The 60,948-nt window shown below is 27.8% G+C and overlaps 1 protein-coding gene across 4 annotated transcripts; it reads right to left on the reverse strand.

Annotated features, from left to right (window-relative positions):
* Nucleotides 1–4,205: 4,205 nt before the first annotated feature.
* Nucleotides 4,206–36,448, reverse strand: LOC100213674 (nuclear receptor subfamily 2 group F member 1-B). 4 transcript variants are annotated; one of them, XM_065816650.1, is made up of 6 exons: nucleotides 36,031–36,448; nucleotides 35,566–35,715; nucleotides 17,919–18,051; nucleotides 8,224–8,354; nucleotides 7,830–8,096; nucleotides 4,206–5,637 (listed from the first exon to the last, which is right to left on the reverse strand). In XM_065816650.1, exons 1-6 carry the CDS (start codon nucleotides 36,197–36,199, stop codon nucleotides 4,961–4,963), a joined length of 1,527 nt encoding a protein of 508 aa, XP_065672722.1. In that variant the 5' UTR covers nucleotides 36,200–36,448; the 3' UTR covers nucleotides 4,206–4,960. The 4 variants fall into 4 exon arrangements, with proteins under 4 accessions (XP_065672722.1, XP_065672721.1, XP_065672724.1 ...); XM_065816649.1 differs by having other exon boundaries at nucleotides 17,919–18,054; XM_065816652.1 differs by lacking the exons at nucleotides 35,566–35,715; nucleotides 36,031–36,448 and adding an exon at nucleotides 20,036–20,326.
* Between the last annotated feature and the right edge of the window lie 24,500 nt (nucleotides 36,449–60,948).

Below are 60,948 nucleotides of genomic sequence, written 5' to 3' on the forward strand. Positions count from 1 at the left end.
ACACGTGGCATGCAATATCACACTGTAAGTTTCTAGAGTTGTAAAATGTTTACTTGTATTTTTTTTATGTGTGTTTATTTAGGCTAGTTATAGGGATATAGGGATATAGTTTATATAGAGATTGTTTTAATTTGTATATTTAAGTTTGTATATGCTTTTATGATTTTTTCTTTTAGACATGTGTCATGCTATATCACACTGTAAGTTCAAATTAGTTGTAAAACTATTATTTTTTTTTACTTGCAATTTTTTTATGTTAATTGCAACTAAGTTTATATATTGCTTGTTTATATTTGTATAGAACTTGCTACTTTAGACATGATTCATTCAGGCATAAGCTATCAAAATTAAATGTTTACTTGCATTTATTTTAACGGGTATATATAATTAAACTAGTTGCAGCTAAGTTTACATATAATTTGTTTATATGCTTTTATGATTGACTATTTTAAGCACGTGGCATGCAATATCATACTGTAAGTTTCTTCAGTTGTAAAATGTTTACTTGCATTTTTTTTTAATGGGTATTTATTCAGGCTAGTTACAGCAAAGTTTATATATGGATTGTTATAATATGTATATTTAAGTTTGTATATGCTTTTATAATTTGCTATTTTAGACAAGTGTCATGCTATATCACATAGTAAGTTTAAATTAGTTGTAAAACCTTTTTTATTTCTTGCAATTTTTTTATCTTAGTTACAAATAAGTTTATATATTGCTTGTTTATATTTGTATAGAACTTGCTACTTTAGACATGTGGTATTCAGGAATAAGGTATCAAATTTAAATTCTAGTATTAATACTTTTAACGTCTTTATTACTATTAAATAAAATTTAATTTAATACATTGAAGTGTAGAACTAATAAAATAACATAATTTTTATTTGCAATTTAGAAATAAAGAACTAGCAACAAATGTTTCTTACAGGGTTATTAGTAAAAATTTATTACCATTTTGTATTATGGTATATCATTTATATTCAATATTTTCTTTATTGTATTTTAAGGTTTGTTTATTTTAAATAACCGACAACAGGTTGCAGGAATTAAAATGTGCACACACGTGAATTTACAGCAGTATTAAAAATTGAAATAAAGAATAGTAACAATTGTATGTGTTTGACACATGTCTGTGTGTTTTATATAAATGTTTTATGACCTTGAAAATAATAACTGTATTCATAAAATATATATTAAGAAACTTTTTATAATTCTATTTAAATTTTTTAATTTTTATTGTAATTGAAAGTTTCTATATTGAATTATTATAAATATTTAATTAGTTTTCAATTAAAAAGTTAAAACTTTTTTAAAGCTTGCTAAAAAATCTCTTCCGATCAAGTTAGTTTGTATAAGTAGTACTGCTTGTATCAGATGTTGAATATCATAATAAAATAATCTATATACTAAAAATTAGGACTATTTTGTAATGAAATTTTAATTTTATCTGGCTTTATTCCTTTCTAATTTTAATGAAGGTAATAATAAATTATTCAATACGATGACGTATTAAATTCTTTATTTTACCAAAACAATAAAAGCCGCCCAGCGTAATAATTCCTTTATTTTAACGAATTGTTTGTTGCTCGAATGGAATAAATCCGTAATTTCAACGGATTTATATCGACGAACTTCAACCCGCTAAAATTTTAATTCGTTTACATAATGGAAAACCCGTTGGTGCAATAGCGACAGATGCAGTTCGTTGTATATAACGGATTTTTTCTTAGAGTGTAGTATTTAGTGTTTTTAATGTTGATAGTAAATACAGGTTTTGCTTATAAGTACTATGTACATTTAAGATATAATTTTATATATGCATATCATATATATAAATCTTAGTTTATGTATTTAAAAAAATACTAAGTTTAAAATTAAAAAAAGTAAACAATTATTCTTTTTTTGAGGCTGAAAAAGAAGTTTTATAGAAAAAAACTTTAAATAAAACATATTTGGATAGTTTCTGTTATGCGCACAAATGAATTTGTGCGCAAAAGTTACTATTTTAATTCAAACCTTAATTCAATTTAAACAATGAAAACTCCCTTGAGGCACTTAATGGCTCGACAGCATTCTAAACTGGACCAATGTTAGAACATTATTGGAAGCGTTAGGGTAACGAGGCTCCTACGTTTTCCTATCGTGACGCTTAGGCCAGTTATCAATGGAAATACAATTGTGAACAATAAGTTTTCTGAAAACATTGGTAAACTTCTCCCTCTTGACTAATGTCAAAATTTCAACTAAAATAATTAAAGATGAAGCAATTAAAATAAATTTTTAGATATTGATGAAGATTTTTCGAAAAATTTATCAGCTGATCAAAAATACCTATATCAAAAAAAATTATCTAAAACAAAATTAAATACATCTAATTACCAGGCCTTAAACCAAGTTTAACCAGCAAGCGCAATTATACACGCTGGTTAAAATTGTAGGCAATCAGAATTTGCAACATGTTATAACTATCATTTTCACACCATAGACTAAATGTGAATATTATAGAGATTTAAAAACACCTTTATCAGTTTTGTGTTGGTGAATATTCTGTATTACGGTTTAAAATAACGAAACTCCTTTAATTTTAAAAACTTATAATAAAAATTTTTTTGACTTAAATGAACTGTTATAATAAACCAGCTAAAATTTTTCGACAAAAAATTTCCGCATTTATTCCTTTGCCTGGAATGCTCACATTAAATCAATTCTCTAAACATTACTTTGCAGCAAAAATAACGAAAGTTTGCTGCTAAGACAATGTTTTAATTAGGAATTTAAATACTTTTAAATTTTTTTATTGAAAAAAAGGTAAGAAATAATATTTTAGTTTGTGATGTTTTTTAAGTACAAGTACTCCGCTATTTTATTAGTACAAATAAAATAGCGGAGCGACTAGAAAGGGATCCATAAAAGTACGTACCCTTTATTATTGATCCTCCCCCCTCCGCATTTTGCTATACGTTTTTTTGAATACCCTTTACCTCCCTATTAGTACCTACGTTTTTAACCTGTCTATCCAACATTTTATATATTTAGAGTTTTCTTGCTTTTATAATTAACCCCTTGTCCTCTATCTCATAAACTCCATTTGTAGACTCTCCCCATCCGAGCGTACGTACTTTATGGACGCTGCCCAGTGTTACTTTTAACTACGCTTTTTTAACGAGATTTGTTAAATAGTATTTATTTCACTATCAACTAGAGAATCTATTGATAAGCATTTCCTGTTTGTTAATTAGATATTGTTATATTATTTTTAAACGTCATTATAAAAGTCCTTTATGTTGGATTTCACGTGATATTCCAAGCAATATAAATTTGAAGCATCTAATAAAGAATTTATTTTCTTCTTGAACTTACTTTTTTAAATTATGTCATAATGTAAATATATGACTTAAGTTTTTAATTATGCAGGAAGGGTAAGTTTTTGACACAGTACCCGGCTTCTTTTAATTATTTTTGTTTTTAATTTATATTATATCTTAATACTTTATAAACTTTGTATTTTTGTATTAAAACGCTGTTTAAAAAAAAAAAAAAATTTCAGATAACTCACACTAAAGTTATCAGGTTTTAATAACTGGACTAACTTTTTGAAGCACCATTTTCACTATAATAATTTAGGTCAGTGTCATTCAGTACATTTTTAGTTTGAAATAAATTGATTGCAAATCATCAGATTTGCTTGAATCTAGTTAAGTTTTTATAGTAAAAAAAAATTATTATTATATTTTCCTTAAAATTCCCGAGTAATTAAATAATTAATTTTAAGAAAAGTTTTTTTAACACCGTCATAATAAACAATAGTTGACTACAGTTTAATTCTCATGTAATTCGAATCCTCAAGGGGCTGCAATATATATTTAAATTACAGGAGATTTTGAATTATAGGAGCTCAATCATAAATATTAAACCATAAAGCGACTTAAGTTCGATTTAAATAATCTTTCGAATTATAGGATTTCGGATTACAAGAGTTCAATTGTAGTATTTTTGTAATCAACACACCAAAACATAAGTTGTCTGAAAACTAATCACAAATTATTGGGAGTTTGTTTGAATTACTAAGTAATTGAAGTTAGCATGTAAACTAAAGTATTAGCCAATATACAGATATTACGTTAGTAGTGTAACACCTTTGAAAAAAAAATAGCTTATGTATAATATTCTCAATATTACATGACAATAATTACATGATGATCAATATTACATGACATTCAACGGGAAAATTTTACATTTATAATTTATTACATTTGAAAAAAATTTATTTACTTTTTACATTAATCATTCAGCAACATTATAAATAAGACAATGGAGATAATAATATAAAAATAACACTTTGGAGTTTACACAATATAAATAAAAACACAACTTGGCATATTACAAAACGTTTATAAGACGTCTGTACCCATAGCTACTTAAACAGTTAAATAATAACGAATACCACAAATATACCTTTAAAGAAAATAGAACTTGAATTTAAACAAATAACAAAAAAAAAAGAAAAAAAAAGATTTTTAATTTAAGGAAGCGCCAAAAAACAGTGATATAAGGGAGACATATAAAAGGGGATTTAAGGGGAACAACTTACAATTTAAAAAATTTCTTTATCTCAGACAACATAAATTGTACAAAATACGTAATAAATACTTCGTAAACAAAATTTTATAATAGAAAATACATTATTGTTACACTTTAGCACCTTGCACCTTTAAACCTTTAGTTTATTCATAAAATTTACAAACAAATTTTATGTCAACTTTTCGGTTTGTGCATTATTTTTAAAATTCTATACAAGCAAAGTTTACAGTACAAACAGTGAACAAAATTACAAATTTTTTATTTCTAAAAAAATAATTTTAAAACATGCATGATATATCATAACATAACTATTATAAATAACTAATATTATTAAAAATTAAAAATATTATTATTAAATTTATGGCACATCATTGTATCACCTAAGAGGAGGCTCAATCTTAATATGGTGTCTTGTTGTTGGACTTAAATGCATTTGAACATTTTGTTGCATGCTTTGCACACATGAGTTATTTTGAGAGTTTCGATTGGCTACAGAATGCTGATTCATCATATTATTTATTACATGATGACCATATCCATTTGATGCATTTAAGCCATTGACAGGATTGATACCTGTTGCAGAGAATATATTAGGATTACAAAGATTCTGTATATTATCTTGTATTGGCATTTGTAATGAACTTAAATTGTTAGCATTTGAAAAAGCTAAATTTGCATTATTTATAAACCCTGAAGAAACGTGTCCAGCTAATCCGGTCATGTTTAATATTGATCCACTTGAACCTCCATTCAGACCAACAGCAGGAATTCCATTGTTAACAAAAGATGTATTATTATTGGAGCCTAAACCATACAATAACATTGATCCAACAAGACTATCAATATTTTGACTTCCATGGTGACGAGGAAAAAATAATGCTTCAATAGTAGCTGGTCTAATTAAACTTAACGCAGGTAAACGAAGTAAAAGTTTTCCAAATCTATTATGATAACTCTGTGTTGCATTTTGTTGTCGCAAATAATCTTCAAGAGCTGATTGCGCTTTTTCCTGGAGATTTTCTATAAGTGATGGATTACCTAATCCAGGAGAATCTATAATGTAAAATGTATAAAATATTTTTCATATGCTTATTGGAAATATAAATTAATAAATATTAAAAAAAAAAATCATTTATTATATTTAATTATTAATAGTAGTAATAAGTCTAACTCTAATAAATAATACTTAATTAATAGAAATAATTTATTTTATGGTTAATAGTGATTATTGTCATTATTATTATTATTATTATTGATATTATTATAACTACTAATATTATTATTTTTTATATTATTATTAATTATTTTTTATTATTATTTATTTACACTTATTATTATTAATAAAGTTACTATTTTAATTCAAACCTTAATTCAATTTTAACAATGAAAAAAATTTAAATATATTCAAAAACCTTAATGACAATTATATATAAAACTGTGAAACGCTGTTACAGCCTGACATCTACTGTTATTAGACTCTATACACTGTAATGTGTATCACACCTCGTTTGTTTATTGTATTTATTGTAACTATAAGTAAATAAATCAGGAAATATATTAAATAATAATAATAATAATAAAGACAATGAAAATTTTGAAAAATCGGTATTTCCTATTTCTCTCTTTGAACAGACAAAAAAAAAAGAAGCGCAAAAACTGAAAAAAAAAGAGATGATAAAAGAAAAAGATATTTTTTAAAAATAAAATAAAATTTATCACCAGTGACAATTCCAGAATTCTTTTGGAGACCTTAGAACATACTTTAAATTTAATTTATCTTAATTTCTAACACATGAACATTTAGTGTTAACCGAACTTAATTACACTTGAAGCTCCCAATCAAATCATTTCTAGCTCCTCCAGAGGTGGAGCTGGAAGTACTTTAATTGTAGATGACATTTTATTGAAATAGAAATAAGCCTAATAAAAATAATTTACATTTTAAATCTTCAGGAATGTTTACAAATACAAACTAAAGTGCTAGTCATGGTCAGAAAATACATGCATAAAATACTTTATAAATAAACCAATAAAAATTAAAGTTCAAATTATTAGTGAATATATTTTTTCAACTTTAAATTCCGAAGTGAAAAGTTTGAAATGCAAACAAAAGAATGAAACTTTATTCAGACTAACTCTTTTGTTACAGAATACTATGACTTTGAACATTTGATGACATTACACATTATGACTTTAAAGAAACAGATATAAATGGATGCGTCACTGGAAAAAAAAAACCATTGTACAGCCTAACACACACAGAGATGAAACCAATAAGTTTGATATCTTAACAACCATGTAGCAGGATATTAAACCCATATTTTGATTTGATATCTTTACAATCATGTAGCAGAATATTAAACCTATAAGTTACATTATATCTTGAAAAACAATGGATCATACTCTACATATGATAAGTAGGGGATACTATACATGTAACAAGAAGGAGCTAATTTATAATAGCAGAAAATGCTATAGTGTATAATAATATTTGTAAAGAATATAATGCTATATTTCTTACAAAAAATTTTTTTATAATTAAGACATTAGTAAACTGTAATTGTGGAAACAATTTAATTTTTAACTAGGCTTTTTAATAACACCAGCAATATTTTTTATGGTTCACAAAGCAGGAAAAGCTGTATTCTTCTTCTAGATAAACTTGTTGTTAGTTATATTTTTATATTTTTTTTAAAATTAAAAAACTTTGATAAAGCTACTTCAAAAAGAGAAATAAACCGAACAAAATGTGTGCCACGTTAAACATATTTCTTTATGCAGAAGCAAAATTATAGGTATAGAACTACACTAATACCTTGGTAATTAGAAAAGTTGAACTTTATCTATAAAGTTTTAATAAGACAATGAAATAATTAAATATCTATATATCACATTAAATTGTACTTAATTATAAACATTTTAGGTACTTGTTGAGTTTTTGCATTTGTTTGTAAATCTTGTGTTTTAGAGTTGAGAGAGTTAAAAAAAATTATTATTATAAAAACAAGCAACTAGTAGGGGCCCCTCAGCCCTAAAAGAGGGCTGAGGTGAATGCATTTAAAACAACAACAACAAACAAACAAAGAAAAAAAAAACACTGCCACAGCAAATACTTATCTGTTTAAGATAATTAAACATTTTAATTAAAACAATAACTAAACTTTTAAATTTAATATAAACTAAAATGACCAGTAAAACTTTATGGTTCAAACTACAAAGCTTATAATCTTAACTCATAAAAGTACCTGGGTTAAACAGTACCAAAGCTTTTAGACATGAAAACTCAGCAGCATCAGTTTGCAGATTTTTGAATCTTTCAACAAGTTCTTCAAACATTTTTACTGATGCTTCATTTGCTCCTTCACTTCGTTTTTTTATTTCACTTAGATTTTGTTCTGAAGTTAAAGCTCTGGCATTAATTTGAAATGCAATGCAATGCTGAGAAGTGCTGAGAATATAAAGTTCACTCCATGAAGACTTTAATAGTGCAATTTGATCAGATGTTGGAAGAGCTGAAATTCAAAATCACTTAATATTATCTACCTATTATAGTTTAAAATTAAAAAATTAATTTATCAAAAATATAAACTACTAAAAATATAAACTATTTACATGCACTTTTTAATGAAAAAAAATTACCTGAAAAGAAAGGTACATTCCTTGCCCACTCAACAGCATTAAAAAGTAACCTAGTAGCCATCTCATAGATACTATCCCCACCAAACAAGTTGTTTTGACTCAAGTATTGATTTTGCTGTTGTTGCTGCAATCTGATGTAACAATTATTGTATATATATATATATATATATATATATATATATATATATATATATATATATATATATATATATATATATATATATATATATATATATATATATATACACGAAAAATTTAAATGTATTCTACAAAATAGAATGCTCAATGCTCTTTAAAATAAAGAACATTGAACATACTGATGAAGAAGCAAGTAGCTGAAGAAAAAAATTAGACAAGAGCAATTACTAAAACATATATATCACCTATTTCACTTATTTGATTCTTGTTTCATTTACGTCTAAAATGTTGTTTTTCTTTGTTTCTTGTAATTTTACTTATTGATAGTTTTAACCTGCATAATATTTGTTTTTAAAATTATTTCTTTTTTTCAATTTTTTCTTTTAGGGTAAAATTGAAATATTTACTGTATTAGGCATACTATATTTCTTAACAATTTAAAATTTAAGAATTATTTAGAATGAGACTATTTTCAGAGGCAGGTAACATTTCTGATGAAAAAATAGCTAGCTTGTTGCCCAAAACTAAATAGCAACTCATTTTGCACTACAATATTTCTTAACTTCCAGAAATCCTTATACAATTAATTATTGCAAATAAAATAAAATTGTGTTTGTTTAGAAAGTTGTATTTTATATATAGTCTCTCAAAAAATCTCAGACTTTTTGAGAGACCCCTTCATCTGTTTTTATTACACTCAGTGCAAAATTTTTTTCACTTATTGAAAATTTATATATTTTAAAATTTGAGTAAAATCATGTTTTATGAATTTGTTTTTACACAATTACTAATAGGCCAACTGGTTTGTAGACTAACTCTGGTTGTTTGTTTTATATTGCTTAGTTTGAGCCAAAGGAATGACAAGATCCAATTAGGGTCAGGGTAATTCCATATCAAATGACCCAGGTCATATCACCATACATCTTAGATTTTGCAGATTTTTATACAGTTGTGAGTGCTTAGTAAAATAAGAATTCCTTGAAAATATTTTAATTTTATAACTTTTAATGATGTTTAATATTTTTTTTTTGATGTCATCAAGGCCACATGGGTTTCTTGAGCAATAAAATCAGGTTTTTTAAAAATTACCTAAATTTATCAAAATTTATAAATAGAGGTTAAAAATAATTTTTCACCTTTCTGATCATTTCATTGGATTCGTCACCCCTGAAAATAGCCAAATAAATTTTTAAGTAAAAAAATTAAATATTTTTAAAGTTATGTAACTTGAAACCTCTAAATAAATGCTGCAATTCTGAAGGGACAAGAGGGACCTGGCCAACATCTGTTAAAAGTAAAATGGTCATATTTCAGGATCTTCTTGGAGCCGTAGGCTAAAATTTTAAAGGAATTCTTATTTAACTAAGTACTCTCAACTGTGTAAAAATCAGCAAAATATAGGGAAATATTTTTAAAAATTTCTGGGTCATTTGACATGGAACTTACCCAGCAACCCCTTAGGCCTTTACATTGAAAATAGGTACCATTTTAAAAATTTGAGTAAAATCATGTTTTATGAGTTTGAATTTTTCAGCTTGTATTATTAGTTATTACTTGCTGTTTAATAATTGTGATTAAAAATGGAAACAAGAAGTACAACGGTTATTTGGCTGATAGGTCAACAAATTAATAAATCGAATCCAACTTGTCTACCATTAAAAAGACAGGTAATCTCTTTATTGATGCATTATAAAAATGTCTTCAAAGAAACTGACAGAGAAGCATTAACTTTTATTGTTAATGGTGTATAAGAGTTGTGATGAGGAGAGCAGGAATACCAACCTCCCTGAAAAGCGATATTGTGCAGAAATTAAATAAATTGTATATTGAATAGAAATTGTTAAAGAAAAGCAAAGTTCTTCTTAGAGAAAGAGAATACATGGACAGAAAAACTGGATACACTCTATGATACAGCGCATGCAAATGCAAATGAGTTAAAAATTATTGAGGAAGATAGAGATTTTCTAAAGTTACTAAGGGAAGATCAAAAGGGAAAAATGAAGTGAGTTAATAAGAATGAAGAAAAACGCTGAACCAAAATGACAAAGAAACAGCAAAAAATGTTTATGAAAAGATCATGTGAATCCTATTCATTAGATGAAACAGTAATTCTTGTGAGCAGCAGCAGCTTGTGCAGTAATTCACCTGCATCTACAGAAAAAGAAATCTTGAACAGAAATCAACATTGAAAAGAGGCACTTTAAGAAAAAAAGTGAAGATTATGGATAAAAACCTGCTTTCCTCATTGAATGTTGCTAAGATCAGTGACTGATCAGCCTCTTTAATAATGATTCTAACAATCACAAATATGGGAGAAAATTAAGATAACTACAATGTGAGCTTACTCATCAATACAATAAGCAATACAAAAATCAAGAAAGAGTTTCAGTAAAAATTTAAGAGACTTTTAAAACTGACAAACCATTTTTCATTGTTTGTTCATTGGGAATGAGGTTGTAGATTGGTTGCCAGTCCTAATATCTGGCAGTGGAGATGATCAATTGCTTGGAGTGCCAAATTAGATCATGGTACAGGAAAGGAGACTGCAAATGCAGTACATCAGTTGATCATTAAATGGAATTGGACAGATAATGTAAAAAGTTTTTTTTGAACATCAACAAAATTTTTAATTGAACATCAATGTTTTAGCACCATTTTTTTCTCAAAGCATTTTAAAAATGTGCTTTGAGAAAAAAATGGTGCTAAAAAAGAAGCTTGTACCATACTTGAACAAAATATGGAAAAAGATTTGTTGTGTCCTTGTCGACATCATATCCTTGAAATCATGTTGGAAGCAGTGGTATCTACAGCATATAGCAGTGGCATCTACAGCATATAGCAGTGGTATCTACAGCTTTATCAGGCCCTGACATTCACTTTAAAACTTTATTTGATAAATTAGAGAATTATCCACAAAAAGAAAAAGAAAAAATCATACAAATTGCAGTAAAAAAACTCAAAGAAGATCAACATCGCGAGGAGCACAAAGAATTATTGGAACTTTTACTTATATTGCTTGGCAGTGCTCCAAAAACTTTCCAGTCTTTGAAGTACTGCTTCAGAGAGCCTTTTTACCGCTTTTTTACAGGCTCTCTGAAGCCGTACTTCAACAGGTTTATCACAGAGCATGTTGGATGGCAAAAGATATTTATTCCATGAAAATCTGGATGTTCAAAAGTCAGTTAAAAAACACCTATGGAAGAAAAAAAAATAAGAGAATTTTTTTTTTCTGTTGCAATATAGATTGCAATTCATTGGATCTTGGCTCCCTGCACAGCAAGTGCTCCGCGAAATGATCTCAGTCTTCTCAAGATTCTTGACAGCTACAAAAATACAAATAAAAAATTAGCAAATGTTACACTAGACAAATTCAAGAATCATTCATGGTATCTCTCTAAAGAGTTGATACCATGAAAGAAAAATGAAGGATGCAATTACAAAACCTTTGGAAACAGATCTTTCAAAGAAGACAGAAATATATATCGACACTATTGATTCAATGCAGCTTGAAGATTTTGTAACAACTAACGCAAATTCTTTTTCTAATATACTTGAATTGTCTTTCATTCTTAAGCAAACCAGTAGAAGATTGGCCTCTAGACTAGAGTTATTTAAAAGCATATAATGTAGTGAAACATATAAAAGTTGTTAATGATATTGCTGAAATTGCAATATCTATTACAAGTTGCATGAAATTATTGAAGGAAGATTCAGGACAAATTTAAGACAAGTATTTTACTTTTAGCACAAAGATAAAATCCAAAGTATAAGTTTTATAATGCATTATATTATATAATATCTTTTGAAAATTTCCATTGTTTTGTACTTAATTTTTCAGTAAAAAATAAGGAAAATGGTTTTTATAATCCTAATAGGAAACTTCCACTATAAAAAAGTGAAAAAGTGCTGTTGATGCACCTCCGGGTTGTCAAGGAAATCAGCAAATTTCCAATTTACGAAGAAAAAACAAACAAATAAAATATACGAAAAATCAAAGAATGATTTTCCTATATTTTATTTGTTGTTTTTTTTTAAAGAAAGTGAAAATATAAATCGCAATCTGCTTGTAAAATATGTTTGTATAACTTTAATGTCACAAGTGCATATTGTCTTTATATGAATATGTCTGTACTTTTATATATAACTTTTTTTATTATATAATTATATTTATTTACACAAATGTAAAACCGTGTTTAGCTTGTTTGGATAACGTGCTTACCTCATACACAGAATTTCTGTAGTTTGACTCCCACTATAATTTATTTTTTTAAATAGGTGACAATTATTAATAATAATAATTATAAACTGTTATATAACTATTATTAACATTTATTAATAATAATTATTAACAACTGTTTACATATACTTCACCAATAACATAGTAGACCAAAAGGGAGGGGATGGGTAGAAATAAGTGCACAAAGACGAGTGTTAAAAAGCAGCAGGTTCCAAAATTACAAAGCGCTAAAAGATTAGGAATAGAAAGGTCATATGAAACAGTTAAGGATATGTAAAAAATAAAAATGATTTTTTTTTTTGATAACTTGACCATGACTGTTAAGATGTTTAGATGATTTTTAAACATTTTAGAAATGCGCTGAAAAAAGAAACGTTAGCTAAACTTAAACTAGGAAGAAAATTAAGATAAAAAAAAATAATAATAATAAAAAAAGAAATTCCAAAAACAGAAAACAGAAAATATATAAGCACTAAAATAAAACTAAAAAAACTTGAAGCGAAAATTACTTTTTGTTAGTTTTTATTTGCATTTAAAATAAATTACTTAAAAACTTATCTTTTGAGATGTTTTGTTAAAGTTACGCAAAACGCTTTTACAAATTACTTACAAACTTTATTTAAATTACTAAAAAGTGTTGTATATGTTATTTTTAAATTGTATAAACATTTATTTTTTCCAAAAAGTTGCTAAAAAGAAAATTGTTTAAAAAAATACTGTATTTAAAATAATAATTTTTAATCACTTCATTCTCTGGTTAGTTAGTAAAGTTAAAAAAAAAGTTTTAAACAATTCTCTGTAAAAATATAAATAAAAAAAAATAAAAAAAATTATATCATTTCTTTGCAATGGAAGATTTAATTTAACTTATTCATCATTTAAAGTATTTAAAAATTTATCTTTCAAAAGATTTTTAGTAAGACATGAAAAAATATTTTCAAACAAACTATTATATTTTAATTTATCAAAAAAAAAAACATCCTACACAAAAAATATTTAAATATAACAGTATTTGCTAATTTATACAAAATATATCTATTTTAAACAATCACGATAATTACTTTTTTTTTTAAATTTAAAACCTTTGCATAAAATAAAAACTTTAGAAAAGATTAGCAATTAAAAGTTATTATAACGTAACAATTTTTTTAATAGCATTTAAATTGTTAAAACATTAAAACCACCTTGGTCAAATTGTAAAGAAGAAATGTAAAAAGCATGGTCAGTAACAGCATGCGATCGCATGCCATTCTTGTCCAAGCCTGATTTATACATATATATATATATATATATATATATATATATATATATATATATATATATATATATATATATATATATATATATATATATATATATATATGTGCAACTTATTTAGAAAATAGAATGAAAGGATTAATTGGTATAAGAAACCTAAATGTGAAGAGATGCGTCTCATTCAAAAACATACAACAAAAAGATTTTTTATATACAATAAAGTAAAGAATGGAAGTTGAACTACAGACATTCTGTGTATGAGGTAAACGCCTTATCAAAATGAGCTAAACACGCTTTTACATTAGCGCAAACAAATATAATTATATAATAAAAAAAAGTTATATAAAAAAGTATGAGCACGCATAGAAATATTCATATTAAAAAAAGTTATACATAAAAGATTAAGCTTGCATAGACATATTCATATAGAATTAATATATACTTACTACATTAAAATTATACAAATATATTTTACAAACAGATAGCAATTTATATTTTTACTTTCCTCTTAAAAAAAACAAATAAAATATAGGAAAATCAATCTTTTTAAAATCCTTTTAACTTAAAACTGTTTATTTTTGCTTTGTCTTATCTAATCATCTTAAACAGTACACAAATTATTCAAATAATAACTTTTTTCTATTTAAATTTATTTTAATTTCCTATTTGTTAAGTTTTGCTTACTATTATTTTTGAAACTTTAGTTTTTTTCTGCAATGCTTAATATTTTAAAACTTGCAAACAGCCATGACCAAGTAAAATACTCATATGTGGACATACAAGACAAAAAACTGCACGCGTTTCTTGGGAAGGCTTGTATATATATACACAACTATAAATGTGTTATATCATATTTTGTTTACATAAAAAAAAACTTTAAATCATAAGACCAGAATTTTTTTTAATAATAAGACTGCTTGTCCTAACCAAAACCCACAGTTGATGTAGCAATACTCTTTGCATATTCTACCTAGTTGTCTGTCATTGTCTACCTATTTGTCAGTTGATGTTATAACCACAATTAAGTAGGAGGCTACTTAATTGTGGTTATAAACCTATCTCTACTCTATAACTAGGGCTGTAAATCCTGGCTCGTGTTCGCGAATGGCTCGAATGGTAAACGAGCCGGGCTTAAACAAAAAATTAGGCTCGTTTATTAAACGAGCCGAGCTTGAACATCATAGGTTCGTTTATATAGGCTCGATTAAAGCTCGAATATATATATATATATATATAGAGCCCAAACAATACTAATCCTTAACGAGCCAAGCCCGAACAAAGAATCTCATGTTCAAAACGAGCTCGAGTCGAGCCTGAACACTCTTAATATGTAAACAAGCTAAGCCGAGCCCTGGCAAGCTTGGCTCGTTCGGCTCGATTTACAGGCCTATCTATAACTCTGAAACACGAACCTTGACGAACAAGGCTGCTGCGCGGAGAAACAAGTTGAGCGCGGTACTACCACGGACATGGTGGGGATCGAACTCGGAACCTCTTGCTTATGAAGCGAGTGCTCTACCACTATACCACTACCGCATATATATATATATGCAAAAGTAACCGGACGAGAGCGTAACTTGAGATAACTTTTGAATGAAAAGTCCAATTTCTTTCAAATTTTCACTGAAATGTCAAAAAATCGATTACAAATCTAAAAACAAATGAATTTTTACTAAACCTATGCAATCTAACCTTAAAAGTTCATTTAATTAAAATATGCGCATGCAAAAGTATCCAGACAGAAAAAAAAAAACTTGAATTAGATTTTTTTTTAAACATTTTTTAAAATTGAAAATGCTTTATTTCAAAGTAAATTGTTTTAATACTTCGTTGGGAAGCCCTTAGCATTGATTAATGCTTGAGAGTGACAAGGCAAAGAGTCCACTAGCTTCATAATGATAATAATTTTGAATTTTTTCCCCATTCTTGTTTCAGAGTATTCAATAAATCGCGTTTACTTGTTGGTTTTCGACCTGAAATTTATTGATCAATGAGCTTACATAGACATTCAATAGAATTAAGGTCAGGACTTTGCTAAGGCTATTCGATTAATCGAATTTCTTTGGTTTTGAAAAAGTTTTTCACAAGGGTTGAAGTGTGCTTTGGGTCATTGCCCTGTTAAAACATCCTTCCTTGAGGCATTTTGTCTTTAACATGTGGTAGCATAACATTCTTAAGTATACAAAAATATGTACAAAGTACATATTTTTGTCCATTTTGCCATCAATCAAATGGATAGGACCGATACAATCTCTATTCAAGTTAGCCCAGTTCATAACGTTTCGACCTCTGTGCTTTACTGTTGGTAGCTGGTATTTAGAAACATTTTTATGGCCTTTGTGTTGACGGACTTATCTAATATTATCAGATCCAAATAACATAAATTTAAATTCATTACTAAAAAGTACTTTCACTCACTGTTTTCTTGCCCAATTCAAATGTTTATTAGCAAATATTAAGCGTGCTTTTCAATTCTTTATATAAATTAAAAGTTTCTTTGTAGGACGTCTTCCAAATAGATTTGCAGATCTCAAAAGACATTTGATTGCGTCAACACTACATTTTACATTATAAAGTTCTTTAATTTTAGCATTTACCGAGATAGCATTTTGCGTGGAACATTTTTCAGGGCTCGAAGATGGATATTTCAGCAGGACAATCACCCAAAGCACACTTCAACCCTTGTGAAAAACTTTTTCAAAACCAAAGAAATTAGAGCTGTAAATTCGCAATGTAAGCTCATTGATCAATAAATTTCAGGTCAAAAACCAACAAGTAAACGTGATTTATTGAATACTCTGAAACAAGAATGGGGAAAAATCAAAATTATTGTGATTATGAAGCTGGTCAACTCGATGCCTTGTCACTCTCAAGCAGTAGTCAATGCTAAGAACTTCCCGACGAAGTACTAAAGTAATTTACTTTAAAATAAAATATTTTCAATTTTAAAAATGTTTAAAAAAAAATCTAATTCAAGTTTTTTATTTCTGTCCAGATACTTTTGCATGCGCATAATTTAATTAAATGAACTTTTAAGGTTAGATTGCTTAGGTTTAGTAAAAATTCATTTGTTTTTAGATTTGTAATCAATTTTTTGACATTTCAGTGAAAATTTGAAAGAAATTGGACTTTTCATTCAAAAGTTATCTCAAGTTATGCTCTTGTCCGGTTACTTTTGCATGCCACTGTATATATATATATATATATATATATATATATATATATATATATATATATATATATATATATATATATATATATATATATATATATATAAATATATATATATATATATATATAAATATATATATATATATATATATATATATATATATATATATATATATATATATATATAACAAAACAAAAAAATAAAAATAGTATAAAAAATTAAAAAAGATAAACAAATACATTGTGCATTAAAAAAATAAAATCTAGCCAATTAAGTTTTCAATTTTGCGGTAATTAAAAAAGAATTTTTTTTTCCTATTATTATTAACGTCATTTGTTGTCAAAAGAATCATATTTTATCTGTACTCTTAAAGCAACAATTAATAGAACTATATACGTATATATACTCCTCCTAGTCAGCATTTACGAGGACATTTACTTTATTTTTATAAACTCCTTTTTTTAAATATTTTTTTCATATCTTATTTTTTTATCATTATTATTTTATGTCTATTTTTATTTATATGTATTTAAATTTAATATTTTATTATAAATATATATTTTTCATAATAAATTTTTTTTTTAATTTAATTGTTAAATATTATATTTCATATTTTTTTTCATCTATTTACAAAAACAATCAATTAGAGTAATATAACCATATTTAAAATTAGCCCTAACCCTAACGTTGACACATGCCAAATCCTCAGTTAATGTAGTGGCACTCTCCCTGGCAGCAGGCTTCAAGATAATCAATGTATATTTTATCTCATTTTGCATTATTATATATATATATACTTAAGCCCCTGGCAGCAGGCTATTTTAGTGTGACATCAGAGTGCTTATCTAAACATGCGTTCATAATTTACCTTTACATTAGTAGTCTATTTACCTTGCAGATAAAACGTTAGAATAATTTGCAATCTGATGTAATCCATTATAATGGCTGACATTATTATTCATAGCAATAAACTGATCAACCATAGAACCTTCTAGTGGTGACTTTGGAAGTCTTCCCTTCTGAACTGCTAGGAAAAAGAAAAAAAACTTTTGATTGTGCCTGAATATACATACATACATACATACATACATACATACATACATACATACATACATACATATATACATATATATATATATATATATATATATATATATATATATATATATATATATATATATATATATATATATATATATATATATATATATATATATATATATATATATATATATATATATATATATATATATATATATATATATATATATATATATATATATATATATATATATATATATATATATATATATATATATATATATATATATATATATATATAATATACAAAAAAGAAACAAAGCATTACTGTAGTTGAAAAAAAAACTGCGAGAAAAATCAGAACTCACTATGCACAAAGCATGGTGCCAAATTGTTGTTTCTCAAAATTAAAACGATAGTAAATACCTTGCTACAAATTTTAGCGAAATAAAAACATTAATTACTAATTGCAAAAATAAAAAAAAAATTATGAAACAAAATAGAAAAATCTAGTACTAAAAAGGTGGTGTTTTTTTCATCACTAATATATAAGAATTTAAGTGTTCTTATATGTTTTTTTATCAAAATTTTCAATGAAATTAGTATACTTTACTTATTATATGTAATAAACTTACTTATTACTATAGTGTAATAAATTAACTTAAAGTTAAAGTTTATTTATTGGTAAAATTATTATTACCGAGACTTGAGATATCATCTATTACTTAGACTTTTGTATACGATTTTTTTATTATACCATCCTAAGCAATCATTGTTCTATTAATATATTTATTAATAATAATTTTTGTTAAAACCATTGTAGTAATATATTTTTTTAATTCAGTAAATTAAAACAACAATAGACAAAAACACCGCGTTTTTGTGGTAACGTTCTTTATAATTTGCGCATATTTTTTTATTTTTTTTTTGCTCGAGATTTTTTAAAGGTACTCTTATCACAGAGCTCCGAGGAATTGTACTTAGTCAAAAAGTTTTTGTATCACATTTTTATTTTTGTAATGCGAAATTTTAACAATTTATAGGAGATATATTAATTATAGAACATCTCGGATTAGCATTTATTAAGGAAGTTTCTATTCTCAGAAACATATATTCCAATATTCCCAGAAATATATAAAAACTATGATTCAACGAATTATGGTTCGTATATTTCTAGGAATATTGGCAAGTATGAACAAGTTCATAACAAACAGAGCAATAAACCTAATAACCAAAATAACCTGCCATTTCAATTAGTTTTATTGATTTAAATTCATATTTTATACACTTTGTCACCGTAAAATCTTTTTGTATATTAAATTATTGTTATAATAACTAAAACGCGTCATTAAAAAAAATATATATAAATAATAATAATAACTAAAAAAATATAGAAATCTATAAAATGTTTTAGTTAAATTTAATTATGAAGTCACTGGATCAAGTTATAGCTATTGTTTTTCAAAAAATATTACAATTTACTGTTTTATTACATAACTGCAATTTTATCGTTATTTTTTTAAACTACTTTAACAATTTTTGAGCTTACTATGAATTGTTATTTTTTATTTATCAAACATTTTTAAGATATCACGGCTTTGTAAATTATGTTTAAAGGGACTTAGTGATGAACCAGAACGATGTCTTCTTGCTCATGCTAATGATTTTACAGTATGAATGTTATAAAACAGCAAAATAAACAGAAATACATACATATTAAATTAATAAATCAAAGCTAAATACAGCAAAAGGCAAAAATGTATAATTTGCACTATCGTCAAGTCCTGTTTATAAAAATGTACAGTAGGCAAGCTTTGGCCGGCTTAATAATTTAAGTTTATAGCCAAACAAAGACCAATCAAAATTATTTTTGTTTTATTATTATAAAAATAATGCAACTCGTCTCTTAGCAATAGTAGAATAACGAAATGCAAAAAAGAGATCACTTTTGAGCTCTTTTTTCTTACCATATTTATGAATCTCATCTTCATCTTCATGATACATTCTTTTCTTTAATGAGGAATTAATCCTCTTCTTAAAATACCCTTTTACGAATCATTTATTCATGGTAATCCATAACTTATCAGTACATACTTTTAATAAATCAAACTAGGAAAGACTGTTTAATGAATGATTGAAAAATTAAGGAAAGTAATGAATGCTATATAAATTTTGATTTTACAGTATATACATATTTTGCGAAATATTTTTCTTGATCGCGCTTTAAATACCGTTACAAATTGACAGGGGGTTTTGAAGCCCTGTTTGTTCTTGTTGCAGAAGATCAGAAGATCGTTTTAACTTTCGAGTATAACACAAAACTGCGCATGCTTAAAAGCATAGTTTCAAAAAAAAAATCTCATTACGCATGCGCATTGGTTTTCAAATTCCAAAGATTAATCGAAAAACGCTTGAGCTACTTTGTTAAAGTAACTTTTGGTTTTTGCTTGAACACTGTTTGGTCGTTTAAAAAAGTTTAAAACTGCTTTTATTTGGTTAAATATGTCAAACGCTCATTAATTTCATATCAAGAAGAGCAAGCTTTGGAGCCTTGCATAAATACATAAGCGTAATATGAGCTATTGGCGCTAAAGACTTCGACCTTCAGATCAACGAAAACTTAGATCACGGTCTACGATCAAGTTCTTTTTAATATAGCTTAACATAGTTTCTTTATATTAAGAAAAATAATTCTAGTTAGGCAGTATCAAGAATTTTTTATTGTAAATAAATTTTTTATAATATATATCAATATCTTTTAAACAGCAACTTTACTGTTTTCATGACAATTTTTACATTTATCAAGAAATTTAGTGAAAAAAAAATAAAACTTATTTGTTAACACACAGGAAATGATGGCATAAAAATGTATGTTTTTTATCTCTCCATATAGTTTAAATCAGAGAAATCGTTATTTTATGATACCTATTTCAAACAACAACCTATTTCCACAGGTTTGATTTTATGATGATTGTATAAGCTAAAGTTAACTTGTCTACTAAAGATTTAGAAGATTAGTCGAATTGAAATAGACAATTAAAATAAATGCAAAAAACTCTAGTGAGTTTTTTGCATTTATTTCAGAAAAAAATTCTGTGGTCACGACTCTAAATTTCAAAATGACGATGTATAATAAAGTGACCTCGGAATTTATCTAAGCTCCTTTCCCCAGTAATCCTTATAATTTTTATAATTATTTTTTTGGTTATAACTGTAAAATTTTAATTAAAATAAAAATTTTAATAACAATTAAAATTATTATTTTAATTGTTTATACAATCAGCCTCAATCTAATATAAAATCTTCATGAAATACTTTTCTCCATCAAGTTTTTGAATATCATTCTATGATTTGTTTTTGATATGTTATGATAAGTTTGTGTCAGCAATGTCGAAAATGAATACCGCTGGACTTATTGTTTTTTTACTTATTCAATTGAGCCGAGGCGGCCTTCACGGCCCACTTTCTAGAATTAAGGCCCGTCAGCGGGTCGATCCGTGTTGAAGACACTGTCAGGTTGGGAGTTTCGCTGAGGCGGCACATCTGTCAAATGATTTTATTTATTACGTCAACGGAACAACGTTTTATAACGATTTTTTTTTACCGCTATTTAACACTGCACAAAGCTTAGCTCCAGTTGGTTCCAAAATTTTATTGCTTTGTTGATAAAGTGGTTATCTTTAGTAATACTTGATATTTGTGCCAAAATCCAGGAATAACAAGTTGGATCACTCAGTAGACTGATTGACAGATTTCATTTGTTTTGAATTAATGGTCACATTTCATCAGTTTTAAAGAAGTTTAGGTGCAGAAAATTTTTGGTGTACATTAATATGCTCAAGCGGAATTTTAATGATAATCTTCCGACAGAATTTTTTATTAAAAAATATAGGAAAATAAGTAGCAGATTTTATATAAGCTCGAGAGGTTGATTGAAATTAAATAATGAGTTTGTTTACATTTTCTGTTTGGAGTGATTGCCCCATAGAAATCCAACTGAGCATTTACCGGATATAGTAATCTCGGTTTTTTCAGTGTTTAATTTAATATAGAGGTATTTGCATTGAGTTTGAATTTTATTAACAAACTTTTGTGGCCAAGAAAGTGTGGGACTTTGCAGGATTATATTGTCTGCATAATAGTACCAATTATTTTAAGTCAAATTGTTTCAGATTCAAATTCTGAAAGACTTTGTCGATAAAGTAGATTTTTAGTTGCTTGCCTTGAGACAAACGGAAATAATTTGATTTATGTCCAAGGTATGATATATTAGCAGTACTCGAGCGGTAATATAAATATAGTGAGCAAATTACTGATAGCAAAAATTTTTGTTGTAATAAATTTTTTCGAATAACAAGTTTCATTTACATCTATCGAAGGCATTGTTTGTGTCTATACTAAAGATATATACTGAAGAGTTATTGTTATCGGAGTGTGTTATTGTTTCACTTAAAAAGAACTCGCATAAAGCGTGGATCCGTTTTGCTTGAAACCGAATTGACAAAAGTATCGGATATTTCTGGAAATACTTGGGTGTTAATATATTCAAAGAGTTTTGCCAAAATTGATTTTTAGTTTGATACTTAATTAATTTAATTCTGCAATAGCTATCTACATTATCAAGTAATTTCATTTATAAGATTTAAATATTGGAACAATTATGGAAATTGATAAGTACTCAGGGACCACTCCATTATTGAAGATATTATTATAAAACTTTGAAGTTCATACACGAAATATTATTTGATGGATTTTATTAATAAAGTAATTATAATAAAAATAAAGAAATGTTGAGAACTCTAATTCAAAAACTATCGTTGTTTTTTTAACAATTTTACCAGGTACCGGTTATAAAATTGTAAGGTATTTTATGTTTAAACAAATTAACGTTTTAAATTTATAGTTAATAGTTCAATAAAATAATAATAAAATTTAGTTGCAGTAACGAGCGATATAAATGCAAAAACTACAAAACGTAATTGCGCAGGTTGTGCTGAAAAAGTAGGAGATAAGAAACTAAGAACTCTTGGTATTGATTCGCACTTAGTAATAAATACTTGTGATGGGGCTAAATGTTGAAACGGAGTTTTATTTAAAGCTACTCCAAGTTCAAATAACAGTAAATTACAGTTCAGAAATACCAGTTATCGATGATGCTGTCTATGCATTAAACGGAAAAACAATAAATCATGGAACTTACTTACAAATATTATTGTCAAAGTTTAACCTAATAATTAAAGTTATCAAGAAAAGCAAATTTAAACATGCATTTAATTTAGTGAGAACAAAAGAGGAATTTTGATTATCTTCTTTTTATTCTACGTTCACGTATTGAATATTCCTTTAAGATTCAATTGCTACTTCTTCAACTATTCTACTTCTACTGCTTAACGATTGTTCTGTGTTCTTCAGAGAACCTCGTAAAAGAATGAACAATTGGGTCAATTACTAATAGAAATTTAAGTACCAAAGAATAATACTTATTGCTGAAACTTGGATGTGGGCCAAAGAAACTGCAACAATATATATGTACGTGTATGTATATATATATATATATATATATATATATATATATATATATATATATATATATATATATATATATATATATTATTTTAATTGTTGTAATAACTTTCTCTCATCTCTAAAATGCTACAGCAAAATACTAAGATGGGATTAAACTTGTTGTTTACAAAGCAAGCAATCTATTACTGCTCCACTATCCCATCTTATAATTGAAAATTTTTATAATCTAAAAACAACATTGTTAATAGAAATCATTTGTACGTTACACGAACGAGCATTATTGGACGCATTCGATGCAAAAATCAGATAATCAAAAATACAGCTCAAGCTTTATTATATGAGTTTATTAAAATTGATATAAAGACTATACTTATATTTATAATTATAGATGTTTGTCTAGACTAAAATAAGTTGAAAAATGTCTGCAAAGCTTCTTGTTTTATACACATCTTGAAGCCTTTTCTTCAGTCTTACCCGATCTTTATTTATTTTTATTTTATGTATATTTGAGTAGGGCTAATCAACTATACTTTTAGAACTTATTTTAAATGAGTTCTTGAAGTTTTTGGAGGTAAAAAAGGTCAAAATTGCCATTTTTTAAGCAAACTGTCATCTTTCAAATAGTTTGGCAACGTGGGCCTCTCATAAATTGGCAGCAAACTTGTTTATTTGCAATCCACAAATTTTGTTACATAATTAGTTCAATATTATACTAAATATTAATTATTCACGTAAAACTGTGAATAGTTTATATTCTAATTTCCCCGTATTAATGGCACCTAGGCATAACTTAGCACGATCCAAACCTCATAAAAAAAAGAGGGAAAGTCTGATGATTTCATTGATATCAGTAAAGATGCAATGCGAATGAATAAGGTTCTTGAAAGAAATTTTGAAATTAAAAAAAAAATTTAAAGTTTCGTTTAAGTTATTAAATCATGGCACACACTGTATAATTTGTACGTTTGCCCACACCTTGATTTTCACCGTTTTTAGCTCAAGACATAGCCAAACTCGAGCAAATTCAAAACTGAGCCACAAAACATATTGCCACCCTAAAATACCTTCCGTACACTTAAAGACCATTAAGCCTTAACCTGACAATACTAACTGAAAGACGAGAAAGAGGAAACCTTATCGAGCAATATAAAATCATGAGCAAAATTGATAAAGTTAACTTTCAGGTCCTTCAACTTCAACCAAGCACGGAATCTTCAAAGTACAGTTTTCGGCCGCGTGGACACACTAAACAACTAAAAGCACAACTTGTTCGAAACTGTACTGATGGAAACAACTTCTTCACTAACCGAGTTGTAAAATTATGGAATTCTTTGACCCAAAATGCGGTGGATGCAAAGAACTTGAATAATTTTAAACACAAACTTTCTCTGTTCCGGCATCTTCACTTTAGCTGAAATTAAAAAACTGTATTTTAATAATGGAGAGGCCAGGTGTGCCGCTCTTTGTCAACAATTTGTAAATTTTTTTTGACCATGAATAAACCAAACGAAACCAAATTAAAGAAAATACAATATAATGATAAAATTATTAAAACTTACAGCAGTTATTTTTTATTTACTTTATTTTTTGCAGCTGTTTACCTGCAGAAATGGTGGTTGTTTGAATTGCTTTTGTAATAAGGGTCATAGATTAAGAATAAATAAGTTTAAATTCATTCAGGGAGTGCCCAACATTAATAGACTAATTGAAAGACGGTACTTTTTATATAAACTTCTAAATTATGTCTTCAAATATTGCAATAATTTTTTGAAATGTAATAACTGTAGAGAAAAAAAGTTGTGTAAAAAAAAGTTTTTTTGTATACTATAAAATAAATTGGTTTTTTAGAGGTATTTTGAAAACTCTATGGTTTTTCAAAAAACGGAAACATGTTTTTTGAAAATCAAATTAATTTAATGATTGAAAAAAATGTTGATACTATTCATTCTAGAAGCTTTATTTCAAAATTTTTTCAAAAAATACTTACCTAGCTAGCACACATACGTTGATAAAACGTTAGAACAATGTTATGCGTTGCGTTGGCCCGACATCGACTGCTAATGTTGTTTTTATATCATTTTGGTTACAAATGCACCGTCTCCAACAACCAAAAAACAACCTTGACCCAACGTTGGATTTTAAGTCGGCATTGCGTAATATTTTAGTTAATGCAACGTTGTGTTTTACGTTGGCGAAACGTTGTATTTTGAGTTGATTCAACGTTATACTTTACGTTTGCACAACGTTAAATTTAACTTTTAACAAAATTAAATTTATGTTTTATCTTTTAATATATATATATATATATATATATATATTCACATTAAATATTAGGTATTTATACGTATATATAACTGTATATGTTTTATGTTTTTTTTGCCGACCAACTAGAGACACCTGCTGTTGAAACCAGGCTTACACAGGGCCTTCAAAAGGCGGTGTTATTAGATAGCCGAAACTCTCGGTGTAGCCCACTTAAGGGTTTAATTGCCACTCAGTAAGAGTCAAGCAGCGCCAACTTAATGGTTCATCTCCATTTAACGTCCGGAGTGGACGGATCGCTTTGAGATTTCCAGACGTTGAAGGAGACAACGAAAAAGAGATTACGCCAAGAACCTCTATAGACTGTCACGGTTTCGATCTCATGCTATTTCTGCTTTCTATCAATACCATAACAAAATGAAAGGTGGTCCAGAGCTGAAATAATAACAGATACTACACTTGATCTTCGCCATAAGGCCGAAAAGCGATCCAATGTATATGGATTAACGTTGACTAAATGTGTATAACCCCTCCATTGATCCAATGTAAATGGATTAACGTTGATCCAATATTTATAACCCAACGTTAATCCAATGAGATTGGGTTATTGTTAGATTATATACATTACATCAACTTTGATACATATACATTACGTGCATATGCATATATGCCTTTATATATACATATTTCAACCATTTTGATGAATTAACATTGATGATGACATTCGTCTGTAAATCTAATTAAGAAAGAGCCATTATTCATGTTTGTCTTGCTAGTGGCTTGATATTTCGTTATATAAGAAAGAAAAAAATATATTATCAAAATATATTGCCATAATCAACTGAAATATTAGGATGAAAAATAATTCTTATAAATTATACAAATATATATTTGTATATCTGCCTTTTCTCAATGCAAACACAACGTCGATTCACTGTATATCCAACGTTATTCCAATGTATATGGATCAAAGTTGATCTAATGTATATAATGCAACGATAACCCATACACATTGGATTAACTTTGGGTTATAAATATTGGATCAACGTTAATAAATATACATTGGATCAACGTTGTGTTTAGATCGGAAAAACAATCAACTTTTGCGATGTTTTTACATACATTGGACCAATGTAATTTTGCAAACTATTTTTAATCATGTCTTTGTTATGGTTTTATTAATATAAATACGATAAAACTAACATTGGATCAGCGTTGTATTTGCATAGTAGAAAACAGCCAACGTTTACGATATATTTACATACGTTGGCTCAACGTAAGTATGCCAACTGGGTATTGGTTCTTCTTATTTCAAAGTTTGACTGAATTTTTGAAATATTAACTAAATATATACTTTTGTTGGGTATTTCACTTGATTAATGTTTATTGGCTAGTTAAGACATAAAAATGATAAATTAGGTAAAGCAAAAATTTTGGCTTTTTTGGATACCATGCTTTAAAAGTACGCTAAAACTTTTTATTTTTATTTTAAGTACCCCAAGAAGTCTTTACGGTCTTATCACAGAGCACCGCGGAAGAGCATTTGAAAGGACACATTTTTCGTGACCTCTTAATGACTGAAGTCCTGAGATCACAATAAAAGGTTATTTTCAAAAATAGGTATTGACTTTCAATCTACCATATTTATAAAAAAATGCATATATGGTATTGCAATAATAAGCAAAAAATAGGCGCCTTTTTTTCTTCGGAATAGTTCAATTTTGGATTGCCGTATCTTTTTAAACAGGCAAAACTTTTACCTTTTTTTAAATATAAATCTACATGACATTTTAGTTTAGGAAAGTCTAGTTAAATTTTAATTTCAAAAAGTTCAGTATTTTCACTCATGTCAACCCACTACAAAGGAGAGGTGATGGGAGATGTATGTATTTTGTGACATTTTCTGACAAGAGGGAAAGAGTTAAAAAAGCTCTAAAAAAAAAGCGTGATTTAAATTATGAACAAACTTATAGTTGTGAAGCCCGACTAAAAAACGTAGTTGAATACTTTGGCGCATTGTTTGTAATATGAAAAGGGTCAAAGCCCTGGGTTTTTCTCTGAATCTCTGGGTTTTTAAAAATTGTTTTATAAATGAAACCTTAAATAATTCTTTTAACTAATAGATTAAAAATATTATTTGTAGATTTTATGTAATAGTTATTTGGATTTTGCAACTAAAGATAAATTAAAATTTTAAAGAATTACGTCACGCTTTTTGTGAAGCTGTTTGATCAAATATTTCCTTGTCAAAAAATACTAACCCAACACCCAAACAAATATTGAAAATAACGAAAAAAAATTTTTGGCGCACTCTTGAAAAAACGTTGAAAAACTCATCATACATATTTTATCCTTTTTTTAGGTCTAAACTAGCTAATATAAAATAATGAAATGAAATAACCATGGGTAGGTTTTGGCCTTGTTTTAATTTCGAGTTTCGATTTGACACCATTTAGTCAGTATTTCATGTAATTATTTGTTTTCATGTCCAATATCTAGAAAACGAATGTTGTTGCAAATATTTTGACCTATTATTATAAATTATCATTAACTTATTAAAAGTTGTAATTACTTTGTAGTTGTAAAAAAAACATGTAAAAAAAAAATAAAAATAAAAAAGTTAACAATTTTGAGAAAGATCACCAATAAGCTGGTACTAGGACCCCCCTTTTTTTATTATCAAGGACCCCCTACTGTAAGAATCACAACTGATTCTTACAGTAGGGGGTCCTTGATAATAAAAAAAAGCATCTACGTTGTATATATTCTTTGCTTGCTATTGCAATACCTCATATATATTTTTTATAAATATTGTAAATTAAAAGTCAGTGCAAATTTTTGAAAACAAACTTTTACTGTTGTTTCAGGGCTTTAGCCATTATAAGATCACGAATGTTGTGCTAATCAACAAGAACTTCGTTGTTTAGTAAGATTTTAAAACTAATTTCCTGAATTCTCATATTATGTTTTTATTCTTAGTTACTATAATAAATGAAGATTTTAAAAAAATTTTTAGGATACTTGCGGCTTAAAATGAAAATGAATATTAAAAGTAAAAATAAAAAAATCTTTGTGTACTTTTAAAGCATGATATTTAGACAGGCTGAAATGTTTGCTTTACTTATTTTATCATTTTTATGTCTAAGTTTGCCAATAAATAATAATCAGGTGAAAAACCTAATGAATAGGATGTACTTTGTTCTATTTTCAAGTTTAAAAATGCTTTTGACTACATTTGGTTGATATTTCTGAAAATTTAGTCAAACTTTGTAGTCCAATATTTAGAAAACCAATGAGCATTTATTGAAATTTTTTTTTTGAAAGAAAGCTTCTTGAATGAATAGTGACAATATATTTAAAAAATAACAATTTTTGAGGAGGGCAGAGGAGAGCGCTACTTAAAATATGTATTGTTGCATAATTCAGAAAGACACTTTTAAGCATAAAATTAATTGGACTTTCAAAAAACCAAAATACCTGTTACCGTTTTTTGAAAAACAAAATATTTAAAACACCATTAAAAAATTAATTCATTTTGTAGTGTACAAAAATAATCTTTTTTATTTAAATTCTTTTTTTTGTGTACATTCATTATGTTTCAAATAATGATTGCAATTTTTAAAATTACTATTTAAAAAGCGATTTTAAGTTAAGAAAATATTTTTTGTTGACATTCAAAAAGTAACACTATTTTGACCTACGTTAGTAGAGAATTGAATGCTGAATCCGAAAATATATCATCTTTGCTAACTAGACCCTGCCGTGGATTTGCGTTTTAAAGTAAAAAAAAAAACAACGAAACAAACGGTTTCTCATTATGCTAACATTATGATTAAAAGTCTGATTTTCAAAGTCAATTATTTTAATTATTAGAATATTGCTTAATCTTTAATTGATTTATTATTTTTCAGATACATTTTAGAATTTATTTCGAACCAGTTCTTGTGACATTTTTGGGTCAAAAAAGATCAAAATTGCCATTTTCAAAATAATTATTGTCTTTCAAGTAGTATGGTATTGTGGGCCACTCCACTGATGGCTTTAAACTTATTTATCTACGACTCCTTATTATATTATCCATTTCTGCAATTTACCGGCAGAAATGGTAGTTGTTTGAATAAATTGATGCAAACAACTGCCATTTCGGCCGGTAAACGGCTAAGAAAATTGTAAATGAAAAAAGTTTAGTTTTATGTAAAAATTAATATACCAAATTTTATCAGTTTTATCATTATATTGTATTTTTTTTATTATTTAAAATTTGAAGGACTTAAAAAATTGCCATTTTATAAAGGGTCATTTTTTGAGCTCTGCCTGATTCTAATAAAATTCTTTAGTTGTTTTTGATGTTTAATGTTTGGCAATTAAAAAATTTTTTTTTGATAAAGTGTTAGCCGAATACATTTTACAATTTCAGTTTTAAAAAATTCGGAAATGGCTGAACTTGTCGTCCGGCCATTTCCGAATAATTTGTAAAATATTTTCTTTTAAAAATAAAGGAATTATCAGTCAATAAATTTAATGCAAAAAATGAAAATTAAATGAAGAAAAATGTATAAAACAATAGCATGCGATGTTGAAATTCCGATTAAACAAAATAAATATTAGTTTTTCAAAAAGCTGTTTTAAATTTTTTGAAAAACGCTATATTTGGGATTTTTTAAAAGCCGACTTCTTATGGTTTTTCAAAAAACCAAAATATGTTTTCGGTCTAAAAAACCAAATAAATTTTTTGGCGCACCTTTTTATTTACTTCTATCGTGATATATGTGGTCTTTTGTTATTGTATTTATGTTAAACAGTTTACTCTAATCTAATTATTATTGAAAAAAATAGTATCATCAATAAATATATATTTTTTATGACGAAAAATTAAAAAAGCGTTAATGTAAACGTTGTTTCACTGAATTGTAATGTAATCAACTGTAAATATTATATTACAATTCAGTGAAATAATAATTTAATGTATAAAATATATTATATTATATAACCAATATGAAATAGTAAAGAATATTAGCTAATATATGAAAACATTACCACATCTTTTTAAATAATTTGAGTTAGTTGTTACAAACTATATTTGAAACGCAATATTTTTATGCGATATTACACGCGATACCTATATGTGATATTACACGAAATACCTATATGTGATATTACACGCAATACCTATATGCGATATTACACGCGATACCTATATGAGATTTTACACGCACGTATGTGATTAACAATTATGTTGCAGCTATAAAAAAGTACTTAATTTTTTATCTAATAATATTAGTAGATAACTAAACCTATTACTGGGGTTTAACAGTTAATGTTACACCAAAAAGGGGATAAATAGTTGTTGTTACCCCATAAATGGGGTAACATTAACAAAAGTAGTTTTATTTTAAGGGTTGTATCGTAGTTTTCTGGTTAATTTATTTATTACTATGTTCGATAAGTTTTTATATACAACTTTATGTTTTAGTATCTCATTCACGATACATGATTTGTTTAGTAAAAATTTTTCTCGCAACAAATTAAAAAATTAAATCATTATCTTATTTAGTTTCTACCTTAAGATAATTCAAGAAAGCTTTATGCAACAAAATCTAAATTTATCTATTTGTTTTGGAAGCAATGTAGGTGCCTGAGAAACTTTTTTCCATGCTTTATATAAGGTTACTTTCTATATATATATGTTTGTGTGCCACAAAATTTGAAATCAATTTTTGAAAGCTTTTTTCTCAACCAATTTTGCTCAAATTTTGCACACTTAATCATTTTCGATGACAATACAAGGAAATGGAAAAATTTGACCAAAAAAAGTTAATTAAGTTAACAAAAATTTAATTTGTATTTCCCCATACATTTTATTTATTTGATATGAATTGCGTATTACGTCAAAAAAATCATTGATTTGCAAATTATTTGCAATTTCGAAGACATAAAGCGCAGCGATTCAAAACCTATTGTTTTTTAAGTCTTAAGTTATTAAGTTAAATAACAAAAATTTAAAACGCGCTACTTTTTCTTCCATGCTTTACATAAAGTTACTTTCTATATATATATGTTTGTGTGCCACAAAATTTGAAATCAATTTTTGAAAGCTTTTTTTTCAACCAATTCTGCTCAAATTTTGCACGCTTAATCATTTTTGATGACAATACAAGGAAATGGAAAAATTTGACCAAAAAAAGTTAATTAAGTTAACAAAATTTTAGTTTGTATTTCCCCATAAGAACACTGAATTAATAAAAAAAAAATTTAAAAACGTAACAGTAATTTTTCCTTCTACAAAAGATAACAAAAAAAGAATTTCTAGGCCCAATAGAATTCTGCTTGCATAAAGCATGGATTTGAAAAAAGAATTTTTTTTTGATTTACTAGTTTTAAATATAACTATATGCACTATAGCAATCCTCCATTGGATCTCAGTAGCACACCGAAAAATAACTTGTCTCTTAGACATTGTTTTACTAAAGAAGATGTTTTAGACAAAAAATCATGTAAACATTGATAAGTTTAGGAATATTTTCATATTTTATGATAGGAACTCAATATATAATATTGAGTTCCAATCATAAATTTTAACATTTGGAAAACAGCAGACTTAAAGACTAACTAAGTAAGTGGTTAATGTTAAATGAATTTTTTCATCATAAATATATTCTGTGAAATATAACATTTTATAGTATATTTAATGTATAATTTTGATATATGTCATTATTTTTCAACATTTTATTTGATTTAAGAATAGAATCATTGCACTGTATACTCAGTATACTAAATTTATAATGAGAACCTGGAAACAAGAATAGAAATCCAAAACCAACACGCTCAAGAATTCTTGGACAAGATTGATGTTTTGGATGAAATAAAACTGATTTGGATTTAGGATCTAAGACTCCTACTACAAAGTAAAGAAGATGAATCAGACAAGGTTTCCTTTCAACTTAGTTTTAATGATGTTCTATATAAATGGGCTGTATTCATAACAAGGTAAATAAGTTAATGTATAAAAAAAAGTTAATTACATAAAAAGTATAATTACATATTTTAAAGAAAAACTTTATTTTCAAATTTTATGTCGTTTAAAAAATGTAATACTACCACCATTATTTGTTGAAATATGGACAATTTTAAATTGAATTTTCTCAAAAACCACTTGATCAATGTTTTTTTTTTACAATGACGCAAACATAATAAGTTTTATGTGAGATGGTGTAGTTTTAGCAACGTCGAGTAAAGAGTCTAAAAATCGAAAAAGTCTTTTAAAATTTTAAATAGAAAACTATTCTTCTCATATTCCATAATTTCAAAAGCGTGTAAAGTTCCAAAATCAACTGTTAAAATTATTATAACAATGTTATAAGAAAAACAAAACTATAAAAAAAAACATGGGAAGTTTTAGAAAATCAAGATATACTTCCAAAAAAAATGCAAAGTCAATAGCTGACTACAAAGAATGCAAAATCAAGATTTGATTTTAAAAGCTCTTCTTTTATGAAAAAATCAATTTTTGACATCAGATCTAAATATGACTAAATTCTTAAAAAAATAACTTTTTTTTCTAATTAAAAAGCACAAACAACCAATCTTATTTTGGTCAGGTCAGGCATCGATCTAGTATTCCAAAAAAGTAATGCAACGGTATAAGAAAAATAGAGTAAATTTTGTTCCAAAGGAGGCTAATCTACCAAACTATCCTGGGCAAATTATCGAATTTTATTGGGCAATTGTGAAGACAATATCGAGGAAAATAGATAAATGGGCATATAGTTTTAAAAATTTTCGAAATTTATGAATAAATGCTACAAAAAAAGTGACGCAAAGTAAAATTGTGGCAATTATGTTGGGTACTTTACAAAAAGTTAAATTACTTGCACGTTGTAAAGTTTAGGCCTAATTTATTTTGTTGAAATGAAAACTAAATATGTAAGAATCATTATAAAAAAATCATTACAATTGAATAAGTGGTTTTTGGGAAAACTTAATTTAAAAGCGTCCAAATTTCAACCGATTATGGTAATATACTCTTTCCGAGGTATCAATTTAGTGTGAGACCCGAAACAGCTCTCACACTACATTGATACATTTTGTCCCTGCTCCTTTAAGTTGGGAGGGAAGAGGGTAGATGTTAATATGTGGAAAGTTTCCATGATCGAAATGGGCAGAAAAATTATGAAATTGTAGAGAACGAAGCACCCTTAGGAAGACAGCAGAACAAAGATAAGAACAGAGAAAACAGCACAGGACAGAGGCAAAGATCCCTAAAACAGTAGAAGGGTGGGTAATTTGTTTATTATCTCCTGAGTCCGGTCTACTTGGCTTTCTTCTACGGATTCTTGAAGTTGTCTCCTCCAAACAACAACATCAAGCATCAAGTTTTGAGGAGTACTGTGACGTAGCAGACAAGATCATAGTTCGTTGCGCCGACACAATAGCTTCTATCATCGGAAAACATTATGGCAAACTTAGAAGCATTACGATTTATTTTCTTACCAGTCTACTGTCCACTGTGCAGATACAATTTAAACTTTACAAGAGACCCAATCAACTTTAATACAAAAAACATCAAGTTCATAACTGACTCATTGTATCTCTTGCAACGCAAATTACCAGTAATTAAAACAAGGACCTTAGTTTCATTGAGATTCAGATGCTGGGGAATGTAACAGATAATATTGTGGTTTTTACTGTTTGTTCTTCCAGAAGAACCCTTTTTCAGGTTAGGCTCCGGCCAATTAATTCACAGCAATATCATCAAAGATCATGATAGATCCTCTTTACTCCAAAAGTATGGAAAGATTTAAAAATTTCAAACATCGAGCACTGTTAGAAGTGCATAGGAATAACAGCTAAAACTATCTGTCTCACAATCAAATACTAAAAACTTTAAGTATTTTTTAATGGTAGCTAGCCTAGTAAAAAGGGACTAGAAGATACATTTAAAAAAACAAAAAAAACAATGTTAAGGTACAAAAAACATAAATTTACAAAAAAAAAGTTTTCAAAAAGATTTTGTGACAAAGAAATAAAAATGTAGTATTAAAGAGTAATACAAAGTAGTAATACAAAGTCGACAAGTTATAATTTTGTCTATGCAGTACTTTGCGATAAATCTTAAGTCATATGACTCCACAGGAAAGTCGAAGATATATTTTATATATACTAATAGCGTTCATAGTCATTTAATATGTTAAAGTTATATAACTGTTAACTATGTAACTATACATTTAATATGTTAAAATTATAAAATAATATGTTAAAATTAGATAATTATGAACATAATTACAATATAATAAGCATTAACCGAAAGTTAAATTTTCTTAACACAAAAAATGGGAGATGGAGCCTTATAATTCTCATGTTACTATATGCTAATTTGTCTTTTACCAACCTATAGTACTTAATAAATAATGTATGCTCTATGCAGTCAGTTTAACAAGTTTGATTTTTTATTCATTTAATTTCAACATTACAAATAGGAGATAAAACTCAATTATTATAACGTCACCTGTTGTGTCGACTAAAACACATTAGTTTCAAAAAAGATTGTTTTAATTAAATAATTATGAACGCTATTAGTATATATAAAATTTTATGCTTTAGATTATCATTTATGCTTTAGATTAAACGTTTTTTTTACGTTTAAAAACTCAATCAAAACTTAAACGCAGCAGAAAAAACGAAATAAATAAAAGAGAAAGAATTGACATACCGTCTTTTCTCATTCCAACTTTGACGCATTTTTTCAATCGGCAATATTGACATTGGTTTCTGTGATTTAAGTCAATGGAACAGTTTTGAAAAGCTCTGCAAGTATAAGCTAAGTTGCGTCTAATGCTTCGTTTGAAAAAACTTTTGCAACCTGCAACATTTATACATTAATACATTATTTTTAATAACAACATCAAAGCTTCTAAAGTTTTTTATTTTGTTTGTTTATTTTGTTTTTGTATACACATTAATCCCAAACCTAACACGTAGTTAAGGAGAAACGAGTTAAGTTACGCACTCCTGTCCAAAATTCTACTTACTACCTCTATATCACCATAAAAGATAAAATGAAAAAAACCATAAAATATTGTTGATCACTTAGATTATAATGTGTTTTAGGTTTACATAATATTTTTATAACTATTTGTAAAAACAACACATTAATATGGAGATAAAAGTATTCTACCTTCGCAAGTGTAAACTCCATAATGTTTTCCTGAGCTCTTATCTCCGCAAACTCCGCAATCTATTGGTTTTGATTTAACCTCTTGAATTATTGACATATATCCATTAGCATGATCAAAAGACGAATTATTGTTTTGATTGTTATGATTCACGCTTGCATTAGATGACATAATGTAAGATAAGCTTCTTTTACCGGTATTCTATCCATTAGTTAATACGTAATCCAGGATAGCGATTGACTCATAATAAAAACAGAGAAATTAATGTATTGATTTTTTGCTTCTAACTTATCTAAACTAACTGCTTTTAATCGTAAATTATAGACTTATGGCTGATCGCTGTTAATATTAAGGATTTATGTAAATGCTGCAAACAAATTCTCCAAAACGTGCTAGATTTGCAAAGAGCTCTGTTTTTGCACAAAACCTGGGATTTGCGTTTAAAGGTTGCCCGCACGCCTTGAATGAGCAAGCTTGCGAAAGCTTAACGGTGTTTTTTTTTTGGTTTCTACAATCGATAGTTTTTATTATATTTTGTGAAGAAAAATATACCAAAAAACTATAAAATATAAATTAAAGAAAAGAATTTTTTAAATTATTTTTTGTTTTAAATATCAATTAGTTTCTTTTATTAAAAGACAGTTATAACATTTAAAAATAAGTATACAAACAAAAAAGTTAGTTAGGCGTGTAAAAACCAGTCTTGTTTAATAATGCACTTAATTGCGAGTGTTCGTTACGTTAATTATAAACTTGTCTGGTTTATTAGTTTCGCGATTGCCGACCTTTCATTTCGTTATTTTTTGTTTTAAATTAAGTTAACGAAACTTCCTAACGGTTTCGTTTTTTCAAAACAACGTAGTAGAAAACGAAGAATTTAATGAAAAATACCTCTCCGATAAACTTTCGTATTTTTGAGAAAAAGTTTGAAGAAGTTATTTAAACGAATCTTACTAAAAAAAAAATGTTTGACCATTTTATAAGTCAAACAACATTATAAGTAATAATAAAAATAATACAAATAATAAAATTCTGAATAAAAGTTATTAATTAATAATTAATAATACTAATTAATAACAGTTTCAAACATATAATTTAAACTAAGTTTTCCAACAAGTTCTCGTGATAGAAAGTAATTAATACTATTATAGGAGAAGACAGGACAAGATGGTAAACGTTATGAAAAACCCTGAGTTTTTGCAAAACTGTCAATTTTGAAGCCATTATATTTTTTCAGTATGTTTGTTTTATCATAATAATTCATTGGCTGAATGACTTTTCAGGTTTTAAGTAAAAAAAAATTGTTTTAAATATTAAAATGTGAAGTTTATAAATTTGTCATCTGGTTTTAAATATTAAAATGTGAAGTTTATAAATTTGTCATCTGGTCACGTGATTGGGGCAAGATGGCTTGCTGTACGTTATCTGTCATTGACTTTAAAAAATTTTAAAAACTACTAGCTACCTAATCTAAAGTATCGCAAAATAAATACTTATTTTACTCATCAAAGATAAAAGAAGACCTCTTTAAAAAAACAAATGTTGAACTAAAAAAATTAATTTATGGTTTAAATAAAACAAACTTTCACTCAATATAGAAAAAGCTAAGTATATATTATTCCACTCTACAAATATATACTATTCCACTCAACAAATTAAAAAAATATCCCTGAACCTAATATAAATTAATAAAGAAAATATAACCATTGAAAGTGCTCTGAATACAAAGTTTTTTGGGGTTCTAAAAACCAAGACCCTTTTTGTCACAAAAGTCTAAAATTTGTTTACTTTTCATTCATACATAGCTATGTTATGTATGCTAATATAGCATGGGCAGTACCCACAAATCTAAATTAGAACCACTTTAATTACGTCAAAAACACGCTTTCAGACTAGTATGCAACAAAAAAAAATTTACTCATGCTCAGCGCTAAATATATTTCAAATAATTTTTTATCAAAATATACTTTTAATATCTATACTTTTAAATATGGTTTTAAATCTGGTTCCAGAACATTTTACAGCATTATATTGTTTAAAAAACAATATAAATAGACACAATACAAAAGCAACAGGCAACTTTATGATACCGTTTGAAACAAAAAGTCTCTCTAAATTAAAAATAAAAATAACAAAAAACACCCCTAATAAAATAAAAATGTAACTTAACTTTTAACAGGAAACAACAAGTGATAATAATAATATTAATATAAATAATAAGGTATATATGTAACGCATACATGTATCACTAATGCAACTGATTTTTTATGTGTTTTACACATCTAGAATAAAGGTACTCTATGACACTACTGACTTCAATGTTCTGCGAGCTTTCTATAACTACAAACAAGTAATTGTTTTTATCAATGTTGTACAAATTTTGTTTTTATCATATTTATACAATAATAATATTTCGAAATGTGGTAAATAAATATATAGTAAAACATCTTGTCGCACCTCCAAAAATTAGCAGATTCATTTTTATTAATTGTATTTTTATTTTAATTGGAAGAGATTAAAAATACATTTCTTGGATTATTTTTTACGTTCACATTATTATATTGTTGTATTTGATATTTGTTTTAAACATGTCTCGGAATTGTATCTAACTATATTTTTATTTACTTTATATATTTTGGACTTTATTTTGGTTTACGATATTTCTGTATTTGATTTATGATATTTGTATATTTGGTTTATGATATTTGTATATCTTTACTGTCAATCTGTGATTGGTAACTTGTAAATACTTTTTAGTTGTAAAATATGAAAAAAAAAAAAAGAAAAATTTATTAGATAAAATATGTACGCAATGCAATAAAAAATTTGAAAGGCTCATGTGATGTACGAATGGGAAAAAGTGTGACCTTTAGAACTTCATTTGCTTGATATTTTAGATGAACTCTATCCAAATAAATATCTTCATTTCAATAATTTTTAATTGATTTTATATGGATACGCTGCGAACATTTTATATAATTATTAAAAAAAATTTGCTCCAAAAGTTTAAAAGTTAAAATTTTAATAGAGAAATAATATATTATAATCAGCAATCTAAACTCAATCATAAAAAAAACGAAAATAAAATTAGAAATACTTTTAATAAAAAAGAAAATCTAAACTTGTTAGCAAACATACGTAATTATTTTGACTAAAGCAAGTTCGTTATTTTCAAGTTGATTTTTTTTTTCTTTCTTTAATAATTTTTATTATTTGAATTTTAAAATGCTTTTGATTGTTTTGTTGTCTTTCTATACATACGTACTTCAAAAGAGTCTTAAGGAAATTATTGTAAATTTTTTTTTATATATTTATAATTTTTACGGCAATTTTTTTGATTTTTGTTTCTTATGTTTTTTAATAATTATGCTGGATCCAAAATTTTTGCGAATAAATAGTTTTTAAGGATCACTACCATGAGTAGTAATCCCTTAGATATCTGGGCACCCAAAATATTTTCTTAAAAGCACAGAGGTTTTCAAAAAGTAGCAAAAGTGCTCATATTACCCAGACCACTTGATAGTATGAGCACTTTAAATTAGCTCAAAAAAATAATATTAATTAAGTAAACAATAGGGTGTCCCAAAAAACAACATTTTTGAAAATAATCTGCTCTCACCCCCTAAATGTGTTCTATCTCATACAAAAACACTAGGTTAAAAATTTTTTTGAATGAAAAATATTTTAAGGGGTCCCCCAAGAGCCTCTAATATTTAATGGGTCCTTAACATTTTCATAAAAAAAGTTTTTCAAAAATATGTCAACCTGGTACTCAAATGAAGCGAAATTATATAAAAATTTCAAAAATAATATTCATTTTGTAAAAAATTTGAACATTTTAAAAATTTTATTTACAAAATTATCATAAAAATGCATTTTTTTCATTTTTTGTTAAAAAACGTAATTTTTAATGTAATAAAACCATCAATAACAATTTTTGTTCAAAGTAAATATTATTTTTGAAATTTTTATATAATTTCGCTTTATATGAGTACCAGGTTGACATATTTTTGAAAAACTTTTTTTTTGAAAATGTTAGGGACCCATTAAATATTTTATTTATTGATATTTACCATGAAAACTCATCAGTAATTTATTTTAACAGCGAAATGTAAAATGAAGTGAAAAAAAAAAGAAGATCGTAAGTTCCTGTTACCGAGAACTATTTAACAATACAATAATAATAAACCAATTATATTAAAAAATATATAATGAAAAGTAAATACCATTTAAGAAAACAATACAAAAAATTAGTTATCTCAAATATAAAACACCATTTAACAATTAAATAAAAAATACAATCAAATATAAATTAGATTTAGAAATCACTTATAATTATTATTATAGTTGTAGCCGTATATATACATATAATATATACAATATACATATAATATATACAAGCAGCGAGCAGATAAAACACCCTACTATAAACAACCAGTTTTATAAATATTTGTTCCGAATTTTATCCTCAACCAACCAGTGATCTAGTCTAATTTTAAAAGAAAGTACAGTTGAGTAGAATATTGATTTATATTAGGTTACTTGCTCGAGTAGTTTGGGCTCGTATTTTGCTGATCTATTATATAGTTGGTTGTGTCTTGGAAGACAATTTAAAATATATTTACGTCTCATTTTAAGATGATGACCACGTGACAAAGAGTTAATAAATTTTGGTTGATATATATAAATAATTATGTTAAATCAATGTATTAGTTTAAAAATTTGGATAAGATTGCATCGTAGGTGCCGAAACTCAAGTGATGGTAGGTTTAGTCTTTTCAGTCTTTCGTAGTATTTAAGATTTCTCAAGTTTAAAGTTTAAAGATTTACGTTGAGCAGATTCAACCAAAGCTACGTCAGTTTTTAAATGTCCCAGTCTAAATTGTCCCAGGCAGACACTGCATATTCAAGTTGTGGTCTTATAAACACTTTATATAATTTGAGAGCCATTTTTTCATCAATTAGGGTGAATGTCTTTTTCAGCATACCAAGAATTTGTAAAGATTTGGAGACAATTGATTGAATAAGTGTGCTCCAGTTGAGGTTAGATATAAAAATGACTGCTAAATTGCGCTCTTTAGTAAAGCTTCCTAGGCTTTCATTTATACCATGGTTATTTTGCAAAAAGGAATGCATAGAAATGGTTTTACATAGGATAATGGTTTTACATAGGAATGGTTTTACCATGATGGATAACACAGCATTTTGAAATGTTTAATTTAAGCAACCGAGTGTTTGACCTCTCGAAAACTAAGCATAGACAATCCTGTAGGTCAACGAAATTTGTCTGCGATAAAGTTTTAAAAAAAAGTTTAGTATCGTTGGCAAATATTTCAGAAGTTTCAGTAAGTTGGGCAAGATTTTTTGTAAAAAGAATAAAGAGGAGCGGGCCGAGAACAAAACCTTGAGGAACACGACTAAGAAAATCAACCTAGACAGAGTTAGTATTGTTAGGTGAAACGCGTTGCTTTCTACCTACTAAAAAGAAATTGATCCATTGTAGTAGTTTGCCGTTTATTCCGAATGATTTTGATTTTAACGTTTGTCTGTTGTGAGGTACGGAATCAAAAGCTTTAGCAAAGTCGAGGTAGATTACTTCTATAAAAAGGTATGATATTAGGGAAGACGAAATAATATCAAAAGTCTCTATTAGGTTGGTTACGCAAAATTAATGATGAAGAAAGCCATGTTGATTTGTAGAGAGCAGATTGGTATCGTTGATGTGCTTCAAGATTTTACTAATATTTGCTAATTTCCAGTTGGTACTATTCCAGAATTAAAAGATTCACAGAAGATTTTTGTAAGCGGAATTTTGAAGCACATATCTTAAGTATTAAAGGGTGCAAGCCGTCAGGTCCGAAAGATTTGTAAGGGATTAGATCAGTAAGTTCATTAATAATGTCTGCAGTAGAGAAATCCAAATTGTTATTATGATTGCATTTAGGTTTAACTTCACTTTTATTTAACAATCGAAAATTTTTTGGAGCTTTCAAGAGTAAGCATAGATATGAATTTAGAGTTCAGAAGTTCAAGTATATCAGGAAGAGGTTCAGTAATTTTTTCTGTTGCAGTTAAAGAGGAATAAAATTACTATTTTAGCTATACCCCATGCAATATTCGCATAGTTTACATGGCATTAAATAAGGGATCGTTCATAGTGTACGTACACTCGGATGGGTAATAAGTAATTTGAGAAAATTACCACAGATTCTGTAATTTTTAAGCTTTCATTTAACAATCTCGTGATCTATTGTATCAAAGACTTTTGATAGATTAATGAAAACTCCAAGAGTAAATGGTGATTTCTCAAACGAATCTGCATCAATTCTAATAAGATGAAACACTTCGGGTTCTGTGGAAGTATTTTTATTTTATTCCATATTGGCTTGTATTTAGTATTTTATTTATAGAAAGATTATTTAACTTTATTTTATTGTAAAGGATCCTTTACAATAACATAAAATTGTGTTGTAAAGGATCCTTTCAAAAATCTTTGAAAAACCAAAAAGTACGGAAAGGGACAATAATATTCGGTAATTTCCCACCCATTTCTTCTCTTTAAATATTAAATATTTAAATAAAAACTTTAGTTGATCAGGAAAATGTAACACTAATTAAAAAAAACAACCTATCCACTATGCCTCACCAGTTTCTCATATATCCATATTATGTTAAGAGTTATCAATATTGTCCACAAAAAGGTTTAATTGACGATTTTGTTGCTAATCATAAAACTTTTTAACTCCATTTTAATTTTTTTTTTTATCAGAGTTACTTTTACTGTGAAAGTAACTCTGATAAAAAAAAATTAAAATTGAGTTAAAAAGGATACTATAATAAAAAAAAAGGAAAACTCTGAGATTTTATATAAATTTTATTAAGTAAAATTTTTTATTTGGATTTTCTATTATTTTACTTTAACTTATGCAAGATGAAAAAATTATTTTTTGTATTTTAAAAGTTTGCAAAACGATGCTTTTTGATACGAAACTTTAACAGTTTGTTTTTTTAAACTCTATGAAACTTTGATGAAAAGACAAGACTTTTCTTAAACTTTATTATTAATAATATTTTAATATTTTACCTTCATATTTTTGTTAGAGGTTTTTGATAAAAAGATTTAAATGATTTTTGTGATTCCTTCATTCTCGATACTTTCCTAGTTTTTTTTTGTTTAACGAACTTAATGTTTTGCTTTTGCAATAGCGTAGCAAAACGGAGGATAAGGGGGGCTTTTGAATCAGGTGTTTTCAGGGGCGACAACACCAAGGGGGGCCTTGAGGCATGTGCCCCCCTGTCTTACTACTTTCTTTTTTTTTAATTTCAAGATGTAGAGGACTTTTTTTACAAATTGACGAGTGTGCCCCTCCACTTCGAAATCCGTGTCGTCGGCCATGGTTTTATTATTGTATAAAAACCGTTTTTTCCTAAAACAAAATTGATATTTTTTACTTTAAAAAGCTGCGCTTTTCTTACTTAATTATAAATCATTATCTCTCAATCAAATTTCATCTAAGAAATTATTTTTGAATTAGAACATGTTCTAATTAAAAAATAATTTATTAAACAAAGTTTGATTGAGAAATAATGATTTATAATTAAGTAAGAAAAGCACTGCTTTTTAAAGTAAAAAATAAGGTAATTTAGTGTTTTGTAAACGTCACATTGTAACAATGTATATAAATTTTAAATGCAAAGATCAATCTAAAGAATCAACACACAAATAATATTTGTTCAACAATAATTACAATGTTACCTTGTAACATAGTCAGATGATCATTTACAAATTAAGTAAACGAGACAAGTTGTGATAACAACTCGACAAAAAATTTATATATAGCTGTACATACTTTATTTATATATAGCTTGTATTTTAAAATATAATTTAGTTTAAAAAAATATTGTTAACATGATTTTATAGTGTTGTATTTTATTTCGTCATCCGGCTAAATCTCACGCTCTTATAGTTTACAAAGATATGTAAAATTCCGTAAAAAAATTGTTTACAAAGATATCAAGAGAATATTGTGTAGATTAGGGTATTATGAACACCTTGGTTATATGAGCATACTAAAAGATTTCTAAGATGTAAGCAGTGAAGTTAAAGTTGCAACTTTATGTGGTGACAAAAGGAATTGGTATAAGCAGCGTAAATTTGCAGTAATTTGCGGCTCTCAACTAATTTATATGCAGTAATTAGCGGCTATCAACTAATTAGAACGATGTGGCGGAATAGTGTCGCAAAATTTTTATTTTATTATTTTTATTGTCGCAAATTTTTATTATCGCAAATTGGATTGTCAAAAATGTAAAAAAGGAATAGTGTCGCTAATTGTCGAATAGTGTCGCTAATTATTGATTGTCGAATAACAGAAAAAGGAATAATGTTGCAAATGAATTTAATGAATAGTCTCGAATATAAAAAAGGAATAATGTCGCAAAGAAGTTTAATGAATCGTGTCAAAAACAAAAAAAGGAATAGTGTCGCAAATGAATTCAATGAATTGTGTCAAAAACAAAAACAAAAAAAGGAATAGTGTCGCAAATGAATTTAATGAATAGTGTCGAAAATAGAAAAAAGAAAAAAGTCCTAAAGGAGTTTAATAAGTAGTAATAAAGATAAAAAATAATAAACTATAAATGTGTGTTTAAATAACATGTTTGATGTCATACTGAAATAGCCTACTGCCGGGGGCTTCAGTACATACACCAACTATCTTATAGCCTGCTGCCGCAAAGGAGTGCCGCTACATCAACTAAGGGTTTGTGGGTTGGTAGCAATCTTTTTTCTTTTTTTTTTTTTGTTAAAGACGTATGCTATAAAGATAAGCAAAACGAGTAAGCAATTGCTGAAATTAACTATTTGCGACTATTCCTTTTTTACTAATTGCAACACTATTCCTTTTTTGTATTGTTTTCGACACTATTCATTAAATTCATTTGCGACACTATTCCTTTTTTTGTTTTCGACACATTTTATTAAATCCAATTACGACACTATTTCTTTTTTTTGCAACATTAGGCCTTTTTAATATGTTTGACACTATTCTGATGTTCATTTTCCCACACTATTCCTGTCAGCCATTAAAACGCTATTAAATTTTTTTTTTTTTTTATTACATTAAAATAAGCATTTTGTTACAATATTTAAAATAAAAATATGTAATAATAAAAAAATATATATAATAATCGTTATGAAAAAATAAAAGAACGCGGGGACTCGTAGAAGATAGTATGGTCTGGTCGTCAGGTACCACTAAGAAATGTTTGTGCTAAAATTTATAAGATATTTACAAGATAAAAATAAATTAACGAAGTAAGAAATTTAAAATATTCCATTATAAATACAAGTTGTGTTATATCTATTATATATGTAGATTAAAGTTTTAAAGTATTTAATAGTATTCGCCTTATTATCTTTACGCATGAATAAATCTGGTGCGCGAAATTTTGATTACAAAACAATGAAATTTGATTTTTGTATAGAAAAATATATTTGCTAGAAATCCGTTCCATTTTCCTTTTATAAACAATGCCAAGAAACATTTAATTTTTACTTTATTTAAAGATGCTAATTTGTGTAATATCAGCATGCTCGAATTACCTTGTGTTTTTTATTTTACTAAATTTAAAGTTTTAAAAATGCTTTTAATTGCTTTTTGAATAAAAACTAAACATAGTAAAAATTCTTAATATTTTAACAATAATAAATATCTTCTTGTAATTTATATTTATTTATTATGTTTATTTTAAGAACCTCGCCCACTTAAACTCAATCCCACTTGCCCACTGGGCAATATTATATACAGGTGTGCGAGAAAACCATATGTAAATATTTGTAACCAAATCCTAATCCTAAGCGCGGGTAACGTACGGTGGCAATGTCCAGGACCTTGAAGTTATTAAGTAAAAACTGTCCGTTAGTATTTCCAAGCAAACTTCAGGCAAATCTCTGCAATATTAGTTTATATAACATGCTTAATCTGTTCTCGCCCACCCGGCAGGGTTAGATGCATTAGGCTAGATTATATTCATTTCGTGGGCGAGATTGAGTTACTTTGGGTAGGTTAGGAAGAAAAAATTTTTAAGCATAACCTAATGTTAGATAATGTTTAAATTTGTTTTCTGCCCAACCTACCCAAAGTAATTCAATCTCGCCCACAGAATGAATATATTCTCGCCTAAAAATAATTATCATTAGTATAATAATGTTTATTTTGTTTGAAATAGTATATATATATATATATATATATATATATATATATATATATATATATATATATATATATATATATATATATATATATATATATATATATATATATACCATTTCAAACAAAATAAACATTATAATACTAACAGAATAAACTATGGAAAATAAAGTAAAACTATAACTTAAAATGCACAACAATATATTAAATCGGTTGAGTTAGATAAGCTAATTTGAAATCGACAGTTTAGGTAGCGGAAATCTTACGTTAAGTCAACAAAATTTAATTGACAGACATTTCATTAATTACAATTTCTTTGAGGTCAAGTTTCAATTTCAAGGTCTCAAGTCAAAGTTGTTTTGATTTAGATTAAGACTAATTTGCTGCTTTAATGTATTTTTGTTGATGTAGTGGTGTGTTCGCTGACTTATAAGCAATCAAAGATAGTGGGCGGGATCAAGTGATGGAAGAAATAACATCAAGTTGCTCTATTTAAAAACGATACTACTAATTTCCATTCTATGGAACACATCAATATTGAATCAGAAACTAGGGGTGCACCGATGCCTACTTTTAGTTGATGCCGATTGGTACAGGCCCATACCGATGCATCGGCAGCGGCCCTAAATTTAAACTTATGTTATTTTTGTTTAACCAATAGGTAAATAAAGATTCTTTTCAGTTGTATATATATTTAAAAGCAATAACTATTTTCTAGGAATTAAACTCAGAAAGAAAATTTAATAAAAAATAAATCCACAATGAACAAAGCAACCAAAAGTCTAATGTGGGAATATTTTTATATTGATAAAAACAATTGTTTAAAAGCAAATTGTAAATTTTTCAAAATGAAACTATCAAGAGGATGTGATGATGAAAATCAATTTTTAAACACCCGCCTAACAGGTGCGGAATTAAAAGAAGCCCTTTTTAAATTTGAAAACGGAGAATTTCCGGGCTATGATGGACTCCAAGCTGAATTTTATAAAACGTTTTGGCACACTTTAGAAAAAGATTTTGAAGAACTTGCCTACGAAATACTTTTTGTAGAAAAAAACACCAGCCACTCTATGAAAAAATCAATTATTTCACTGATTCCCAAACAAAGAGATCTTACCGAATGCAAAAACTGGAGGCCCATATCCTTAATCGGCGATGATTACAAAATAATCACTAAAGCGCTGGCCCTAAGACTTGCAAAAGTAATGGGGAAAATTATAGAACCAAATGAAACTTGCGGAATCGCAGGTAGAACAATATTCTCATATTTACATTTAGTCCGTAATCTTAAAGATTAAGCGGAATTTGAAAATCTACCAAGTTTCATTTTGTCAATAGATCAAGAAAAGGCGTTTGACAAAGTCGATGGTGCGTTTCTGCTTCAAATTCTCCGAAAATTCAATCTCGGAGAAAATTTTGTATCTTTTGTCAACACCTTTGCTTCCTGTCAGCCTCCTTCCCTACGGAAAGAGGAGTTAGACAGGGTGACCCCCTCACTCTTTTGCTGTATGTTTTTGTCGCCGAAGCTCTCGCTTTGGTGATCAGAGCGGACAGCAGAATAAAGGGTTTCCCATTACCAGGTACACCTAAACCCCTCAAAATACAGCAGTACGAAGACGATTCGAACTTTTTTGCCAGGGACGTAAAATCAGTCCGCTTTTTTTTCGAAAAAATAAAACTGTTTGAAAAAGCAAGTGGTTCAATGATCAATGTCTCAAAAACCAAGGATCTCGCCCTTGGGGGTTTTGATCCTAAAATGTACTCGGAATCGGACGACATAGAGTGGAACAACAACACCGGCTTCAAAATATTAGGTGTTACTTTTTACACCAGGCTGAGCGATACTACCAATTTCAACTGGTTAGTAACTCTAAACAAAATAGAGACAAAACTCAAGTTTCTGGGACTACGTACTTTGTCACTTAGGGGAAAGACTATGTTGATAAACACGTTGGCAATGTCAAAAGTATGGTTTCTGGCAGACGTGCTGCCCGTTCCCGAATGGGCAATAATACGTCTGCACAGAGCCATTTTCGAAAATCTGTGGCAAAAGACCAATTTCAATCCGGTCAAGAGAGAGAGACACTTTTTTACCCGTAAAAAGCGGGGTCTCGGAATTTTATCAGCGAAGGGGCAAAGTCTTGCACTTTGCCTCAAAACAGTCCTTCAACTGAAAGAATGCGAAGAGGACAAAGCTCACGACTATTATTACTAGTAATAGTCGTGAGCTTTAGTATTGGTTGGCGAGTTCACTAATAAAATTTACGAACCAAAACCAAAGCTGGAACTTTTTAAAGCAGAACAATTTTCCAAAACACTGGGACAACAAAATGTCTCAGTACTACAAAACAACAATAGAAATATTAGGCAAAAACGGGTCCCTTTTTAACATCCCCCTAAAAACAACAAAAAGCAGAACTTTTCTGAAACGGTTCAACAAGAACAACAATGCCGTGGACCCATATTTGGAAAAAAAACTTCACCTCCCACGCATGCGGACCGACTCAAAACATTCTCTTTCGTTTTTTACACAACAGTTTACCTTCTGCGGCCTTGCTAGCCAAAAGCACAAGGCAACAGATCGTCAAAAATAACAAATGCAAAACTTGTGGTAAAATCGAGGACAACATCCATATCTTTGCCTACTGTCCTCCTTCTGTTGAAATTTGCGAGTATTTTAAACATGTATATAACTCCTTGACATCCTGAAACATTTTTTCTCCGATAAATTTGATTTTCTCGATTGAAACAGCGAATTTATCGGAGAAAAACCCCACTTCGCAGCTGCTGTTGACACTCACTCAAACCATCATGAGTGCAATATGGAACAGTAGATGCCACCACACGTATAGTAACAAAGAAATTGACCCAATGGCAGTGATCAGGGTAATAATCAGAAACATCAGGAATATTATTACCTTAAAATATAATTATTATGTCCGTAGAAACACCGCGGACATTTTCTGTGAGTATTTTTGCATTAAAAATGTTTTCTGTCAAGTAGAGAATGGAAATCTGCAACGAAACATATGAGCTAAAACAAAACAACGGCTCGTTGTATGTTTAGTAAAGATTTCCTTTCCTCTGCAACTTTTTTCTATGTTATACAACAAAATTATGATTATATATGATTAGATTAATCACTGCCAGCCCTTATTTTATGAAATATTATTAAATTATTAAAACACATAAGTGTTTATCTATAGTGTTCGTAACGTAATGTTCTGTGTAAAAGTCCAGTAATTCCTCTTAATTTGTTTTGATATAAATCTTTTTTTTCCTTATGAATCTTTCTTTAACCTATTTTAGAATTTCTTCTTTTTTTTAATCTAATCAAAACTCTCGATTTCTCTCCGCACAACGGCAAAACAATAAAAAACAAAAAATACAAAAAAATATAAAACCAAAAAACACAACAAAATATAAAATCAAAAAACACAAAAAAATCAAAAACAAAAAATACAACAAATATATAATTAAATAAATAAAAATTGAAAAATGTATATATTTACGAACATTTGTAATAACTATATATTATAAAACTATAATACCTAAGATAATGTAATTATAAAGAAAAAATTGTAATATTTATTATTTTGTAATAAAAAAAAAAAAAAAAAAAAAAAAATCAAGACAGAAAAAAACACATCTCAACTTTTTACAGTATTTGTGTTAATAAGGTTGCCTTGTTGTTCTTATAATTATTGGAAAAATTATTGAAAATTCTGAATTATTGTCGTAATGGCGAAAAGTTATGCTGGCGCATTATCTTCTTCTGTCTCTTCCAACAATCAAGCCAAAACTCAACTTGGAATATTCAAATCCAACTTATCTAGTGACAACGCCAATGTGTTGGTGTGTGGGTATGGCGACCTAAATTTTAGTGTAAGCGATTTTTTATCTGCCTTGTCTGGAAAAAATCTTTTAGCAAATGTCTGGGGAGTAACGAGGCATTACTCAAATCAACTCTTCGAGTTTGCAGTGATAAATAATTCGACAGTCGACCTGTTTTTAAACACCGAAATTGAAATTAAAGGCTACATACTTTATTTTCAACAAAAGTTTGTCCGTCAAGTGCACGTCCTCGTGCAAAATATCCCAATTGGTATTTTACGAAATGGTTGTCAAAGTGCATTCAGCTTGCTTGGAAAACACCTTGCGACAGGCAGAGGTGAATTCGACTCTTTCTATCTGCTAAAAGTTAAAGTGCAAGGTGAAGACATTTATACAGGAAATGTCATTGTTATTATAAAAAATTGGAAAAACCCATCTCAAAATCCTCTTCCTCGCTATCAAAACGTTGATGGGTTAACTCTCAGATACAAACATGTTGGTAAACCAGAAAATAATGCTCAAAAAGCTGGCCCAATCATTTCGCCCTCTGAACCCAAACATGTTGAACCTACTGAGTTTAACATCGTAAGAAAGAAAAGTGACGACAAAGATAGTGTAAATATCTATGAAAACCTTTGCAGCATTGACATTAATGTTTATAAAGATCCTCAAAACAATAAAGTTTCCTTGAAAACAAAAAGTCTACCGAAGACTGTTACCCAGTCAACTAGAAAAAGACTTGGACAGTCGGAGGGTGAAACCCCCCAAAAAGTAACGAATACCACAGTTTTTGCAAGGACACAACGGCTTCGGAAACACCGGAAGAGATGGATATGGTGGAAGAATTCGTACGCGAAGAAACAGACCAAAATTTAGATCAGGACGAAGCTGATATTTTATTCATAGACGAGGACTATGAAAGCCAACCATGTGCGGAAAAGAAATCGTAAGAGAATTTTTCTCTCCTTATTTTTTTGTTTTCCAATTATTTTTTTTGCTTTGTTCTCAACTCTGACTTTCAAACTTTTTTCTTAAACTCTAATATTTTCTTCTCGCTAAAAATGTCTATTTTTCGATCTTTTTTATTCTATTACAAGTTTTTCATTAATAATGCATGTTTTTGTTAAAGCGTTTAAGGTGTCGTAATTCGTATTGTTGTAGTTCGCGCTTTTTTCTGGAATGTTATGGTCCAGTGCGTCCTATCGTTCGTATTACGTCATTTCTATCGAAAACTCGTGCTCTAAGGTTAAGGTTTAAATGTTTGTGTTTCTTACGTCAGGTTGTAAAAATATTATATTCATGTTCAAGCTGCACGAGTTTTCAAGTTAGGAAAGCTGATCCTCTCCACCCTGACTATTAATATTTTAACGTGCAACATAAACGGTCTGAACGATCGGGACAAACGCAACAATTTTTTTGGGTTTCTTAAAAAATCCTCCTTTGATCTTATCCTCCTTCAGGAAACTAAATCCGGACCTTCCACTGTTAAACAGTGGAGTGACGAATGGACTGGCGAATCTATTTGGAACTCCGGTCCGAGTCATAACTGTTGTGGGGTGACGGTTCTCTCTAAATCCAACATTTCGTTAAATGAACTAAAAAGGGACAATAACGGCAGAATATTAAACGTCATGATAAAAATTGATGAACACGAAATGCAGGTGCTAAATATTTATGCTCCTAATGTACCGAGGGAAAAGCGCCTTTTTTTCGGCGGCCTTGGAGACATCTCGCAGGACAAAGGACTACCCGTCCTGTTGGCCGGGGATTTCAACATGGTCGAAAGCCTGCCTCTTGACACAGAAGGCACAAACAACTTTAAATATCACACCTACGGCATTACTGAATTCGGGGTCTTCCAAGGTAGGTATAACCTAGTTGATGTTTTTCGTTACAAGTTTCCCAACAAAAGGGAATTCACGTGGCGCAATCAGATGGTTAAATGTAGACTCGACAGAATCTACTGCCCTGATAAAATCGCCAAAAAAAACAACATACACCAAAATTCTCGCCAACCCTTTTTCCGATCACGAGTTTGTGTCAACAACTGTCAATTTTAGTAAAACTAGGAGAGGACCAGGATACTGGAAATTAAATTGTTTCCAATTGGAAATAGAAGTGCATAGGCAAAAAATTGAACTCTTAGTTCAAGATTGGCAAACTAAAAAACGGTCAATTCTAAAATGGTGGGATGACTGCAAACTTTTTGTTAGGGCTGAATTACAACACATATCGATACAGGAAAGTGCAAAAAACAAAAAAAAACATCAAAAGGATTGAAAACGAAATCCAACGGGAGCGACAAAAAGCTAACCCGAATTTTGATAGATTCAAAGAAAAACGCGATGCTCTTTTCTTGCTCCAGTTTCCCGGAGCCTTTATTCACACAAAACAAAATTAAACAAATTCGCACGAAAAACAAAAAAAACAAATTCGCACGAAACAAAAAAAACAAAAACTAATTGAAGAAGGAGAAAAATCTTTAAAATTTTTGTATAATTTGGAAAAAACTCAACAGCGGAACAAGTCAATTCGGACTTCCAGCGGAATTGTATAAAACCTTTTGGCACACTTTAGAAAAAGATTTTGAAGAACTTGCCTACGAAATACTTTTCGTAGAAAAAAATACCAGCCACTCTATGAAAAAATCAATTATTTCACTGATTCCCAAACAAGGAGATCTTACCGAATGCAAAAACTGGAGGCCCATATCCTTAATCGGCGATGATTACAAAATAATCACTAAAGCGCTGGCCCTAAGACTTGCAAAAGTAATGGGGAAAATTTTAAAACCAAATCAAACTTGCGGAATCCCAGAACAATATACTCAAATTTACATTTAGTCCGTAATCTTATAAATTACGTGGAATTTAAAAATCTACCTAGTTTCATTTTGTCAATAGATCACGAAAAGGCGTTTGATAAAGTCGATGGTGCGTTTCTGCTTCAGATTCTCCGAAAATTCAATCTCGGAGAAAATTTTGTATCTTTTGTCAACACCTTATATTCAGAAGTTTCGGCATCTGTTCTTAATTGCGGTTTACTGTCAGCATCCTTTCCTACGGAAAGAGGAGTTAGACAGGGTGACCCCCTCTCTCTCTTGCTGTACGTTTTTGTCACCGAAGTTCTCGCTTTGGTGATCAGAGCGGACAGCAGAATAAAGGGTTTCCCATTACCAGGTACACCTAAACCCCTCAAAATACAGCAGTACGAAGACGATTCGAACTTTTTTGCCAGGGACGTAAAATCAGTCGGCTTTTTTTTCGAAAAAATAAAACTGTTTGAAAAAGCAAGTGGTTCAATGATCAATGTCTCAAAAACCAAGGATCTCGCCCTTGGGGGTTTTGATCCTAAAATGTACTCGGAATTGGACGACATAGAGTGGAACAACAACACCGGTTTTAAAGTATTAGATGTTACTTTTTACACCAGGCTGAGCGATACTACCAATTTCAACTGGTTAGTAACTCTAAACAAAATAGAGACAAAACTCAAGTTTCTGGGACTACGTACTTTGTCACTTAGGGGAAAGACTATGTTGATAAACACGTTGGCAATGTCAAAAGTATGGTTTCTGGCAAACGTGCTGCCCGTTCCCGAATGGGCAATAATACGTCTGCACAGAGCCATTTTCGAAAATCTGTGGCAAAAGACCAATTTCAATCCGGTCAAGAGAGAGAGACACTTTTTTACCCGTAAAAAGCGGGGGTCTCGGAATTTTATCAGCGAAGGGGCAAAGTCTTGCACTTTGCCTCAAAACAGTCTTTCAACTGAAATAATGCGAGGAGGACAAAACACACGATTATTACTACTTTTCAAAGTATTGGTTGGCGAGTTCACTTATAAAATTTACGAACCAAAACCAATGCTGGAACTTTTTAAAGCAGAACAATTTTCCAAAACACTGGGACAACAAAACATCCTTAATAATCTTTTTTTAACCTATTTTAGAATTTCTTCTTTTTTTAACCTAATCAAGACTCTCGATGTCTCTCCGCACAACTGCAAAAAAATAAAAAACAAAAAATGCAAAAAAATATAAAATCAAAAAACACAAAAAAATAAAAAATAAAAAAATAAAACAAATATATAATAAAATAAATAAAAAATAGAAAATGTATATATTTACAAACATTTGTAAAAACTTTATATTGTAAATCTATAAAACCTGAGTTAATGTAATTTTTGAAGAAAAAACTGGAAATATTTATTATTTTGTAATAAAAAAAAAATAGAAAATAAAAAGTAAAATCAAAAGGACAATCTGCACATCTTTTCCTACTGTCCTCCTTTTGTTACAATATGGGAATACTTTAAAAATGTATATAATTCATCCTTTACATCCCAAAACAACTTGACATCCCAAAACCTTGACATCCCAAAACAACTTTTGTCCAATAAATTTGATATTCTCAATTAAAACTGCAAATTTATCGGAGAAAAACCCTACCTCGCAGCTGCTGTTGACAGTCACTCAAACCATTGGAACAGCAATATGGAAATATGGAACAGCAGATGCCACCATATGTTTAACAATTCGAAAAGTGACCTAATGGTAGTGATCAGGATAATTGTCAGAAACATCAGAAATATTATTACTTTAAAATATAATTATTATGTCTGTAGAAACACCGCGGACTTTTTCTGTCAATTTTTTTGTATCAAAAACTTTGTCAAATAGAGTATGGAAAACTGAAACTAAACATATGAGCTAAACTAATATGCTGGTTCATAGCAAGAACAAAATGTTTAGTTAAGAGTTCCTGTTCCCTGCAAATTTATTTTCTTTTTTTACAATAAAAATAATGTTATTTAAGATTAGAGCATCACTGCCAGCCCTTAGTTTATGATATATAAGATGTTCGCGGTTATTGTAACGAGCGGACGTGTTTTTGCAAGTTGAAAATTTACAAAGAAAAAAAAATATATATATGATAACTTAAGACAAAAAAATATTGTATATATATTAACAAAAAACTTTTAGATAAACAGTGGTAATAAATATTATGGATATTATGGCAGTTACACTTGCGGAAATTTAAAAAAAAATAAAAGACTTGTTTACAACGTACAAAGTAGAGACGGAAGCTGCGCTAAAGGAACAAGAAAGCAACTTTATAAGTATCGTTAGTGCAAACACCAATCTTAAACGAAAGATTAGACAAAGTATAAAAAAATATTTTAGAGAACGCTAAAAAGTATCAAAACTTGCAACAGAAGTTGAAGAAATAAAGGTTAGTCTAAATTTTTACGAGGATCTTATTGAAAAAATAATAAAAAATGCGTTAGATACTTTCATAAAAAATAAATCTAACCATAATGGAATACAAAATAACAACACTGATCTCAAAAAAATTAACAGCAAGCTTTGAGAATTTGAAGATAGAACAAGGAGAAACAATCTAAGAGTTGACGGAGTTAAAGAAGATGATAATGAAACCTGGCTGGAAAGCGAATAAAAAGTAAAAGAAATATTTAATGAGTACTTGGGTGTAGAAAATGTAAAAATTGAAAGAGCACATAGAGCTGGTAAAAAAGGCGTAAAAGAGAACACAACAATTGTTCTGAAATAATTGGACTTTAGAGATAAGGAGGAAGTTTAAAGAAATGCCTCAAAGTTAAAGGGAAAAAACATATATATTAACGAAGATTACTGCATGGAGACGAATAAAATAAGAAAGGAACTGCGTGAAAAAATGAAAATTGAAAGAAAATCGGGAAAATTTGCTTACATATCATACGACAAGCTTATTGTGCGGGAGTCGAAAACAAATAAAAAGTAATTTTCTACTTATTTTATTTACGGTTTATTTAATTTTTATTTATTTTTTGAATATTTTTATTGATAATATATCAATTACGAAACCCATTAAAATGAATCCGAAAACGTTTGAATACGAAAGTCTTTTTGAAAACATTTCAGATAAGGTTTTTAAAAAAAATGATCAAAACACTTTTGATAAATATGACCTTGACAAAAACTTTATTGATAACTTTTCATTAATGAATATGGAAACACCCTACATGTTTCCAGATGAAATAAATAAGTATTTAAAAGATGTTAAATCTTATGGGAGCCTTTCTCTTGTTCATCTTAATATTAGAAGTGCTAAGGCAAATTTTGAAAGTTTAAAAATATTCTTAGAGGAAAGCAATTTTATTTTTAGTATTATTTGCTTGAGCGAAACATGGTTAACTGATGACGAATTTAACGAAAGCACGCTTTTTCAATTAAATAACTATGAAGGATTGCATTAGCAGAGGAAATCAAAAAAAAGAGACGGGGGTGTTATAATTTACATCAAAAATAGTTTGCGTTATAAATTACGATACGACCTACGCATATCTGATTACGACAGGGAATTTGTTTCTATTGAAATCATTAACAAATACTCTAAAAATACGTTAAAATCATGCTGCTATAAACCGCCACAAACATCAATAGAAATATTCTCAAATCATCTTCAAAATATTATTTTGAAAAGTTTCCAAGAAAAAAAAAATTTACTTATCCTAGGAGATTTTAATCTTAATACTCTAAATTATGAAAATAATAAAGAAACACAAAGTTTTTACAATAATTTATTTCGATTTGGTGCAGTTCCTCTTATAAATAAACCAACGCGAATTACAAAAAATTCGGCAACACTAATAGATAATATACTAACAAATATTTTATTTGAAATCTCCTTAAAAAAACGAGTAATTAAAACATCTATATCGGATCACTTTCCGATTTTTATTTCAATAAATACCTCAAATAAAATTAAAATAAATAAAAAAAAAACACAAGGCGGTAATTTTCTTTGGATAGCCAGGTTAACTTTAAAAGTGAATTAGCCAATATTGACTGGTCAGATTTAGAATCCTCAAATGATACCAATTTAATGTACAATACGTTTATAGATATTTTTTTATTTCCTTATGATAAACACTTCCCCAAAGTAGTAAAAACAATTAAATTTAAAGACATAAATTCACCTTGGTTGAGTAAAGGTCTTAAAAAATCATCTAAGCGGAAACAACGATTACATATATGTATTGTGGTTTATTCTCCTCCGGCTAGTTGCCATACAGAGACCACCATACCAAGGTACGCAAAGACATGTTCAGCCCCCCAAGAAGGAGCGTCATAACCGCTTTACGGCCGAGAGTAAAGTGAATTTTGGAAGAACGAAGTTATCTTAGAGCAAAAGATAGAAGTAATCGTGTTAGAAAGATAGCATAGAGAAAGCGGACAGGATTGCACATGATGTTAGATTGTGCAATAGGTGGAAAACATGCCGAAATTAGGTTAACCTAATGACAGCAGTTACTTATTAATTGTAAACTAATTCGAGAATTAGTTTTTAATTAATACGTAACAACGATTACATATAAAGTACCTTAGAAAAAAATGCGATAAAACGAAATCGGAATACAAGAATTATGCCAGTCTCTTTGAGAAAATTAAAAAAAAACCGCCAAAGCTAGTTATTATAATAAACTACTTAAAAAGTGTCAAACAGATTCTAGGAAAACATGGCAATTATTAAATGGAATTATTGGTAAACCAAAAATTAACAAACCGTGCTTTCCTAAAACTATAAAAATCAACCACAAATCAATTGTTGATGAAAACGTCATTGCAAATGAGTTTAACAACTTCTTTGTTAATATAGGATCTAAATTTGTATCCCAAGTTCCTAGTGTAAATAAATCTTTTGATAAATGTTTAGATCGTAATAAAAATAAATTGAATAACGAAAAAAAAATCATGTTAGAATTTGACAATGCTTTTAAAAGCCTAAAAAGAAACAAAGCTACCGGAATCGACGATATTAATAGCAACATTATAATTAACTGCCAAAACGAGCTTAAAGTTCCTTTATTTAAGCACTCCTTAAAGGAAGGAAAAAGGTTTGTTTCTTTCCTGAAAAACTGAAAACTGCTAAAGTAAAACCTATTTTTAAATCAGGAGATACAAGTGAAATAGGCAATTACAGACCAATATCAATACTTTCTACATTCTCTAAGATACTTGAGAGAATTATGCACAATAGAGTATATACTTTTTTTAAAGAAAATAATTTTATTTACTCCAAGCAACTCGGTTTTCAAAAAAATACATCAACTGAACACGCAATCCTTAACCTAGTTGATGAAATAAAAAACTCTTTTACAAACGGAGAAGTTACATTAGGTGTATTCATAGATCTCTCTAAGGCTTTTGATACAGTCGACCACAAAATATTATTATCAAAGCTTAACATGTATGGCATAAGGGGTAGAACGAACAAATAGATAGAATGCTACTTAGTTAAACGTGTGCAATTTATATACTATGGAGATAATAAACTCTCTAATCCTTCTATATTAAAGTGTGGTGTTCCTCAGGATTCATTACTTGGGTCTTTGCTTTTTTTAATCTATGTTAACGATCTCTATCGGGCATCACAAAGAATTTCAACTGTAATGTTTGCTGATAATAGCAACTTTTTTATCTCCGGAAAAATTATAAACAAACTGTGCGTAGAAATGAATCAAGAATTAGAAAAAATTTCTGGATGGCAAATAAGTTTTATATTAACTCAAGTAAAACGAAGTTTTCTTTATTTCATCCTTCTTATAAAAAAAAAAGGAACTCGAATCTTCTCTTCCAAATTTGTTTATTGAAAATAGAGAAATAAGTAAGGATAATGTTACTAAATTTTTAGGTGTTTTTATTGACGAAAATCTAAATTGGAATAAACATATCGCCTATTTAGGTAGTAAAATATTTAAAAGTATAAGAATAATATACCGATCACGCCATTTATTGAAAAAACCGCTACTCAAACAAATCAACTATAGCTTTGTTCAAAGTTATTTAAATTACGGGAATACAGCATGGGGTAGTACCTATAAAAGCAAACTAGAACCTCTCTATCGTAAACAGAAGCATGCTATACGAGTACTTAATTTTAAAAATAAAAAAGAACAAACAAAGCCTCTTTTTGAACAGATATCTTTATTAACGTTGTTTGAACTAAATATATATAATGTTTTAAGTCTTATGTATAATAGCAAAATGTAAAACCTCCTTCAATTTTCTATAGTCTTTATAAACAAAAGCCAGAGTATAAATACCTGTTAAGCACAAATAGTTCCGTTTTAGAGCCTTCATGCGAAATTAGGCTTGAGCAATTTAATATTACTTATCGTGCACCTTATATCTGGAGTAAGTTTTTATTACTTAATCAAAATGTTATTGACTTTGAAAACTTAAATGGATTTAAAAGAACTATTAAAAAGAATATTTTTAATATCTCTTTTAAAAATACTCTTTTTAAGTAAAAGTATAAAAATTTACTTACTGATTTTTTCTAAATTTGTTCACTGCTAGCTTCTTATATAAACTCTTATTTTTTAATATACTTTAATATATTTTTCAAACATTGTGTTAGCAGTAAACGTGGTAATATTAAGAAAAAGTAACGATATATATTTGTATAATTGTTATCTTATATTTTAATACAATTATAATGTAACAATTTAACGTAAAAATTTTGTTAATATTTCTATTTTTCTATATGTATATATATATATATATATATATATATATATATATATATATATATATATATATATATATATATATATATATATATATATATATATATATGTATATATATATATATATATATATATATATATATATATATATATATATATATATATATGAAGTTTGTTTATTATTTATGTTTGTGATTTTTTATATTTATATGTATATTTAATCTTAACGAATCTTTATTATGTAATCACGAAAATGTATACTATGGAACAAAAATAACTAAAATTAAAAAAAAAATATTTATATATATAATTTATTATTTAAATGTTTTTTGTACCTTTCGTAATGTGGTGTTAGTGTAAAAGTCCTGTATTTTTTTATTTTACATAATAAAGTTTTTCTTTACTAAAAATATTTAATTAATCTTAATCAACTTTTTCTAAAACCTTTTTCCATATTCTCGATTTTTTTCCGCAAAACGGCTCAAAAATAAAAAACAAAAAACACAAAAAAATATAAAATTAAAAATACAAAAAAATACAAAACACAAAAAAAATAAAAAACGCAAAAAAAAATAAAAAATACAAAAACTAAAAAATATTTATATAGTCAAGAAATTATTTTAAAAATATAAGCACATATATTGTTAAATATCTTTGGAAAAATCAATATTAAAATTATGTGAAAAAGCTTTTTTTAATATTATAAACGCATTTATAAAAATATATAAAAATGGAAATATATATACAAAGAGGAAAAAATGGAAAACTTATTGTAAGCAGTATACGTTTATTTATTATGCAGAAATAGCATATAAAATTCGTAAATATTTATGATTTTGTAATAAAAAAAAAAAAAAAAAATTAAGAGGAGAAGCATCTTGAAGAAAGGACAGATTGAAAAATGACATTTAAAAAGTAGGGAGCCATTGATAAAAAACTGTTCAAAAATTATTTTGAAAAGTTTAGTGGTTTCAGATATGTCTAAATAATAAATTAGGCTTATAAATACATTTTCGTTTGCGAAATAATTGTATATTTGCATACAATACAATCAATATTACAATTGTGGTGTACACATATATACACACAATTAAAGTTACATGGAACAGAATGAACCTTAAGTTCATCATTAGCTAGCAAGCTAGCTCGTACAGCTGCAGTAATACAGCCACAGAAAATAATCCACTGTGGTTACTATGATAGTTGCTGATTTGTCATTTTTTTAAATGTCAATAGTAGAGGCATTGATAACATCATCTGGTAAAGCATTCCAAGTATCCACAACCCGGTTAATAAAAAAGTTAAATCGAACTGGGCAATCCTACTAATTTCGCAACAAAA

The sequence above is a fragment of the Hydra vulgaris genome, chromosome 13 (genome assembly GCF_038396675.1).
Source record: "Hydra vulgaris chromosome 13, alternate assembly HydraT2T_AEP".
NCBI lineage: Eukaryota > Metazoa > Cnidaria > Hydrozoa > Anthoathecata > Hydridae > Hydra > Hydra vulgaris.

Excerpts from the sequence above, each read along its gene's own strand:
- LOC100213674 (XM_065816649.1), bottom strand. The coding sequence starts at position 36,199 with ATGTCATCTAATGCAAGCGTGAATCATAACAATCAAAACAATAATTCG. Across the intron at positions 18,055-35,565 it reads AGTTGGAATGAGAAAAGACG|CAGTTCAGAAGGGAAGACTT; the intron begins GTATGTCAATTC and ends TCTTTTTCCTAG. Across the intron at positions 5,638-7,829 it reads TTTGGTACTGTTTAACCCAG|ATTCTCCTGGATTAGGTAAT; the intron begins GTACTTTTATGA and ends TTTACATTATAG.